The sequence below is a fragment of the Scophthalmus maximus genome, chromosome 9 (genome assembly GCF_022379125.1).
Source record: "Scophthalmus maximus strain ysfricsl-2021 chromosome 9, ASM2237912v1, whole genome shotgun sequence".
NCBI classification, from domain to species: Eukaryota; Metazoa; Chordata; class Actinopteri; order Pleuronectiformes; family Scophthalmidae; genus Scophthalmus; species Scophthalmus maximus.
The window spans coordinates 20042477-20113246 of NC_061523.1; the positions used below are offsets into that span (position 1 = coordinate 20042477).

At 43.7% G+C, this 70770-nt stretch overlaps 4 protein-coding genes and 1 long non-coding RNA gene across 8 annotated transcripts; 1 reads left to right on the forward strand and 4 right to left on the reverse strand.

The window, feature by feature from the left end:
* Positions 1–4731: 4731 nt before the first annotated feature.
* On the reverse strand, positions 4732–9698 carry eif4ea (eukaryotic translation initiation factor 4ea). The gene is made up of 7 exons (XM_035649581.2): positions 9550–9698; positions 8199–8302; positions 7735–7830; positions 7364–7427; positions 6876–6989; positions 6328–6467; positions 4732–6051 (listed from the first exon to the last, which is right to left on the reverse strand). The coding sequence occupies exons 1-7, from the start codon at positions 9565–9567 to the stop codon at positions 5937–5939; spliced, it is 651 nt and encodes a 216-aa protein (XP_035505474.1). The 5' UTR covers positions 9568–9698; the 3' UTR covers positions 4732–5936.
* A 1535-nt stretch (positions 9699–11233) lies between these two features.
* On the reverse strand, positions 11234–15708 carry LOC118319296 (alcohol dehydrogenase class-3). The gene is made up of 9 exons (XM_047334263.1): positions 15578–15708; positions 14929–15030; positions 14141–14282; positions 13929–14016; positions 13477–13696; positions 12549–12809; positions 12188–12323; positions 11545–11683; positions 11234–11449 (listed from the first exon to the last, which is right to left on the reverse strand). Exons 1-9 carry the CDS (start codon positions 15683–15685, stop codon positions 11425–11427), a joined length of 1221 nt encoding a protein of 406 aa, XP_047190219.1. The 5' UTR covers positions 15686–15708; the 3' UTR covers positions 11234–11424.
* A 677-nt stretch (positions 15709–16385) lies between these two features.
* Positions 16386–19245, reverse strand: gar1 (GAR1 homolog, ribonucleoprotein). Its single transcript, XM_035649580.2, has 7 exons — positions 19155–19245; positions 18674–18906; positions 17704–17858; positions 17528–17587; positions 17294–17420; positions 16977–17105; positions 16386–16882 (listed from the first exon to the last, which is right to left on the reverse strand). The coding sequence occupies exons 2-7, from the start codon at positions 18894–18896 to the stop codon at positions 16872–16874; spliced, it is 705 nt and encodes a 234-aa protein (XP_035505473.1). The 5' UTR covers positions 18897–18906; positions 19155–19245; the 3' UTR covers positions 16386–16871.
* A 23-nt stretch (positions 19246–19268) lies between these two features.
* Positions 19269–24034, forward strand: LOC118319297 (alcohol dehydrogenase class-3). Of its 3 annotated transcripts, none has more exons than XM_035649575.2 (10): positions 19269–19402; positions 19502–19554; positions 19729–19830; positions 20387–20537; positions 20623–20710; positions 20792–21011; positions 21892–22206; positions 22298–22430; positions 23094–23232; positions 23724–24034. In XM_035649575.2, the coding sequence occupies exons 2-10, from the start codon at positions 19537–19539 to the stop codon at positions 23746–23748; spliced, it is 1191 nt and encodes a 396-aa protein (XP_035505468.1). In that variant the 5' UTR covers positions 19269–19402; positions 19502–19536; the 3' UTR covers positions 23749–24034. The 3 variants fall into 3 exon arrangements, with proteins under 3 accessions (XP_035505468.1, XP_035505469.1, XP_035505470.1); XM_035649576.2 differs by having other exon boundaries at positions 21946–22206; XM_035649577.2 differs by lacking the exons at positions 19502–19554; positions 19729–19830 and having other exon boundaries at positions 19276–19402.
* A 23884-nt stretch (positions 24035–47918) lies between these two features.
* On the reverse strand, positions 47919–57063 carry LOC118319302. Of its 2 annotated transcripts, none has more exons than XR_004795943.2 (3): positions 56676–57063; positions 49593–49733; positions 47919–48345 (listed from the first exon to the last, which is right to left on the reverse strand). It is a non-coding gene; the product is annotated as an uncharacterized LOC118319302 (long non-coding RNA). The 2 variants fall into 2 exon arrangements; XR_004795942.2 differs by having other exon boundaries at positions 49593–49739.
* Between the last annotated feature and the right edge of the window lie 13707 nt (positions 57064–70770).

Here is a 70770-nt window from a genome sequence, read left to right on the forward strand (position 1 = left end):
GATGTTGCCTGACCAAAACATAGTGCAGAGGACTGCCAAGCAGCAGCCTTGTGAGTTTGAATAACCGTAAAATCATGATCAAATTATTTATTTAGGGATCATATCAATAAACCTCTGCTTGTTCCAGTAACTTGAAAGCCGAGTTTCACGCGGGGGGGGGGGGGGGGGGGACTACAGAGCTTGTGAATGTCGGTGTGTTTGAGTGATTCCAAGCCCCTTATACACTGCACTACCTGGCAAATGAGTGGATTTCTTTCCGCATGGTACAGACAGAGAGATGACAAGATTATTATTGACTCCGGGACACTGTCAGCGGTACCATGGATAATAACCTACCTACTGAGCCTATAGCTCAGAGTCCCGAGAGGCGGTGAGGTACTGAGGTGGACGAGAAATTCAGTTCACTGTCATGAAACACGGAGGGAATCGGCACCTCCTGCGGACGCAGGCAGCCATCTGCAACCTTTTTACCATATGCCGCAGCCTCGTGCGGCGTGGCGTCATGTCACCGGGTCTATAACTCCTGCACTTGTGCATAGGAGGTGGCACAAAAACATCAGTCAAGTGCAGCGTGCGCAGCTTGACTCCCCCTGTCCCCCTTTTGTGTGCCATACAGGGGCTGGTGAGCAGGAGGTTGACAGTTGCCTAAGGCGATGGGGGGGTTGTAATGTGGATTTTCTTTTTTTTTCCACACTTGTGGTAAAGGGGTTTATAAATAAAGAAAGACAACTGCTATTCACAGATATCTTCTTTCCCTAGTGTGTGCAACAGAGACACACAAAGTGGAATCCCAATTTTCCCACAACAAAATAGTTTGTGGAGGATTGAAAAGATTGGAGGACGTGAAGCCAGTGTGTAGTTAGACTGCCTCCTGGTGGACAGTTCGCGAAAAGAGAAGAGAAGTGACCATCACTCAAGAAAGTACAATCCTTCATTATCCAGAGCAACAAAGGTGAGGATGGATAGATAGATGGATGGATGGATGGATTGGTGGGTGGGTGGGTGGATGGATGGATGGATGGGTGGGTGGATGGATGGATGGATGGATGGATCTGTGGGTGGATGGATGGATGGATGGGTAGGTAGGTAGGTAGGTAGGTAGATTGATAGATAGATAGACAGACAGACAGACAGACAGACAGACAGACAGACAGGTAGGTAGATAGATAGATAGATAGATAGATAGATAGATAGATAGATAGATAGATAGATATAGGTAGGTAGATTATATTCCAAGAAGCGTATGCGCGTGGACATTGATATCTGCAATAGATATCAGACGTCTTACCAAAGTGTCCTTTGAATGAGCGTGAGCTGAAAACACAAGTGCAAACTTGTACTAATTAATTTACTCTGGACTGTGCTTGAGCCCCATTTTCAAGCAACTTGGGCCTGATTATTACAGCTCTGTGAGACTTTTCTACTTCTTATTCCCACCAGGACCGGCTGCAACATTAACAAGCTGCCTCACTCCTCAAGAGATTCACAATTTAACAATCTGAGTGGGAGTAAAAACATTTTTTTCATTCAAACATAATATAAAACTTTTAATTTAAAAGAATGTAAATACAACATTTTAGCTCCAGTGAAATGTTTCAACATTGTCATGCTCCTTCGTATCTGAATAACACCTGACGTGAGCTCCGGCGTGCACGAGCCTTAAAAACATCTACTGTACACACGTTGAGGACCTTGTGTTATCAGCCTTTCGCTCTGGCAACCGTAATAAAAATGGAGCACATTAATGTTGCCGCCGCAGTCAGTTACAGTTACTGGCGCAGATTAGCGCTCCCATCTGTCAAGATATCAGGGTTGTCAAATGCAGACACATCAGGTGTCAGCTGTTACTGCTAAAAGGTGCTAATCATTTCGAGGGGGCCTGGGACGGAGGGTTGATTTTTTTTTGCATAAATCTATACCGATTGTCGCTGCCAATAAGTGATCAGGGAGCAGGACTGAAAATGGCAGGCGGAGGACAAGAAAAACGGCAGACTTGAAGGAGCTGGTAACATAAGAGCTTTAATAAAGTGTCATGATTAGTCTTAATATGATAAAATGTCTCCTTGTTTCAATAGGTAAAATAAATGCTTGTATGTGCCACATGGTCATGAAGGGAAATTGTTTAATTATCTATCAGAAGATTAGGTCATCAGACAGTTAATTACATTAACATATTTTATCACATCTTATACTCATCCAGGGGGATATTTAAATCTGAAACGTAATTGCTTTACATAGCACACACACACACACACACACACACACACACACGGGCACAGGCACACATCCATACAATAAATGGGAAAATAATCTCACTGACCTGCACCGGGAGGACGTCCGACAACATCTGAGGCCTGGAGGATCGACCGCCCCTGCAGTGCAGTTTAATTTACTTGAACTTGTGCTGAAGCCGAACAGAGAGAGAGAAAAAAAAATACCAAATACAAATATAAAAAGCCATCGGACGAAGCTCAAACAAACGTGCGTTCAAGATCACACCTGGTCCTGGCTGAGTCGGCCAAACCAAGATCATTCATGAAGAGTGAGATATTACTGACTTTAAGAAAAGAAAAAAAAGGTGGCATTGTGTGGCCATAAAAAAAATGTTTTTATTACAGAAAATGTAAATTGAGAGAAATAAAAACTTTTTTTGGAGATAGAGCTTGTTGCTCTGACCAGGACGCCTCTTGGTGTCATCTCTTGTCTCAGACTGATGTAATCTAAATCATATATCAATATATAAATTGTATTATATGTACATTATATAATACACCTAGTGATAATCCAAAAAGGCCATTATGACGGGACACTAACAGAGCATATACCTGGAGGACACCTGGTTTAGGGTTAGGCGCGAAGAAATGAGCCCACACATCAGCCGTTTAGAGAATAACTAAAACGTCGGCATCTGGAATCTTGATTTCTTGATAGTGGTGAAACACCATCTGTGAGTTTATTTCCGTTATGTTTCCATCGAGGGGAAGATTATGTCTAAAGTCTGCTGCGAGTTGGACGGTAAACGTGTTTGACTGTTTTCAGCAGGTCTAACAGAGGCACGGAGCGATTTGAAGGTCCAACAGTGACGCAACACACACACAAAAAAAAAGGCTCCAATAAAATGAAAAGGGTTGCGTGTTGTATTTTGGACTGTAAGGACAATCTCGCGAGGCGTTCCCGCGGATCTCTCTGTTGCCCGCAGTGTCGAGGTGCGCCTTGATTGATCGAACCAATTACAGGGAAGCTTAAAGAGACAAGAGGGGCTTTGTTGCTCCCGCTGTTTAGTGTTCGTCAATACATGTGATAGATTACTTAGAGCCCCTTTTCAAGACCAACTGCAATTCGTGTCAAACAAAGGTGAAGACCAAAATTGTGGCTGCGGCTGTTACGGACATCTCTAAATCCACCTCGGCATGGTCGCAAAGGAAGATGACGCAGCCGCCGCATGAAAACATTGTGTGGTGCCAAACCGGCTTGCATAATCAAAATTTGGCAAACCCCACGCGGGGATGACAGGGAGATGGATGGCTCACTAATCCAAATAAATGGGGCTTTTATAAAACCGAATTCGCAGAGCACTCCATCAGGAGGAACACCGTACTGATACTGGGCAGCAGGGCCCTCCGTTGGTCTCAGAACTGAGGTTTCACGAGACGGTTGGAACCATTTCATTTCAGATTCTCTATGTTGACCCCGACAGCATCGCAGTGTTTCTGCAGATTTGTTGGACGCACACATGCAACAATTCTCAAATGGTCTGTGGCATTCAAAGCATGATAGATCGCTATTAAAGGACACGACGTTCCCATCACCATTGCAACACCAGCCGCCGGGCCGGGTCCACAGATTCATACAGTTGAAACCAAATTTCGAACAGCGGCGTCCGCAGCCTCAGCAGAAATCCAGATTCACCAGACCACAGTCTGTTATCTGTCTGGTTTTCGCTGAGCGTGCGTCTGCTGCCGCCCTCAGACTTCTTGTTCTCGGCTGACGGGACTTGACACCCGATGTCTTCTCCTGTTGTTAACTCAGTTCACCCCCAAGGTTATGAAATGCTCCCCTGCTCACCTCAGCCGTAGCGGGTCGGTATCCGAAGCTGCCGGCGTCTCTCTCTCTCTCTGTCCACTCCCGCCGGTCCGGCTGGCGTTCTCCTCTGACCTCTCCCATCAACCAGGTGTTTTTCCATCCACAGAGCTGCTGCTGTTCTTCACTCCGTCCTGGGAAGAAGAAAAAAATCTGCATAAATGCACAAGTATCCACAAAAGCCTGTCTCGCATCAACACTCCTGCCACTGTCAAAGTCACTGAGATTTTGTTTCCGTTCTTCCTATTCTGATGTCTGATGTGACCATTAACTGAAACTCCTCACCTGTATGTGCATGACTGCTGCTATGTGATTGAGTGCATCATCATTTTACTGCTATTCATGCAATTATCCGATCAGTCAAAGTAGCATTGTTGAACATAACTCATAAGCACTTAACATTGTAGCACTTGAAATGGCTTTTAAATGTTTGATCTGTTGGTATTTCAACTCCATGTATGCCAAATGTGTATTTGGAAGTAACAATAAATGGATTCTGAATAAGCAGGTGTATATGTGCTCTTTTGAATATATATATATATATATATATATTTCCTGTGTGAATGCGATGTCCCCTTCAGCCTCTTTTCATACATTGTGCAGTACAGTAACATTCAATATAATGAGTCCACTATGAATTATATCCGCTCATTTAGAAAGAACACAATCCACCGTACATGTTTATTTACATCACAGCCTTTGTACATTTAACTGCTCACAAATGCGGCAGGGTGTTGCATCCAAGGCACAGATCAATCCCTGCAATAAAGAAACTTTTCGCTTAGGTTACATAAAAAGACAAATCCGGGAATGGAAATAATTATACCATGTAAACTTTATCAAAGCAGTGGATCATGAATACTACCAAAACGAAACGAGTAAACGTAGGTCATGTGGCTTGTGTGCTTACAAACAAACAATATTTAAATATTAGGATTATCACAGACATACTGTTGTCATGTGATATGCCTCCAGTGCTCTGGAGCTTATAGTTCACGATATTTAACTGAGTGGCGTCAAAGTATGATAACAGCTCCAGGATCAACTAATGTTCCTGGTCAGTTTTAGTTTGAATTTTCTTATTTACTCAGGTTGCAAAGAACTCAAATTCAAAAGATGCTCATTATGAAGTTTCCAAATATATATTCCACTCTTCAAAACGTTGAACATCCTCAGTTTCAACAAGCTGCTTGACAAGAAACTAAAGAATTCAAACTCAGACCTCCTGTTTTCAATAAGTGATTTTTAAATGTCAAAGTGAAAACTGCTCTCAAGAGACAAAAATATTCAGACTCTTCTTTCTTTCCTATGAAAAATGGAAATTCAAAAATATGGTTTCCATATTTTTTTGTGGAATTCTGCTCACTTTCAGAGGGTGTGGGTTAAAACCCAATGCATGGTTAAAAATATACAATAAATCCATACATATACACTGTAAATCAACTGAGTTGTATGTACAGTACTAACAAAAATCTGCTATTTTATTTGACTTTGGCCTGTAGTGTAAACACAAATTATCTATATACATAAAGGATGAATCAAAAATATCACCAGAAATATGTAGTTCTTTTTCAAAATGAAAAACTGGGCATCAAAAAACAAAACCATCTTCCGCCCACCACCACAAAGATCAGAGTGCTCTCAAACTAAAGTGCTACATTTCACTTGACAAACTCGCACCATGAACAAAAGCTGTTTGGTAAAGTTTTCAAATGGACAAAGAAAGGAGATGCAGTCTCATCTCCATTTCAAATATTTGTTGGTGGATAAACTTGTCAGTAACATTCGTGGAAAAAAAAAAAAAAAGAAACAAAGGAAATCTTTGCCACCAAGAATTTGATTCTGGTTAACGGTCCTCAGGCGACGAACTTGTTCTTGGTTGTGGAGCCGCTCTTCGTGGCCGTGTCAGCGTGAGACTGGTAGCCAATGATCACTTTTGGTGGAACTCCTAATCTCTCTTTATATACACGCCTTCAAAAAAAAATAAAACAGAAGATGGATTATATGTATATAAGGAAAAATTCATTTAACATTACAGCTAATATCATGAACACTTTGAAGTTTTGACTGCATGTATTTACTGTGCGTATACATGGTTGTTCTGGAGATTATAAATGAAAAAAGTTTTTACGGACATTTTACAAATTGTCCCTCTACACTAACCTTAATATGAGCTTATATTTACCTTTGCTATGACTAAATTTTGTGTTTATTTCATGCTTGACACCTGCGGCCTGCTCTGCTCACCCTATGTGCGTAATGGCATCTTTGTTTTCGTAGTCTGTGGTCCATATTGCTATTTTATCTCCCTTGGCTCGGACGTTGATGACCGCCCCGCACACGTCGTCGCTGTGGTCGTCGAAAGCTTCGCCCACAAGACACAGGAGCTGCAGGAGAATAAAAAAGCAACAAAGACATCGTTTTCAAAATGTCTTCTTATTGTGGAGCGTTTTTTTTCACAAGCTGGTGGATGTTGTCCCTGCAGACGCTTTGACTTGGCACAGTAGGAAATGCACAGGTGGAACCAAGAACATTTAACAATGGCTCCATTCATTTCAAGTATTCCAGTAAGCCATCACAGTGTGACAGTGAGCCAAACATGCACAATACCAGGACCCTGAAAGCAAACAAATGGAATTCAGCCATGATTCATTTCATTTATTCATTTATTTATTTTTACACCCGAGCTTCACCTGTTGTGATGAGTCAAAATGTCTTTGGTGAAAAACGCAGACAGATAAATACAAATAACGGTCTAGTTAATGTCACCAAATAGTCAACAGGACTGAACGCACCGTCTCCAACCAGAACCGGTCCAGGTCCGCTCTGCGCTGCTGTTTGGACAGAGTGATCAGCCAGCGGCCGCCTCGTCGGTTCCGATCATCCTCCCACATGGGCTCGACTCCATCCTGTGCCCAAATAAATGTTAAAATTAACAAGACTAGACGTATCCCAGTATAAAAAAAGTAATGTACATTCATAAGTTTTAGACCAGGAAAGGAGCAACTAGTACATCACCACTAATCAGGTAGAAATTAAAGCAGTTGAATTCTAAAGTTTCACTGTTGTTACTCCGAAATAATTTACAGTTGCTGTCAGGTTTGGTCAAATTCTCAATTTTGAGGCAGTCAAGCATTTCTAGGGCTGTTAACCTAAGACATGAACTCTGGAAAATGTTGTCAAAATTGGGTCTGGACATTAGTACAGTAAATCTTGTACTCCCTAATATCTATATCTGCATCGGCCCACAAAAATCCAGATTGGGTCCGGCTCTACTTCTTACCTTAAACAGCGAGTAGTCACAGCCAGACATCAAGTTACTCGATAGCTGAATGTGATTGTATAATCTGTGAAGGAACAAAGTGATTTCATTTTCAACAAGACACAAAAAACAACCATCTTAGCCGCCTTGGAAAAATTGGAATATGAATTTGACCGAAGAACATAGAGAAATTGATCTTCAACTGGCACAGGTCTTACGAGGACGCAAAATAAAAATAAAAAATCTAGGATTGGTATTTACTTTCATTAAAATTAAATTTCCCTTTTTCCCTAATGTTGAACTCCACTACAACAAATCTGATCATTAATAGGCCGGGTGCAATTGTACAGCTCTACAAAGCAGAAATGTGTTTAGAGCAATAATATACTTACGCCCAGAAGTCTTCCACAGTGTCAAATTTAGCTATGAGGCGAAGGTTGGCTTGCCACGTTTTGCTTTTGTCGTTCTTGAAAAACCAAAGAGCCCACCTGCGAATCAAAGAGGAGTCGTCGTCTCAGAGTACAGCTTCAGGCCTGATGCTCATTAACAAAACTTGTTACACTGGAATCTTCACACACCACAAATCCTCAACACCTTTAAGTGCCTCAGCTGATTATAGCAATACCATGTGGCCAATACGCACAAACCAGAAGCATTGGGCTTCTTAGAGGAACACAAGGTTTGATGGAATCATATGAATCTGGTAAGAGTTTAATTTACGACCATCATCAATCGCCTTTGGTTGCTGATCTACTTGTTACGTTTTTCTGCGAATGATATTCTAATGTCTTGACTGTGTTGGGGGGAAAAAAAGAAAAAAAGAACAACAACAACAATAGACGAGAAATTAGCTCACCTGTTTTGTAGAGGATGCTTGATGTATGCTTCGGGATTCACAATCTTTTGAATTGTTGTTGCACATTTTTCCTTTTCAGGATTTGCAGGAACAGAAGATGAAACCTAGAGAACAACAAAAAAGCATGGAAAAATGTGTAAAAAAAAACAAAAACAAAATACAGATGTACCATCTCTGATTTTTAATGATCATAGCTATGATAATTTGTAATTTGCATGAGATGGATTGTAGACTGGAGGGGGATATGTTTTTTATATTGAGTGTACGAGGAGTTACAGAGAAGTTCACTGTCCCGTAAAGCAGCAGAAAAAAGTTTTCACTCAACTTAAAAGGGCTTTTACATTCACATTTCGCAGAACATTGTTTTATTTTTGAAGATCTGCGTAAAAAACATTTTCTTTCACAAAACATCTCAGTACGAACAGATTCTTTTACACAGTCACAAATGAGACTGTTACACAACACACACTTTAAAACTCCTGTAAAATGATGTATTCTGTGTCTTATTCTTCTAATACAATTCTATTTCGTTTTTATTAATTAACATTTTTGGGGGATTCTATTCTTAATAAAACCTGCACTAATTATGTCTTCTTAGGGTTTAAGTTAAGTTTCATCCACAATCTTTCATACAGGGATGAGGAGTAATGTGTATAAGGAAAGTGACCTGAAATGACTTCTGTTTGACATTATAAGTAAAATACAAAAAAAAATACAAAATAAAAATGTGACATTTCAGGGGGGGGGCGGGGGCTCCTGTTGAGGGGGGCGGGGCGCCCTCCCAATTCAATGCTAGGGGAAACACTGAATAACGTGAATCAACATGAACTTTAAAAAGCTTGGACGCTTTTATGAAAGTGGCATTAATCCCATTGTTCATCTTTATACTGCACAACGGTCGTCACCGTGATATGGTCCAACCACAACCTGACGTCAGTAAAATCAACGCTACCCGGAAATCATCACGCGGTTGATTGACGGGTCGTTACCGGCGCGCGCGTGACTCACTTTCATTCGTCCGAGCGCCGGACTTCATCTCCGGGTACCGACCCAGGTGTCCGCTCGGTTAACGACGACGCCCCCCCCGGTTAACGTGTTCTCCCCCGCGTTGACCACACTTTTATTTATTTTTTTTGAGTTCGGACAAGTTAGGGGATAAAACGCGAAAGTGCTAAATTGGTGATGTTTGGCTAGCGACTCCGCGTTTGCCTGTCGAGAGAGAGTTGACAGACACTCGTCTGGTTGACTCAGTCGAACCTGTCGGCAAACGTGTGTTTTATCGCCGGTTAAACGTGTAGTTTGGACGGGTGGAGGGTGTGTGTGTGTGTGTGTGTGTGTGGTGGGGACTCACCACCAGAGCGGTCGCCATCTTCGCGAAATCACCTTCTCATTTTTGGTCGAGTGTTAAAATAGCTGATTGGGCCATCTGGTACTCTGCACGGCGCATGCGCAGGAAGATGTGCGACGTTAGTGCTCCTTCAACTCGGTACAAGTATTAGATACAAATATACAAATAATAGTCCTGTATTCAAAGTCCTACTGACAACATTTCTCACACACACACACAGACTGCAAAATTAACTCGAAAAAGTACTTATTTTGCCAGATGCCCCATTTTCAGATTATACAAACTACTGGAATATTATGACTAACTCATTCACACACAAGCAGCATTTTTTAATATCGTGGGGCTAATTTGAATAACTTGACAAAATGTCAGGTGGTTACATCTTTAACTGCATATACTACCTTGACTTTTTGGATTTCCTGCTAGACAGTGGAACATCTAATTGACTGTTTTCTCTGTTATGTGTTTCTTTTTTATCATAACTTTGGTTATAATTGTTTTTATTCCTTCAATTTTGTATTTTTTTTCATATAAAAGGCCAATGAAAACATTTGAATATGTAACTGCATGTCTGATCCGTGTGTTCTACATGTGAAATCTCGATCTGAAAAGCAACCAAGTAAAAAAATGATACTAATATTTCCTTCTGAAATGTAAGATAGTAGTGTAAAGTACTACACATGTTAAGTACTGTCAAGTAAAGTACCTCCAAATCTTAAGTGTACTTGTACTGTACAGTTATGTTCCACCACTGATTGTTTATATAATATCCAGCATGGGCAGATTAATAAAAAAAAATATTCTAAATTTAGGTAGTAGTAATCCATTAGGCAATATGCTATATAAGTAAACCATATAGAATAAGACTTATGATCATGCCTGAACTCCCTGGTATTGTTCTCCAAGCTGCAGAAAAAATGCCAGAGAAGCTTTTTTTCCCAATCCAATTGTGTGTGATCACAGTCTTTTAGAAACATTGTTGAGGTTTTTATTTTCTCATCACCGTGTAAAAGTAAATGTCAGCGTGTTATTGCTTGACAGCCAGAGTGATACCTGCATGATGCCAGGTCGGAGGTTGATTTATATAATCCTAAAAATCCCAGCCAGAGATGCTTTTTAATAATAAGCCTAACAGGTACAAAATGAAGAGACCACCCCAACCTATAGTTTGGCCTTGTTTCCCTTCCTAAGAAGAGGTTTAGCAACTGCTATATGTCAGTAATTTTGCTTATCGCATTCTTTATTTAGCACATTCTGTATCTGTGATGAAGTTGCCTTGGGAAACTAAGCTTGATGTATTAATCATCTGATGGTACTGTTGCCTCATGCAGTTTCTGCAAAACGTTTTTCAATTGTACTCACTGAAACATAGTGTGTAGCCCTGTTTGGATGCTAAGAGAGCTCCTTTGCTTAAGTGGAGCTAGTTGAACAAGCCCTAAGATCTGAGCGCATAGAAGAGAGACAGGAGTTTTTTGATTGCTCACCCATACATAGTGCAGAATATTAAAATGTTTCCTCTTCGTTTTACGTGTTTTAAATGTATCTGAATCCTCAAACTTCCTGATTATCTCCAGGTTCCAGTTTCAGACTGTTGAAACTCCACTGAATATAAATGTAATATATTTTTCTTAAATGCGTTACATTAGTCTGTGAACGGGCAACAAAAAGGAAAAGCGCAGAATACATGCAATTTTCAAAAAATGTTTTAATAACACTGTTTTTTGGTTCAAACAGGTATTCTGCTGTTAATGAAAAGTAGGATCTAATACTTAACGTTACGTTCTTTCAAGCAAGTGCAGAGAAATACGTTAAGTGCTGCAAACGGGGGAGGAAACTGTTTAAAGGCCGGATGTGAAGGATGTCAATGCTGTTGGCCCTTCAGAAGGTCAGCACTGTGCGGATGCTGCAATGGAGGAAGAAAAGAAGATATGTTGGGCCGGTAAATAAAGAACAGTGATTCTAACATGTACTAACTGTGTAAAAAAAAATTTTTCTCACCTCTTCCCAGCGTGCATGAGGTCAAATCCCTCATTGATCTGCTCGAAGGGCAGCGTGTGGGTTACAAACTCATCCACCTTCAGCTTCTTATTCATGTAATCGTCAACCAGTTTGGGAACACTCTCCACACTCTTCCAGCCTGGGGGTAAATAAGAAAATCATTGATTTTTTTCTAAAAGGTATAAATTTCAATTAGCCAAAACTTAACAGTATGAATAATGGTATAATTTAACTATCAAAATGGCCTTGGGCAAGGCACTTACTCCCTAGGAAACTTTATAAATAGCAGGTCAAGCTTTACTTGGTAGAACCAGAAAAATAACCAGAAATAATATCAAACTACAATAACTCATTTGTACCATTTACATGCTGAACCTGAAGCTAAAGCCTTTCGTCTAAAAGCAATTTATTGTCTTTGTGTCAAATTATTAATAGAGAACTTCAAGCACCAGATTATACTCAGCCTAATTTAAGTGCAGGCTAAAAAAAAAAGTGCTCATTGATTTTACTTCAGTCTGGAACTGGCTGCTGTCTCACATTATACTATGCAAAAAAGGGGGTTTGAACTCGCCGACATTGGGAGATGCTGCCAGACCACGTTAAGCCCTTTACAACAAGAAATCCTCTAAACACGGTCACCCACCTCCGAAGGCTGTTCCCTTCCACACTCGGCCCGTCACCAACTGGAACGGTCTGGTCGAGATCTCCTGTCCAGCTCCGGCTACGCCGATGATGACACTTTCACCCCATCCTTTGTGGCAGGCCTCCAGAGCAGCTCTCTAAAAAATAATGGACTAGTGTCATTTACTGGTTTCTGTCCACTGCCAATTCTATGAATAGCGTTTTATATACTGCTCGTGCCACCTGTCATCTACACAGGCTCATAGTACACCTGAAAAGGTTTTTCTATAGACATATGATGATGCATGAACGCTATTGCTTGTATGTGATGTGCTGCATGTTTTGCATACTAAAATGGAATGCGAACACAAAATGAGTCTCACCATGATTTGCACATTGCCAATGCACTCAAAGGAGTAGTCCACGCCCCCGTCGGTCATCTCCACCAGCACCTCCTGGACGGGCTTGCTGTGGTCCTTGGGGTTCACGAACTCTGTGGCTCCGAATTCCTTTGCTTTCTCGAACTTCGCGGGGTTGATGTCCACGCCAATGATCCTGGTCGCCCCGGCAACCTTGCAGCCCATAATAACAGCCAAGCCAACGGCTCCGAGGCCAAATACAGCGCACGTGGAACCAGGCTCAACCTGAGTGTGCACAAAGAGGAGAATACCAATGTGAGAGTTCAAATATATATATAATATATACCCATGGTATTAAATGCATCTTTAATTTTTTTATTTCATTCATCACTTTCAATATGTCTGTGCAATCTCAATATCTTTCCATGTGCAAGCCAATTTAAATTGTATTTATCATAGCTATTTTAAATTTCCTTATGTGTATATTGCTCTTTTTTATATTTCCATAAATCCATACTGTACGTTTACTTGTTTCTTATTTTTTTCAAACTGATGCTCGCAAATTTCCCCGCTGTGGGACTAATAATGGAATAATCTTATCTTAAATGCTACTAAATTTGTTAATGCATCATTGTCTGTTTCAGACTTCGAAACTGAGCCTCTCTGGCAATAATTTCATATTCACATCAAATCTGCATGATTAATATGGGTGACCCATTTCAGAGTGAAACATGGCGAACAGTGACAACTTTTGAGTCTCTTCTCATCGATCCCTCGAGGATACGTTTTTGCGACTCACGCGTTTTGCATAAAGACCTCTAAACAATAAAATGTGTCAAAACTTCCCAGCGGTGGTGTATCTCCATTTTGGGATACAAGAATCATCCACCGACTGTTTGTAACATGGTTAGGAGGCGGTCTTGTGGTGTGATCAACAGCCTGCGACACGCACCTTAGCGGTGTTGAGAGCAGCACCGTAACCCGTCGAAATGCCGCATCCGAGGAGGCACACTTTATCCAGGGGAGCGTCCTCGTTCACCTTGGCCAGGGAGATGTCGGCCACCACGGTGTACTCGGAGAAGGTGCTGGTACCCATGAAGTGAAACACTTGCTTCCCCTTGCAAGTGAAGCGCGAGGTCTTGTCGGGGAGCAAGCCCTGGCCCTGGGTTACTCTGCAAAGGTGGAAGCCCCCGGGGGAAAAATGATGGGGTTTTTATTTTTGATTATGATGAAACACAATTGCTGTGAAGGACAGGCCATTATTGATTGCCCTGGAGTGAGGAGCCTGAGGCTGTGAGATCAAGTAGTGAAGTTCTGCCACGGAGAAATACATTTATTAAATTTCAATCTTATCACAGACCAACACACAAGGTTACATAAATTGAAAACTAAAAAAAACATTACCTAATTTTCTGGCAAAGGTTCGTCTTGGGGTTTTTGCAGAATTTGCATTCACCGCACTGTGGCACGTACAACGGGATGACGGTATCGCCTTTGTCAAACAGAATTGTCAATTATAAGAAATCGTACAAGGAGTGCTTATTAGTGACGCTGCACAAAACGATGGATAAGTCTCTGTATTTTTTTAATTTTTTTTTTTATAGGTGGCTCCATACCTGGCTTGAATTTGTTGACGCCCTCACCGACACTCTCAACTGTCCCGGCGCCCTCATGGCCCAAGATGACAGGGAAAAGACCCTCGGGGTCACTGCCACTCAGGGTGTAGGCATCGGTGTGACACACCCCCGTGGCAAAGAGCTGTGTGAGCAAATGTGTTATTTAAAAAGTTTGTCCGTTACAAATCTGTTTGATGTGAGAATACTAGAGCCCGACAGATACGGATTTTTGGGGGCCGATGCCGATATTTGGGAGAAGAAGGTTTCCGACACAGACACATTGTCCGATATATATATATATATATATATATATACATATATATATATATATATACTTTTTAATCTGTCAATGATTCCTAAGATGTTGATATTAAAACATTTATGACAAAGACATGTAATTGAGGCTTGATATTTTAGGTTAACCATAAGCTTTATCATAAATAACTAAACATTGAGAATACAAATACAGAACTTATAACAAACATTAATTTTACATAAAATGTAAACATAAATGCACATGTGAAGGCTCAAATCAGTCGGCAAATAATATCGGCCGATACAGATATGTCTGTGAAAGGCTAATATCGGCCGATGTTATCAGGTATATATATATATATATCTATATATATAGATATATATATATACCCGCCGGGCTCTATAGAATACCATAAAAAAACTATGCATGATCTTCACAGTAATATCTAATCATGTCTGCTTGCACAGCGTAAAACACACACTGTGTGTGATTCTTTCTGTGGGAGGCTGCAGTGGAGAACTTTTGTTTTTACCTTGATGCGAACTTCATGGGCCTTGGGTGGTGCCACCTCCACCTCTTCGATGGACAGAGGCTTGCCAGGTTCCCAGGCAACAGCTGCCTTGCACTTGATCACCTAGAGGGAAATATATAGCAGCAGGTCTTTTTTTGGTGGGGGGGGGGCATTTCTTTCACAGAATGCTGCTTCAGTTAAATGAGTAACAGCAGGGGCCTGTAACAGCTCAGGCTGCGCAAAGTAGTTGACCTCGTTTGAACTGTATCCAGATTAATGCACGAGCTGCAGTATTTCACTGCTCGACCGTTACAGTTAAATGCCGAATGTTTCTGCGAGACCCGGCTGCGATTTCTTTCATGCACTGAACATAGTTCTATGTGCATAAATCACTTGATCAACTTCAAAGTTGATAGAGTGCAACAGCAACTTGCACACACACACAACACCGGATGCGACCGGCTGAACCCTGTTCCTTGTTGGGTGATTGACCACTGACTCGTTGTTGTACTTAATTTAACCACACGCGAATTGTGACAAGTTACTCAGAAGCACTATGGTTATTCTTTACACTACGGGTGCACCTGAAGCCTCTTTATCGATATGCGCGTGAATAAAGAATACATGGAGAGTATTAGCATGTTGTACATTATGGAAGGAACGCACTCACTTTCCCAGCTGTCTCCATGTTCCTTTCCTTCAGCGCGAGGGAGGGGCGGAGCGAGGCCGTAAAGGACTCGACGTCCGGACCAATCAGAGACCACGCGAGGGGAATCATGACGCAGCCACGGCGGAAACCGGAAGTATTTCATTCAGACCATCGCTCCATCTCGTCTATCTTGGATTCATAACTCTGGATTTTTTTTTAGATTGGCTTGATTATCGATGTTGTGCTCGTCAAATAATATCAAGAAACAGAATCTTAGTTGTGACGGTAAAAAATAAACAATGTGTGAACATACAAGCTGTTATGAAGCTATACAAAATATTTGTAATTTTTTTTTAAATTAAAATTTCATATGGCGTGTGATAGAACACACAAGATGTCAATTAGGTGAATACTTGTTTGTTGAATTTTTTTTTTTTTTTTTAAATTGGATCCTGTGAAGACCCTGAGGGAGCAACAGTTTTACAAAAATATCTTAAATATTGCTCATGATGGTAGAAGTACTCCCAATCTGGCTGTTATACGTATTTTACCAAAAATGTCCATTACCTTCCTAGATTTGAATGAAATACATTTCTTCTCCCTTATTGAATTGTCCAGACTTTATATATATGAATATGCAAATTATTTCCATATCAAATGATTAACTGCTGCACACAAGGCATCTTGTGTTCATCAGTGTGTGCACTGAAGGTTTCAAACTTCCATGTTACATCTTCCCATGGACTAGGACTGGCTTGCAAATATTGCCGTACATACAGATGCTTCTGACGCTTCATCACGTCAAAGATTAATTTAAGACCAGAGGATATGAAATAGACACAGTAACCAAAGCACCTTTTAATCAAGGCCTTTAACAAAAATGTGACATTTGGTTTAAGATTTTTTTTACAAATTATAGGTATTAAAATGTTTTCAACCAGTAGTCAATAGTCTACAAACTCCTACACAAATTCCCTCAGACAAAAATAAAAGAATGTGTCTCCTGAATCATGGCCAAACATTTTAACACAATCAGCAGAGGATGATGATGTGCCTGTTCGCAAAGGGAGCCTGTAACCCTTCATAACAGGCTGAAAAAGTCCACGCTATGTTACACCTTTGAAATAATCATGATGATTCATCACACCTTCAAACCAGATACAAAAAATAACAAAATGAGAAGATCCATTCAAGTTCTACAAATAGAGGCAATGTCCATAATCTGCGTCCAACAGGCCAGGCACTGGATGGAAACGCAGCCTTTTTTGCTGGAGTAGGTGTAGACAGGGATGAAAAGATCCACCAGACAGTCACATCATCTCCCACCTGAAAGGTAACGAAAATAAACATTTTCACATGATATGACAACACAGGAAATGCAACAACAAAAACATTATGGAGAATGGAAAAAGAGGCCAACCTCTGAATCCACGTCCTCCGCCACCTCCTCGTCCTCTGAAGCCGCCGCCTCCGCCACGTCCACCACCTCCAAATCCTCCGCCACGACCACCACCTCCAAATCCTCCGCCCCTGCCACCTCGAAATCCACCTGAAAGAAGAAAAAAAAAAAAAAAAGAAACGCAGAGAGTTATTGTAATTATTTTTTTTCAAAATAAGTTTTCATTTTCTCTAAAAATTCAAAGGCTAACCTTTAGGCTACCTCTGACGAAATGTTCAACACATCCATCAACAAGGAGGAGATGAGATTCATTAAAATGAGACATTAAGTTTGAATACCTCCACGAGCACCACCTCTTCCTCCACCTCTACCGCCACCCCGGCCTCCTCTTGGCGGCCCCTTCTCTCCTGGCGGCCTGGGGAGGAATCTCTGCAGTGGGAGGAGCTTCATTGGATCTATATAAAACTGAAAGAGAATAATGCAAATTACATATGGTCTATGACACAGAGCCACGGTAATGCAAATGTGGGTATGCTCATGAAATACATTGAAATGTTTGAAAAGTGTTTTACCTTCTGCAGTTTCTTAAATGAAGACGCCTTCATATTATCTGACAGTTTGACTGAAAAATACTGCAGGGTTAGGTTAAGGAATGAACAGGGAGTATGATATTAAATCCACCAAAGTTCACCTTTACTTTTTCCCCCCAGAGATCCAAAGAAACATTAACAAGTGACAGAAAGGATACAAAGTCCCGGAGCTGGCCGAAAATCTCATCCACCTTCCCAATCTGCTCCTTGTTTTCCAAGTACACCGGGGCATTGAAGTAGGGAACTTTGTTTTCCTCTGTTGTACACCGGCACACAATGTCATCTTCACACGGATGCATGAACTCTCCCACGCCTGCAGAGCGGAAAAACAAAGAAAAACATTTAGTTGTTTGAAATGTGGGGCAGCCATTTTTGCCTAGGGCCAATTTTCAACTACTGTCCTTGTCTACTGGATGAACTGAGAGGTGGTTCAGAGCCTTGTCATGCACTTTTTGTAGGTCTGCAACTCTGCATTTAGCTCAGAGAGGACAACACCACATGATGTTATTTGAGCACTCAAAGGATGGAAGAAGTCGTCGAAAAAGAAATGAAGACAGAAAAAAAACAGGCTTTAAACCCTCAAAGTGTAAACACACATAACTAACAAGGACCATGTCTACTGGCTTTGCTTTTGATGGTGTGATGTCGACTCAAATGTCCAATTTCTCACTTAATGATAGTGAACATTAGAAAAGTACATTCAATACACAAGCCCTCAATTACCACGGAGAACACACTTTGCTCTAACTTCCATATTATGACACCCAGTGTCTGATATGTCAGGTGTTTCCTGTTATAATTACAGTTAATGTGTGAATGATATTTAAAGTTGGGACATGGTAACGGCCCCATGACATGAGCTGGTGGTCACACTCATCATTCAGGTGTTGTCATGTGGAGTCAGTGATGGTTCAGGCAGTGTTTATATGCAAACTGTTTGGTTTTTTTGGACATTTTCAAGCTGCCACTTTCCCCGAACTGATAGCATTAATTGTGCCCCATCAAACAATGCAACTTTATTCATTTTTTATTACATACTTTAGATGAATCGATCAAGCCTCAGACACATTCAGCAACTTCGAATAGCTCCCTGGCCACGATGTGCACCATGTGATTCGATGATCTTACCGACGACATACTCCGGGGGGCCGTAGTCCTGCTGTCTGTTGAAGCCCCCTCGGCCGCCGCCGCGTCCGAACCCTCCTCCGCCTCTGCCGCCGCCGAACCCTCCTCCGCCTCTGCCGCCGCCGTACCCTCCTCTGCCGCCGCCGTACCCTTCTCCTCCGCCTCTGCCTCCTCGGTTAAAGCCTCCGCCTCTGCCGCCTCGTCCTCCACCTCCACGGAAAGACATGTCCTCGTGTCTGAGGCAGAACGAAGCGGGGAGCACAAAAAAACAAAACAACACGTGGATTTAGTGGCTGGTTGAAGCGGCTACACGAGTAGCTGCTAGCATGCTAGCTCCACCTAAAAGTCGTCCAAAGTAAAAGCTCAACCCGCATTTTGTCACACAAACCAACGCGACATGTATTCGCTTATGAATATAAAAGGTTAAAGATTTATTTGTACAGTTTACGAAACAAAACGAATGAGAAAAGACACAGAAACTCACAACTTTGCTCGACGAGCTGTGGCTATTTCCTCCGGGGGACGTCCACGCGATGACAACACGTGTGATCCAAGCCTGCCGTACAGAGGATCGCCAGTGTCGGAAAGTGTCGTAAAATAATCACAACCCTTATCGCGGCCTCGTCCTATTTAAAGGAACAGGCAGTCAATGTGTTTTTGTTTTCGTTCTCAGTTTAAAAAAAAACAACGAGCTGCCTGGAACTTGTACTCAGCACAGAGACCACAGACCCGGTCAGTGTTACTTTGCACATTCAAGTGTCGATGTAGTTTGACGCAAAGTTATTTAGATGTAAATACTCCAGCATGATAAAGTATTTTGTTGAAACGCAGGAAACTACTGCTACTACTTAAAAAAATACTGGACAATGTCCACAACAGGCCAGGTAAGAATATTATTCTACACAAAGCACATCTACACAATATTCATGGTTTGACTTATTATGTAATTTTTTTATGTTCAATTCTGTGTTTTCCTTCCTGAGTATGGCGTCCATTTCAACACTGGAAAACTGAGCAACGAACACAAAGTATTTATTATTTTTTTTGTTTGATTTCAGGTGATCAAGTGCAGGGCAGCCGTTGCTTGGGAACATGGCCAGCCTCTGGTCATTGAGGATGTGGAGGTGGCCCCACCTAAGGCCCATGAAGTCCGCATTAGGGTCAGCTGCCTGCAACACAAGGAACCATGAGCATAATGAATTTGTTATCTGGAGCTTAGCTTATAAATGGTTTAGTTATTAATGATTGCGCAAATATTAATGTTGACAGCTGCTGAATTGTCAGTGCTTATTATTTGGAATTGTGATGACAATGTTAAGGATGAATTGCATTGTTCAAGTGGGTTATCACCTCATATTTTCACCTTACTCTGTATATAAAAATGTATTACATTGAATGACCAGCAGAGGGCGACTCTACTGGCTGCAAAAAGAGGTCAAAAGAAGTTCTGCTAGAATAACCCATTTCATTTTGGTGGAGATGCAAAAATATTTCATTTTTTTCACTTTCTTTACTATGTTTTATTTAATCTAAGTAAGTTGAAGTAATGTATAGGACTGTTATTATACAGGCAGTACAATTTTGAGAGAAAATGCTTTTAAGGTTTTTTTTCCCGCTGTTGAAATGCATATTTTACACCAACTACTGCATCCACTTCATAAAACTGTATGATGAACAACATGAACGCAGCATCCTCCCTTACCTGCCTTTCTGCAGAATGTTGCCACAGGCGTGTGCCACACAGACTGGGAGTACATGTATGGGACTGGGGAAGGGATGAAGCCGAGACCGTTCCCGTTGGTTCTCGGCCACGAAGCAGCCGGAGTAGTGGAGAGCGTTGGTCCGGGAGTCACCATATTCTCCCCGGGTATATATTTGCACAGCTCACAATGGACAAGCAGACATTTGGTTGGATTCTGAAGTAGTTTTCTTTTTTTTCTTTTTTTTTTCAGGGGATCAAGTTATTCCTCTTTTTCTGCCTCAGTGTGGGGAATGTGAACGGTGTCTGAGCCCAAAAACAAATCAATGCAGGAAAAACTGGTAATTTCTTTACACACAGACACAGTTGCATTAATTGTTTGGTTTTTTTACTACGCATTTTTCCCTTTTTGTGGATTTCAGGGCAAACACACAAATGGGCGTTTTGGCTGATGGCACAAGCAGGATATCTTGCAGGGGACAGCAGGTGTACCAGTTCCTCGGTGTCAGCTCTTTCTCCCAGTACACCGTGGTTCCCGACACCTCGCTTGCAAAGATAAGAAGCGATGCACCGCTGGACAAAGTTTGTTTGCTTGGTTGTGGGGTTTCCACGGGTTACGGTGCGGCTCTGAAAACAGGCAAGGTGAGGGGCTACGCATCTGGTCTACACTTACATTCTAATCATAACTTAAATACATTCTGTTTCTGAAAACAAGAGTCATGCAGATGCAAGATATTGACAAAAATTACAATTTATAGACAGTTGATATATAATAATATAATAGTAACAATAATAACAAATGGATTTACTGTCAGAAGGAAAACACCTTAGTTGACATTTTCCAAACACAACAGTTTTTTTTTACTGGATTTTCCTATATTTCAGTAACATTAACCCCATATAAGTGTAGTTAATGGGTTAAAAGGACTTAAAGGTTCCATATAGCACACCTGCTTTTTTCCTAATTTTTTGGGGATATTAAAAAAGGCTGAAAGCCAAATTAAATGCAGGACGTGTTTGTGGAGGTCTGCAGAGCAGATACAGAGGTGTGGAAGGTCACCCTTAAACAAATTATAGAGAATGATCAAACATGTTTTGAATATTGAACAACCTTTGGCCCGCTCAGTGGCGATGTGAGAACAAACACTGAGCTGAGAATAAAGTGGTTCGGTGAATAGAACCAAAGCAATGACGGAGCATTTTTGTGTCTGATCATTTTTTTTTCTTTCCAAAATATTCCAGCTAATGGAGAATTTAAGTGCGGTGAGTGTAAAGTGAAGTCCAATTTGTATTTTGGATATTTGATAAAAGTATGTTTCACTGAAATGGTAATTGCAAAATGCAGATTCCTTTGACAAACAATGAACACAAACCAACCAGGCTGAAAACCCTGGTTGATTAAGGGCAATTTTAGATTAAAAAAAAAAATAAAAATTGCTCAACACAAGTCAAAAGGCAAACAATGAAAGTAAAGTCACGATGTAGTATACACACCGATCAGCAACAACACTGAAACTGGTAGCGGGTTCACAGATGTGGCTTTCACAGCTGTGACTCCCACACTGTGCGACTTCAGGTGGAAAAAGATGCCTCGTGCGCCGTGTTTGGGCTCGGATGTGTTGGGCTGGCCGCCGTCATGGGATGCCGGGCTGCCGGGGCGAGAAGGATCATCGGGGTCGACGTCAACCCCGACAAGTTTGCGAAAGCCGCGGCGCTCGGAGCCACTGAATGTGTCAACCCCGCGGATCACGGCAAGCCCATCCAGGAGGTTTTGGCGGAGATGACAGACGGAGGGGTGGACTACGCTCTGGAGTGTGTCGGGAGTCCAGCTGTCATGGTGGGTGTGGGACAGTTACGCACATTACATTGCACACACCAGAGTCTGTGAGTATGTCAATCTATTTTAACGGCAGTATTAATGGTCCTAGAGTGCCGCGCTCGAGTCCACGGTCGACGCCTGGGGCACCTGTGTGATCGCTGGGTGGACAGAGAGAGAAGCAATGAAAGTCAAGGTGGAACAGATCCTGTTGGGACGCACCTTGAAGGGGACTTATTTCGGAGGTGAATATAAAACGAGTTACCAGGCCTGACAACTTATGGAAATTAGCGTGATGGGAGAAATTAAACCCCTCTGGAATCTGAAGCCTTGTCAGACACTTCTGAGGTGGTTGGACATGTCTTGACATTTTTATATACCAGCATTAGGAATCGCATCATTAATTTGAGTTCAGTATGTCATTGTTTGATAAAGACCACTTTGAAAACATTATTATTTTTTAACTTTGCAGATTTTGATGTTAGACTTTGAGAAAATGTTAACTAAGACATTAGTTTTTTTGATTAGGGCTTCAACTAATTATTTGTGTTAATTATTGAGTACAATATTGATTATTAGAGTGCCTATCATACACACATTTTCAAAGCCTAGAGTAAAGTCTTCAACATTGATCAGCAGTCCCAAATGAAAAAGTAACCAGTTGACAATTTTATAAACCAGAGAAAAGCAGGAACCAGTGAATGTTTAACAGGTTGATTAGGCACTCGAACATTTAAATGATTATCGAGACTGTTGTTGATCCATCAGTCAGTTTATGGTTTTAGGTGTTTTGATGAGAGTTCCCCACTGTCAAAAAAAAAACCCCTGACAAGGCAGGTAGCTAACACAATGCAGCCACACAACGGTGCATTTTCAGTAAAGAAAGTTATCGTCCTTCTAAACTAAAGGTTGGAAGAGCGTGCAGGACGTGCCTCGACTGGTGGACGACTACATGAACCACAAGCTGAAGCTGGACGAGTTTATCACCCACAACCTCCCTCTGGATCAAATCAATGTGGCCTTTGACCTTTTGAACAGTGGGAAAAGGTAGGATGTGAGTTATTTGTGGTCGTGGAGTGAGTCATCTTGTATTACTGTGAAACTGAGCCACAGTTAATATTTTGGGACCATTGCTGCTTTCATCTTGTAACTGTATTCCCACACATCGTGGAGCATTTAAGGACAATTATTTTTACATGGATGGATGAACGTATGTATTGTTTCTGTCTATTAGGATTGCAACTATTATTTGCATAATTGATTAATCTGCACATTAATTCATTGCTGATTTATTGCTCGTCTGAAGAGAAAAATATATATACATATATATATATATATATGTATATATATATGGGGAAAAACAAAACTTACTTAAAACTAGGAATCAATCATCAAATTAGTTTATGATTAGTTTTCTGTCTCAATTGATTATTTGTCCAATCTGTCAAAGTCTATATAATACACAGCATATTGGGCCTGGTGGGAAATATATGACTCATCAGTTATTCCAATAATTTTCTTCTTTTTTCTCTCCGTAGCATTCGCACTGTGATCACTCTATGAGACTCTCGACAGGAGGCAAAACCTATCGACAAGGAGGAGGGTTGACATTCACTCCCGTTGCTATGGTAACTATTGTGATTTTTTCAAACACAATTCTGCCGTGAATTTGCGAAGATTATTATTAGGCATTTCTTGAAATATATCAATGATTCATATTTTTCAGTGCTTGACTTTGTGGCAAGTGAGCATGTTAGCCACTAGATGGCAGTCTTGTGTCATGTAAAAGCCTCTGTCTGTGTCCAGAGATACATCCAACTTTTATAAATGGAATTCTACCTGCAACGAATTCTCTTTTCTTATTTATCATAAACATGATGAGCACAGTATCACCATGGAACATATAGTACAAGAAACATCTTTAAACTTTAGAAACATCATACAGAATTCATATATATATATATAAATATATATATAGAGAAAAGTATATATATATGACAATGATAATATGTATAGTATATAGTAGTAGTGTGTGTAAATATGCAGTAACATTGAGACAAATCTCTACATCTGTCACACGTGAAGCGATAGTTGGAATTAAATACCCTTGTATAGAATGTAGGGCGAGAGACAAAGGAACCAAATGGCGGAATCTGTCATCGGCCGCAGTGAAGTATCTGCCTCATGTGGTCGGCCGTACCAGATTTCGGCCTTGGTAATGTTATATATTGATTTAATAGGGAGTCAGTGGAGAAGGGCTAAAATAACAGTCGCGGGCTGTCAGGACACAAGACAAAAGGTTGCTTCGCGAAAGGTTGTTTTCAGTTCCTCTCGGAGAAGACCTGAAATAGCTGCCAAAGGAATTTGTTTTATTGAAGCTCCATTCAAATGCCCTTGGCAGGTCCCCCTGCGTTTCCATCTTTATTTAAAATGGAAAATAAATTGGTGCTCTCTTCCTCTTATGTCGGTCTCCTCTGCCTGTGTGCTATCAATCACAGATTATGCACCCCCCCCCCCCCCCCCCCCCCCACACACACACACACACACACCTCCCCCTTTCTCTTATGTCTCCCAAAGAATGTAAAAAGTAAAGAAAGTCTTCGAGAAACAAAAAGCAGAAGGATGCAGAGAACGACGCCGTTAGAGGGAGATAACCGAGGGAAGATCAAAAGACAAAGGGACAGACGAGTCTCGACAGGTGGTTGTGTGACTGGCCACCGCATGTATAAGAGTTGGACATGCTCACAGATTTATAAGGCTTTTCTTGGGGACATGTGTTTGAATGTCTGCCTCATCTGTCGGAGAACTATCCAAAGTGACGACCATAAGTCTCCCACCCGTTTTTTTTTGTTTTTTTTCCCTTCCTCTCTGCGGTTGAACTCTGCAACCCCGGGAATTGTCACAGCATTGTGCAACTGATACAGGGAGGACATGCTATATGAATTACAACCACGCCATCGCGCGCCGTTCTGAAACTGTCCGTCTTGTCATGTTTGACAGTCGTCCGAGCAGCTCTTCCTCAAGATATCCTCCTGGACGGGAAGACAGGGATGGAGACAAAACCCATATTTACAGTTCTGTTCTTTTTAATATCTATCGCTGTCATGGCTTGCACCGCGACAACTCTTTCCCACACACGAGGCTTCATGAAGATAATTGACAAACAACAGAAATGCCAGATGAAGCAAATGCCATCACAAAAAAATAAAAAAAAATAAGGGCATGTCTGGAAAAAAAGAAAAATGTCAAAAACTGCCGCCATGCCTTTCACAATATTTAAATTGGGATCAAGAGATTTCCCCCTTATTTATTAAGCTATATTCCCGTGTGACAGACAGATGACGGCATGCTGAAGAACAAAGTGGTGGGTGGGAAACACCCTGTTCTAACAAAGGCTGTTTTTTATAAAAGATATAACACGTCAGTTTTCATCACATTATAAATGGGAATCGGTGCATATGTTATGTATCCACTAGAAACTACAAATCACAATATTAACTGTATTTGTATATTAGTTATTTGAATACATATAAAACAGAGTTACCTCTGCACAACAAATAATCAGTCAATCATTTTCTCCAATGCCAGATGTCCATTTATAAATATATATTTTGTTTGTTTGTGATACGGTGATTCAAGAAAGCATCAAGAGATCATTCACTGAAGTTTACTCTGTACACTTGATTTCTTATCCTTCGCCAAGACCACAGTGTTAATGCCAACTAGGGCTGCAATCCATTAATCTGTCGATTATTTTCCCGATGAATCGATTAGTTGTTTGGTCCATACAATGTCATAACATTTTGAAAAATGTCAATCTTGTTTCCCAAAACTCAAAGATGATGCATAGTTATGTCCACGCACCAGAGATATTTAGTTCACTGTCACAGAGGAGCAAAGAAACCAGAACATTTAAGAAGCTGAAATCAGAGATGTAAGACTTTATTTAAAAAAAACTACTTGAACCGATCAATCGATTATCAAAATAGTTGGCGATTAATTTAGTAATCGATTCATCAATTACATGTTGCAGCACCAAGCGCATGTTTAATGTTAAAAGTTCTTTCTGCAAGCTACTTCTGTGGTGGAATTAATCTGGCTGCTTCTGTTTCAGGCTACGAATATTTGTGCATGTGGGCTCACAGGGGCACTTGAACGTGAATGGGGAAGAAAAAAAAAAGTTCCGTCACATAACTAGAGGCCTGTGGCTCCTTCTTTTTTTTTCTAACCTTGAGGCCATTTGCAGGGCTTTTATTGTGTTTATGTGCAAGATGACAATACTGTGCTGTGGCATAAACTGTTTGTATGGCGGTCGGGGGGAACATCATAAACATAAAACACGAGATCAACAGTCAAAGGAAACTACTGGGGAATGAACGGGGGGGGGGGGGGGGGGGGGGGGGGGGGGGGGGGGGGGGGGGGGGGGAATCACATCTGATAGAGACGTCGTCAGTTAGGCACAGAGAGAGATGGAGAGAGATGGAGCGATGGATATACTGTACAGCCCCCGATGGCTATGGAAGAATGGGCCACTTAAGTCGCTGCAGACTGTCAATGTGAGGCCCCTGTTTTATCCGCAAATCCCGGCCATTATACGGCTAATGTCAGGCAATGCCTGTGACATCCCTGGTCTTTCTTTGACACGGTTCGCTTTGGCTTCTGTGTCGCTGGAATACACTCGGCTTCAGTGGAGGACAAGCGCGGGCGCTCGGCGCTCGGTGTCTTGTTGGAGGGGCATCTGGCTTTTCCGCTGCATTAGTGCGCTGTGCAGTGATAAATGTGACTCAGTCGTGTGTTGTTATCAACTCAAACCCTTTACCATTTTTGCAAATGGCTTGTTCTTGGCTAGATCAGAGTGCATTTTGCATTATAAGTGGCCTACAAATGACTTGGTGGCTGTAAAATTGAACGTCACAATTGCGAGAACTGACATTTTTCAGGCGTTACAGTCGGGCTGGGGCGATATGGCCTATAAATAATATCACAATATATTTTTGTTATATCGCGATACACAATATTTTTTTTTAAATCCCCTCTCAAGCACATCATAAAGGCACAATTTAACCCTTTGATGCAGACAATCACACCAGCATGATGATGCCAGTAGTCCCTGCAACCTATGTTTGTATTAAAACCCTCTTTAATCTTCTAGTCTTGTAGTAGAATGTAGCCGATGTAGATTTTTATCGATATGGCAAGAGGCGCTTTTGAAAATAAAGCCCAAATATTGCCTGACATTGATGCATCATACAAATAAAATTGCTTACCAATATGACATGGCTTACTGCATGTAAAAATAAGATATTTTGGATTGCCAATGTAAAAGTTGGCTATAAAAGTCCATGGTCCGATGACGTTATCATGCATCTCTCACTGACCATACATGCATTCTGCATTTTGCAATCCGCCCGTCACATTGTGTCAGTGTTTTATTGTCAAGTCGCGACAGAAATAGACAACAGAGAGCGGGGATTAGCGGCGACCATACGTGGCCATTACCGAAGAGACGCGCAAGCACACACACGAAGAGCCGCATGCGTGACAGCTCTAAGCTTTTGTTGTGTTTTGTCTGACAGCGGCGGTAAGGTAGCAATTGAGAGATTAGCTCCAAGGTGCTATCATGGCACTCCTTTGTTTGGCCTCTCCCTCATTGGTCACACGGATCTGCCACTAGAATGTGTGGGAAGGAGTTTTTGTTGCGTCGGTTCATTGGAATTGGTCCCCCCCCCAAAAAAACCAACGACCCCGGTCCGAACGTGGCATCCACGGCGAAGACGACGCACAATATGATCGTTTCATCACAGACGAGTATCGTGCCTGTGATTTTTCAAACAACAGCATCGTAGAGTCGGACAGCAACCGTATCTCGCGTCATTCGGGTTGGACAGGACTCGCGCAACGCAGACGTGGACCTGGCCCTTTTTATCCCCGTCGTGCCGACACCGAGTCAACAGAATCACTTCTTATGTGGTTATGGGCTGGAGACAGGGGGAGATATTTCTCTCAGACCCTGTGTGTTTGCCCCTTAATCCCCGAGAAGAAGTTCACAAGCACGGGGAAAGCACCGGAAGATTTGACTATGCCTCCCAAACCTTGCTCACTCTGCATCTCCCCTGTGTTCACGCAGTCACACGGTGCTGGGGTCGTTCCTGGGAATGTTTATGACGGGGGTTTGTGTGTGTGTGTGTGTGTGTGTGTGTGTGTGTGTGTGTGTGTGTGTGCGTGCACATTCGTGTGTGAGAATATGTTTGGCATGAAATTGCCGGTTGTCTTCCTTTGTGGATCCATCTACAATAGTCTGTACACAAAACAATAGGAATGTAATAAAATAGTATGTAATAATAAAATGTCATCAATTCCATGGAGTATAACATACGTCGGGTCTTTAGCTGATGTATATAACATTATGGCGATGCGAATTTGGAACGGTCATCACACAGTTTCTGTGCTGTAAAAAGAAACCTGGTAGGTCAGGAATATGAATACATTGAAACTCTGTCCTGCATTATAAGTAATAAATTGACTTTTTTGAATTGTGTATTTGAAACATACTAAAATCGGAGTAACGTCGCCTCATGCAAATCATTGCAGCTGCACTTTGGACCAATCGCAGACATTTTTGTACTGTTGGATTGAATGAAGACACAAATGTCTTTCTCTAAATCAGCGGCCGACAGAAATGGTATTAATACTACTACTTCTACTACTATTACTGCTACCCTAATTATAATAACAATCTTAGCATCAACAACAGCAACAACCATTATAATATCAAACAGTACAAACAGGATTGATAGTTGTAGTGTTACCATGTAGTCTATGGTACAGTTTGTGATGCCATAAGAACCAACAGGCCAAAAGCGTATTTGCCTGAATGCAGCTGTATAATATTCTTCAGTTACATGTTCATGTGTCTGGTCAATTATTTTGCTCTTCTCATTTTCAGTTGGTTTGGATGAAGTGACACCGAAGTGTCTCGGATAACAATAATTAATAGTGAACTTCTTTCTAAAAATGTTTTCACACTTGTGTGTGGCCCTGATTAAAATTCCGTCTCTGATGACTGTTATTAGAATATATCTCTACAATATTTCCATACATTTCTGTCATGCTTGATGTTCAGCAATCTTCCACTGTTGCTTCAAATGAGTTCCCGAAGGTTGTGGTGCAGGTCGAGGACAACCTAAATGAGTGTGCGTCGTTGAGCCTTGTTAAACTGCCACGGTAAAGTACAGCATTCTGTTTTTCTCCTCCTTCCTCCCGAACAACTCACCGTTGTCCAAAGATGAGACTCCTAAATCACGGTTCCCTGGCCGGCTGCCAGGCCACAAAAGGATCGGGCCCGATCCCAAAAAAAGGCACACTTATAAAGTTGAAACACTTTTCTTTGGCTGGTAATTGTGGTGAAAATAAAAAATAGAAGACCTGAAATGATCCATTATAGTTGCCTGGGCCCATTACTCATCCGCAAGCATCCCACAGATTTCAATTATACATTGGCAGGCGGGATAACGTGAGCAACGGTGAATCTACATCTAAGTATATTTTTAAGTATACAGCTGGCTCTATGGTGAAATATACGGAATGATAAAGAGTGATTCAATTATTTCACAGTCATTTGAACTGCCTTTAAAAGGGGGTTTGCATAAATAGCAAAAAGGCACTAAACACCAGGAAATTAATAATCTATACGTAAGAGATGAAACGTTATTGGTCCCTAGGGGATATTCATGTTACATGAAATGTTTATGAAATACATAGCAGTGTAAAATATGTGCAATACAATATAATATTTATCTGTGTGCGTGAAAGTAAATGTAAAAGGAAACTATACACTATACACATACAATATGAAATGATATGTTTTTTTCAAAAATAATGTTGTGTAATTCAGTACAAGTGGTATACGTCTATAAACATTAGGAATTTTTTCCAGTTTCAAGGAAACTATAAAGAACTTGTAGGATGTTTTTCTGCACAAATAATGGCCTCCATGCTCCGTTAAAGCCATTTGATTCACGCTACTTTTAAACAAAACAATGGAAGTCATCGCGGTGATTTTTCTCGACTTTCATTAGTTAAAATCCTGAATGCCTTTGGGAAGCAAGTTTTCAAGAAGGTTCACATTGTAAGGTCAACTCTGCTGCAAGGAAAACACACACACACACACACACACACACACACACACACACACACAGATTGAACTCCTGCATTGGATTTAACATCAAATATGTAATCCTAACACGGAGGTTTGGACACGGACAATATTCTCACAACCTCACACTGAGAGAGCCAACAGTTTCGCCGCCGCCGCTTCGCCGCAAAGTCTCGGCGTGGCCCCTCGTCCTCGCTGGAGTCGCTGCGTGCGTCGTGTTTGCCTATACTTCCCAAATCCCTCAGCGCAAACAGGAGCATGGCGCAGATTAGCTCAATATCATCCTTGGCACTAAATACACAAAAAGTTAAATGTCATCCTCGTCCCAGGGTATAGTCAAAATAAGAAAGTCAAGCTAGGGGCTACCGCGTTAGATTTAGATTTCATTTCAATAATGATCTGTCTTTCTATCGGTCTACACACACACACACACACACACACACACATATATATATATATATATATATATATATATATATATTTTCTTATTTATTATAACTGGGTGCATTCACTTTGGAAGAAGATTAAAACTAAAAGCCAAAAAAATAAAAAGGAAAAGTCAAAACGGATTCAAATCAATAATCTGGTGACTTCTTTGTGGATGGCATGGGAGTCTTGGAGAATAGGCAAATGACTGGGAATGTGAGCTAAAGCTAATAAGCAGGCCATCGCTAATCTCTTAGACAAACCCACTCTCTCCCTATGTGGCCTTCTTTCTTGCATTATGAATAATGTATATTTTGCCAGCACGCACACACTCGCACGCACACACACACACACACACACACACGCACGCACACACCCCAGTGTCTCTTTCGACTTGTGAGTTGCCGGTAGAGTTCAATCTGGTCTTCAAACACTTCTTATTTTTTCCGCCCCCTCCCCCCAACCTTATTGGTTTACTTTAATTAGTGCTATTGAAGACAGGGGGCAAATGAGGAGGGGTGATGGCGGCGGCGGCGGCGGTGGTGGTGGTGATGAGTATGTGGAGGAGGAGGAGGAGGGGGTGGGGTGGGTGGGGGGGGGGGGGGGGGGTGCTGGTGTAAATACTGAAAACAAACAAGAGAGCTGAATGGGAGGATGGTGGCGGGTGCAGTCCCGATGCCCCTGCGCAGACGGAAGGGGACACATGGTGTAAGCAAACACTCATAATTGCATTAGATTCCCCTGGCACATGGGTAATCTAGCCCCCCCGTCCCCCGTCCCAGAGCACAACGGGACACATCTTCTGCTCCTCTCACACTCTTTGTTGCTCTCTCTCTCTCCTTTTGACAAATTATTAATGTAAAACCCACAAAACGCCGCCGTTGATCATTCGGCAGACATGACAGAGCTCTAATTACCATTTAGAAAACGGAGATATGTAGTGTGCCAGTGAAGCGTGCGTGCTCGCAGAGTCACGCGTGTGTATTCGACTGCATGCTTCATTCTGTGTGTGTGTGTGTGTGTGTGTGTGTGTGTGCACATGTGCCCGGGTGGGCGTGCGTGCATCCCATTAAACAGTTGTCCTGTTTGATATTTCATTCCTCAGCCCACATGTCTTGAGAGTATGAGCAAACACATTTGCCTGAACGGGATGTTCCCTGAGCAAACGTGGGGGGAAATCTGGCCTTGATATGAATATCTGTGACAGGCAACGATAATTGGGACGGGACGTTTTCTTGCTCCTTATTGAGACGTCCAAGCATCCAGAAAAAAACGTATAAAGTGACATATGTGGCCGGATACATCCATCCCATCCGTCGTGGGGGGATGGAGCCAATCCCAGCTGACATTGGGCGAGGGGCGGGGTTCACCCTGGACAGGTCGCCAGCCTATCGCAGGGCCACAGAGACGGACAACCACTCACTCTCACATTCACACCTACGGTCAATTTAGAGTCTCCGATGAACCTGACCCCATCCCGCATGTCTCTGGACTGTGGGAGGAAGCCGGAGAACCCGGAGAGAACCCACGCATGCACGTGGGAGAACATGCAAACTCCACACAGAAAGGCCCTGGTTGGTTTGAACCGGGACTCGAACCCAGAACCGTCTTGCTGTGAGGCGAAGGCGCCAACCACGACACCAGCGTGCAGCCCCTGTGTGGCCGGCTGCTTTTTAATGCTTTTTTGTTGACTTCTTTCAGTCGCCCTGTTCACTTCAGAGAAGCGTCTGCTGGAGCTGTAAAAGCAGCAGAACTCCACTAGGTGGCGGTGTGATATCCACAATAACCAAGAGCCACACAACTCCAAGCTAATACTGTCAAATCTTTTTTAAAACATTGGTTTGCTTCTGCAAATAGGCAGAACTTTTTTCCCCTTTTTCCTTTTAAAGAGTCAGCGCGACGAAAAAGGGACCAGATTGCCGCGTTTGCCCGCGTGCGGCGTGCTAATCAAAACTGTGCTCGGTCTTTTATTCGAGCGCTTATGTCCCCTACTTTTTTTGACAGAGCTCCGGCTTTGCGGCGACAGCTTCGGGAGTGCTCGTCCTGCAGTTTCCGGCGCCGCTCTCGATCAGACGAGTGGAGGTAACGACAGAACCCCGCACAAGTGTTCAGCTGCAAATCCGAAATGACAAACATTACACACGAGGCAAAACGACGAACGACGACGACAAAAAAAAAAAAAAAAAGGGAAAAGGGGGGAAGGATTCGAACTGTCAGAGCCGCGCAGCGCCGCGACAATCGGGAAATAACTCGCGTCCCTGCGCAATGAACCCCCCCTTCGGTGTGATGGAGAACGCTCAGAGGATTCAGCATGCGTGAGTGGAACTGCTGCCAGGGAGGCCGCGTCGGGCCGCCATAAAAGAAAAAGGGGCAATCGGGGGAAAAAAGTCTCAGGCCTCCGGTGGTATTCGGCGGATATATGAGGGCTTTGAGGGGAAAGCCACGGTGCCAGAGGGTTTAAAATTTGTGTGGCCCCGGGGCCCCGTTGTAACAGAAAATAAACAATGCTTGCCAGTGATTAGGACTTTATTAAGGCACACTAAGACGCCCCCGACCAAGATCGGGTTCTCTGTTTGACAAGTGGGCGCAGCAGCAGGGCCGGCTGAGGCCTTTGATCACCGGTCGACGGCGAACGCACTCGTCCCCAATAGCGGTCTCCACGAGGAGGATGGTTTCAACCTCGTGCCGCGTATTCCTTTTTTTTTTTCCTCTTCCTTTCACTCGTGACAAACGACGCGACGTTGAGGACGAGACGACTCCATCAGCGCCGCCTGCGCTGTCGAGCGCCGCGGTGCACACAATTAGCTGCCGTTGACCGCTCCCCCCCCCCCCCCCGTCCAATCGCCGCCACTCGGATTAAGAGCCACTACCGGGTCAACAAAAAATAAATAAATAAATAAAAAAAAATGCCCCGGCCTCTAATGACTGACAAACAAACAAGCCCGAGGGAGAAGACAGGGGGAGAGGGCAGCGGGAACACCCACCGAGTTGCTTTCAAAGCAATATCCTCTAAGCCCCGGACACCCCGACGGAGTCTGTCATGTCTAACCTGGCTCCTCACCTGTTTGGAAGCAGCCAAACAGCCCGGGGTAATCCCTCGTCCCTGGGGCACGGGAGGCAGATTTACCCGCCCCGGAGCTCTGTCCTGCCCCGACAAGTCAGTGTACTGCAGGGGGGAGTTGGAACACCCACAGCCAAAGCTCAGCTACAGATGTTGAAGAAAAAAAAAAAAAAGCACATTGCAGGCAGCAAACAGCAAAGTGCTGCAAGGTGGAAGGGATGTAGAACTTTGCAAACTCAGATTGGTGACTAGAGAAAGGCTGTTTTTTACGTGCAAAGCGAACGGTATCAAGAGTAGAAATCGTGGATCTCTGCATGCAACCACTACTTTTCCCGCGCAACACGCGTAGTTATTGGCCAAATGCAGCATGAGTTCGAGGGTGGCGCGGTCGGTGTGAGAGGGAAATATGGCTGCGAGGAGAAGTCGATAGATTTCATCTGCCTGTGCGTGTTCACGTCAAAGCGCAGCGGCAGAGGGATCAGCACTCCGAGCACTAATTGGGCCTTTTTTTCTTTTCAAGGAGAGACTGAACTGTGTTGCGTAATGATCGGCTGCGGTTGTTTCGCTCCCCGAGACGCGTGAAATATCGGGAGGACGCATAGACGGAGACGTTCTTTTGTCCCGATCTGGTTTCTGAGCTGAAATCTGCAGTTCTGCAGACATGGTGTTCTACAAATCCGACGACAGGAATGCGGAGAAACACCTTGTTAGTTCTAATTCACTCTGTGATGATGAGTTGCGTTTGTCTCGCAGTGGGGTCGTATCTCCACTTGGGGGCGCAATGTTTCCCCGAATCGCTTGGCACAGCCCGAGTTTGAGAGACAAAACTGAGGCAGAGCTGAAAAGTCCCAGCCGACTGGGGCAGATCACACGATGAGGCTTTTTTTCATTTTCAAGTGTCAAACTGATGTCCAGGGTATTAAACTGCATCTTGTAATTTCATTATACATTATACATTTCTTATACAATTTTACTGACAATTATGTGAGCATGTGCAGTATATCAGACTGTTTTATTTCGCTTCGATGATGGATAAATAGCATTTTCACAGATCAGATCAAATGAAGAAATAGCATGTATTGCTGATTTTTTGTATATTTTCAAAATTAGATTTTACACAGTTTTACGCGTAGGGTAGCTGAGTTGAAAAAAATTGCTATGCTATGTGTCTAACCACTTCCATTGTTTTTGCATTTCAGTGGATGATAAGAATTATGGATATACGGTTATAGACGTGTGTGGAATAAAGCCTTAATGTAAATCCCCGCCTCGGAATTGCGGCGCTGCTCATCATCAGTTTGTTGTTGTGTGGATAATTAAAGTTTATCTTATGCTGCACAAACATCATTTATTTTACATATTCGGCTCGATGTGTTTCTATACCACATTACGCAGATCATACAATTTACAATATATACTTTGCAAAATAAAATAAAAGATCAAAATAAGTTAGATAGCAGAGCTTTAAACAGTTGTTTGGTTGTTGTTGTTTTTTTTTTTTTACAATTGTACCACAATTATTGCTTTAACATCAGCAGCCATTTTTTTTGCACCAACCAAAATGCTCATATGTTAAAAAAGAAATCTGAATTGATCTGGTTGTCGGTAAATTTGGATTGTTGTTGGGTTTTTTTGCAAAAGTGTAACATGTTTTTTGTCTCCACACTGTGTGTTATTATCGGCTCCAAATTAAATATTTTAGTTTTATATTTAAAGTTACTGTTAGTTTTGAAAATCAGATTTGCAAAAAAATGTTTCATTCCATGTTTATACTTCTTTTAGATTCAGTTACTATTTTCTAAATATGTTATCTCCGGTCATTTTTAATGTCAATGATTTCTGTCATATGTCATGCTTTTGAAAGAAATTGAAAATGGAAATCATTTCAGAAATGAAACGTGCAGGTCAGGAAATCGCTGGGTGAACACCAACTGTCAGGGCGCGATGGAATTGGCAGCCTCTCGGAGCCATTAGTCCTCCTCTTATCTGCCAACTGTAACCACATTAATCATGTGGCTGCTTCCAGCTTTTAAATATTATCCAAACCTCCATGTTCACAATTTGTGTTAATAGCGGGCCTGTGCTCAGATAAGACGAAAAAATTGAAACCGCATTAAATGGGCCCTGTTCAATTTGATACAGTAGAAGCTCTTCATCTTGATCAGCATGAAGAGATTGTGGGCTCCTCCACAATGTTTCATCTTTGACAAGCCTTTCTTGCGACCGCGTGTGTTTATTTGAGTCGCCGCGTGTGCATAAACACCGCCGGAGCATCATTTTAGCCGACGACAACTTTGGTTTGTTCTTATGCGTGATGTTTATTTCCTTTCCGAAAGACCCTGTCCTTGCTCCTCGGTTCATTTGGACATTTGGTTTGTTTTGATTCGAATCCCTAAAAATCCCCCTTTCATTCTGCTAGGAGTAAAACAACTTATTAACTTAAAAACAATAATTTCCCATGAGCATCCCCCTCGATGTCTTTTGCCAAGATATTTTCTCTCATCCACAATATTCCTCTTAATTAACAGAACAAAGATTCTGTGTCCTCCAAGCGCTCGGAGGACAAGTTTGAAGCCTCACATTCCTCCAAATGAAAAGGAGGAGTTTAAACTGGGATCGAAAACATATAAGTTTAATTAAAACACATTCACTTGCCAGCGATCTTCGATGGTGTAATATTTTGTGTGTATCTGCATCGGAGTGTTTGTTCTTTGTTTTGACCAATATGAGTGTACTGCATTATGTTCATGTGATAGGGATTGATCAATAAGACTAAGATTATTTTATACGCTCTTTGGCTATATTGAATATTTTCAAATTTCCTTTAGAAAGTGATTTTTGACAAATACCACTGAAGCAGAATTTAAGAAATCTCCATGAAAGCCACATAAATGAATTGTCTTGAAGGAAATGTGTTCCTGTGAATGTGATGAGATAACCTCACCTGTTTAATGGAATGAGAAAATAACAGATTCTTAATTCTAGTAAAGGAATTAATTTACACTGCCGTTTTACTATACTTTTACACTTTTTCAAACCTCCATATGAATAAAACTGTATTTAATTTTTTAAATTTTGGCCGCTATTCTAGTTTTTATTCTTCAGCTCACAGGTTAAGAACTCTGCACTATAATGTACATTTGAATACTTCACTCCATTGTAATTCTGCGTGTGCACGCAGTTCCAGTGAAAAGTATAAAGTTAAAGAAACCAGAGTGTAGTTTTCTGCAAAAATCTAATGGCTGCATGAAAAGGGAAAACGCTTTTGAAATTAATATTTCATGTTTTTAAATTGCAACAGAGGCAACATGTTTTTTTTAACCTGTACTAAAACTGAATTTTCCCTTATATTTAGAAAGAAAAATTAAGATATATTGGAAAATGTAACCGTCAAAGAACCTTCATCACATTGGTAGCGGACAACACAGTGAGCAATATCTGATATTCATCAATGAACGACCAGTAAGAGGATGGAATGTCACTTTAACCTCAGTTTACAGGCATATATCTCACCAACATAAATATTGAATCTAACTGTAACTAAAAACACTTTAAAACAAAGTAGACCAGCACTCGTGCTTTAGTTCCAACTCGAAGCAGGTTCGTGTCAGTCTCACAAAAGCTGTCTTGCCTAAGTTATGGACACAAGTGATTAATGTCTCTGCTGTCTGGTAAGGATGTGCGTAAAACATACTCAGCGGAAAACACGCCGTAAACTTTTAGAACATCAAGGTAAAGGTGCGAGGGGGAGCGCAGGGACATTTTCGATCTGCTTCACGGGATCCAGTTGCCCGCCGGACGAGTCCCCTGTCAAGTGGACGAGGTCTCAATGAAGTCCTACGACCTCGCAGCAGGTGTGTGGACACGCTTCTAAGAACGTGAGTTCATCTGCGGCAAGTTAAATGGAAATAATGGCATAATGTAGGCGTCGCCAACTGATAAGAGTAGATGCGAGAAGTACCGTGTGTTTGGGAAAATATGTCCTTGAGGAAATTTAATTCAGGAAAAAAAGAGGGAAGGGATTTTGCGCAGCAGATGGTTTTAAGAAAGTGTGTGTCAACTTTATTTGAGTTAAACCCCCCTTACTTACATGACTGGCCCGACAAAATTGCAGTCAAAATCACATAAGCACAGAGCTGAAAGTTGCTGGGTAACAACGACAATAAGCCGACAGTTGACAAACCTGAGCACATCTTTAAACACAATCGTCACAACTCTTTATTTAGTTTGCTTAGATAAAAAAAAAATATGTATATCAAGAAAACGGAACCATCCTTAAAGTGAGCTTCTGCACAAATTCAGGTGTCAATGGGCCTGCAGGGGACCTGGTTGATAACGGGGACGATTCACATGAAGTCGGTCTATTGCATGGAAAGTACTGCACTCCGTATGCTGCTTTGTGCGTATGTGTACATGCACACAGTGTTTGTACAAACAGAAGATTTGGTGCATGTTCATACAACACCAGCGGGGGTTTCCAATGATCTTTAACTGGTGCATGTGGTTACACGGAGAGGCAAGAGAGGATTAACTTTCAAAGGACGAAGTCGGAGTATTGTGTATAATTAGGATAATCTGACGGGGGGTTACAGTTGAAAATGAGTCTCTTCATTGTTCTTGTCGTCATGTGGAGGCGGCGTCTGAGTCAACAGACAACAACCCGATCAATTAAAATTCAAGTCAATCTTAAGCTGCAGTCATGAAACAGAGCAATCTAAAGATCTTTTAGATTTAAACACAGGCTCGCAGTCAGTACGTTTCAGGTAATTGATTGGATGACGGTGTGAATCAGAGTAAAGCATTCTACCTCTTTTAATTGCACTAAGAGATGGATAACAACTGACAGAAATATTTCAACATTTTATCATATGATGAGGTGTGTGCCCTTCACAAAGACACCTATTATGTTTCGGTCTGTCAGCCATTTTCTTTTAGGGTCTAAAACTGTGAACAGTATATCATATTACTATAGTGTTCAGGGACTGTAGCCTTCACTACACACGACATTCTTCTGCTTCCGACCACTAGCTGAACTGAAGTACAACATAAGATTTCAGTTTTTCCCGAACATATGCTACCATTGTTTTTCCATACGCAGGCTTATGTAGGGTATGTAGCGAAAGCAACGCTTCTTAGCGGTAGCTGCATGACAAAAGCAGGCTTGTAAGTTAGCCATTAGCTAACAAAGCCCAGACGCATTTGTTTTTTAAATCTACCAAATCATTGAATACTTTAGGCTACTCAATAGCTGTGTCCTGATTCAGGGGCCACCTCCTTCAGAGACTACATTTGAAGGCCGGTTGTGTCACAGTGGCGCGACTCGGCCGTCCCATTCCGAAGGGCTCCTTCAAACGTGCCGACGAGTGCTTCGTTCCATTCCCGAGCAATTAAGGATCCAACCCGTGGATCCTTCACAGCACCGACCTATCCCAGGATTCCTTGCTCGCCGGCGACACACTTTCGAACCGCGGCCAATTGTCACGCCGGAACACGCTGGTCACGTGACGGTCCGGCCGTAGACCAGACCGTCTCATTCCGGGTTCGCCCGCGTCAACCATGCGGTACGTCCTCCGAGGGAGGTGGCCCCCGAACGGAGACAGGGCTAATCTGCCGACACATACTCCACTGCCCCGTGATAAGAGTCATGGCTGTTTGGTGATTTGTGATATTTGTGATAATACACTCCTGCTGGCCATTTGCATCCCCGAGGGGCCTCGCCGCTGACGAAACATGGCGGTACACTGACAAATTCAACACTCGCTCACCTACTCACTCACTCGCTGCTATTTCAGCGTGTAAGAATATACAACTGTCACAGCGACACAGCCAGATAGCCCGGCGACTCAGCTGTTGATGGAGGGATCCCCGGGGCGGAAAGAAAAAATTGGGGCCGCCCGCCAACTCCAAAAAGGTGCGGAGACGGAGAGAAATAGCTGCGGCGCTCGTCCCGCATTACAGAGGCGTGTCAGCCGGCCGGGAGTGAGTGGGCGAAGGAGAGGCCTGCTCCCGGAGAGGGGACGAAGGAGAGCAGCCGCTGCTCGACGACAGGTAGAAGACACAGCTGACACAAACTGTCACCCGGCTCCCGGCGGGCCAAAGGATTTGCAGTCTGCCGTTTTGGCACAAGGCCGTGAGCTTGAATGGCAGAAGGAGGGCACCCGAGGAAAAAAAAAAACCCTGCAATGCTGAGAAGGGAAATAATATATGACTATGATTAAGTCAACTCAGGAGAATGTTAATGGCTATCGACATGTTCTTCACACTGTAAGCGATACAAATCCATACGCTCGTGGGGTTTTTCTTCCGTCAGCCGAAGCTATGCCAAAAAGAGGCCTAACTGCTCTGGACATGTGCCAAGTGTCATTTTCTTTTTTTCACGATACTATTTGTTCTTCTGGAGGAAAAGAAATATGTTGAAAAATATTTTGATGAATGAACAAGAAGGAACTTTTACCAAGAATTCATTTGAGCCATCGCCTGTACCACAATGCGCCGAACCGCGGCCTCGTCGGCAATTCTAGCGCACGCTCAAATAACACATACCGTTCCTTTTAAGATAAGACAAGATAAGATAGGATATACCTGTATTCGTCCCACAATGGGGAAATGTGGGTATTACAGCAGCAAAGTGGACAGAAGAGTATATAAAGAAATTTACAAAAAAGGGTTAGTATGTACAAAATGTAACAATAAAATAACATTAAATGAATAAAAAAAAGTATATAAATACTATATACAGAGCAGTAGCAATAGTGGCACATGGACACTAAATATAAATATTGCCCAGTTAGTTATTGCACTTTTCAAATTGCCATTGTAATGCTCTGCTGCACGGTGGATAATGAGCTGTGGGCTCAAGACCAAACCATTGTTGCTCTGCACATTTCAGTGTTTGTTTGGCAGCAGCTCGCCACTCTATCAGCGGGGGCACTTGATCAACTGTAGATCCCTCGGAGGAACAATAGCGTTGTTGAGCTAGCTCTCTTCTAGCCCCCCGGGGACCAGACACGACATTTTGCTCTCGGACCGACGTGACCCCTCCATGCCACTGACAAGAGATTCAATGACATGAGGGAGTCCGTGCAGGTATTGCAGACTTTTAAGGGATTTACATATTTTTTTCTCTCGCAAAATTGGATCATGTTGGATAACACTGTCCATCTATAGCCCTCTCAAAAATGTATGCATTACAAGATTATTCCTCAAATACTTTTTGTGTGTGTTCACATACTATATATACAGCATACTATCCATATTTAAATAGTCGTACGCCTTTGGCACATATTGCTGGAAAACGTCCACACTTTCACAGAGAGTTCAGAGGTCAGAGGTCAGCTACACAGCAGTCCCTTTTGGACTTTGACAGGATTCAAGAGTTCAACACTGGGGGAATTTCGGTCTGTTCGAACTTTGGAGCCCCCCCCCCCCCCCCCCCCCGGGTCGGAGATGGGGTCAAAATGAGCCTCTACAATTAAGTCCTACAAAATACGATTTACCCTAAAATCCATCTGTGGTCGGTCTGTCAGATGATTACATGGTTTCCCTGGATCCATAACTTTATCTTGATCATGTTACAGAGAGATGTGCTTGGTACACCATCATCACAGTGAAGTGCAGACATGAGGTGTTTTCTCGTGCGGCTGGATGAATTTGCAGAGGGATTCCATTAGGGTCTGTGGTCTGCAAAGTCAAAGAATGAAGAATAGACATCCCACCTGTGTGTGTGTGTGTGTGTGTGTTGACATGGACACATTTGCAGGCCTACATATCATTCTGTGCAAAGGCACGCACACGTGTCCACACAGGTGCACTTTAAATAACTTGGCCTGTCCTGAAGAAGTTACGCTAATTTATATTCCTGGTGCACTTTGGTTTACAATGTTTCAAATATATATATATTCTGGCACTGATAATGATTTGTATTCTTTATTACCTAGGGGCAAATAATCATTCAGATTGTCTTCGGCTCAGATGCGAACAGGTTGTTAAGATAGAGGAATGTGAACCAGACGTGAGTCTCCGTCTATAACTTTGTTCCAAAGCAGCCCAGGCGTCAACCCAGTGTAAATATGTTGGGTAGGTGTACAGGCAGCCAAAAATCCTTATAGCTCAGTGTCTATATAGGATGTGTGACTGCTGCTGCTGCGATAGTGTGAAGGAGAGAAGGGAGTGGAATCGTTCTAATCACCAAGTGCAATAAAAGTCAAGCAAAGACAAATCCAAGAAAAAGTTATGGCCACGCTGCTACAGAGTCTAAACAACAAATGTATTTCTGATCATTCAAAAAAGAAATATGTATTCGATGTGGTTTTTTTTTCTTTTCTTGGACATTCATTCCTCATACACTCTCAAAAATAACACCAGAGATTTGTTTTTTTTTCATTACGGGAAAAATTGTGGGCGGAAGAGTAGCAACAAGCGAAGTTTGTGTTCGTGGCGAAGTGTGTCGACGAAAAACGGGGAAATCCCGTCGGCCGGTGCCAGACGCACTACTAAGGAAATATTTGGCTCCTGCTGTGTGAAACAAAATGGCCTCCCCTTCTCCCCGCAGTAAATACAGAAAAGAAACCTCAAAACAAAACAGTCGAGAGGATAACCATTGATCCCCATCTAAGCCACGCTCAATCACACTTAAACGGGGCAGCTCTTCCTACCAGAGGAACCAGCGCAAACCTTTAAGTCGACGGCTAATGCCCGGTTTAGTCCTCTCTCTCTCTCTCTCTCTCTCTCTCTCGCTTTCTTTCCCTACTCAAAACTGCCTTGCTACAACTTAATACCAGACGAGCTCACGCTGGTTCGGCGGGGAGGTGCATACCGAGGCCCGGCTCCGCACACTCGGCCGTCGCCTCCAGCTTTTCCATTTTGTTGTCGCCATTCTTTGTCTCACCCCCTCCAATTTCTCTTTTGCGGGTCAGCGAACCCCGGGACAAAGTGTGTCTGCCCCACCTCCCGGTCCTCGGTTGCCAACGCCGAGACCACCACACAACACACAAAGTTGGAAGATGACATTTCCTCACCCTCGAGTACCCCCCCCCCCCCCAAGCACCCCCCCCTTACCCACCCTTTCGTCTCTCCCCTAATCCAATCAGCAAGGCCTGAGTTTTTCTAATATACTGGTGGTCTCATACTCTGACTTTATCCCTGCAGCTGTGCCGGACCGCTCATTGGCAAGATTAGGGCCTCTGCAGCTCCTCTGATCATGTATTTCAATATGAATGGGACCAATAAGGGGGTGGATTATGGCTTAGTTACTTTGGAAATCCAAGGCCCCCCTTTGATGCCCCCGGGTTTGAACGGCAATGGCAGAACTCCGCCTGGTCGGCATGGCGTGGCGGCGACGCCACCTGGCAGTCAAATGTTTGCTCATATGCGCTCATTAAACAACACCACACTGGCACTGTGGGTACTGACTGCAGGCCCGATGGCGAGCCGCGGCCGCGACCAGATGGCGCCGGCGCCAGTTTGCCAGGTGGGGTTCGTCTTGTGCGACGGCTCATGGACGGAGGATCGGGGGGGGGGGGGGGGGAGGTGCGGGGGGAAGAGGAGTGTGGACAGAGCATGTTGCCAACTAGGAAGAAGAGCAAATAATCACATTTCAAGTTACCTCCGCTGTCGCACGCGCAGACGCTTTTCTTTCTCCGTCTCGATCACTCTGTTCTCCTCTCCGTTGGGGCGACCAACGTGTAAGCGAGTCATGAACGGAAACACGCACTTAATGTAGAATAGCCAACAGGACATTGAAGGGAGGAACCACTTTATGCCCCCGCAGCATCACCTGCATGCGTAAGTGCAACTGCATTTGCCCCAGAAAACACTGGAAACACACTCTCACACACCGAGGCGTCCCGAGAGCGTCGGTCCCGCCATCGGGCCCTTGTGGGAGCTTTTTCATTAGTTACTGGGGGCCTGCGCCGTCTTCTCCGCCGGGCCCTCCTGCCCTCGCGTCTCGGGGCCCTTTGTGTGTGAAGTACCAGAGGTGATTAATATTTGTTTTCCCTCCTCTGTGGGAGAGGAAGATCCAGCTGATCCACCGTGACCCCTCCTTAATCCCAAGCGCGTCGACCCAGTCTCTATACTTCCTTTCCCTCTTCTGGGGGATTTTTTTTTGGTCGTTTTTTGTTTTCCCTCGGAGGGTGCACACTGCGTACTCTGACGTTTGTGTCGATCTCAAAGTTTAGATCTCAGAGCTGAGCCACGATGGCAAGTTTCTTGTTTCTACGAGGGGCAGTGAAATTTTATTACTTTCCCATCCCCTGTCCTGTGAAATCACACGTGTAAATATTGTTGTCAAGACAGGCGATGTTGAGTTTGACATTTGCATTTCAAAAGCTGCGAACACACCGGCCGGATGAGCGGATATCGCATCAAACTGCACATTTCTCTCACTGTCGGGTTCAAAATCAGACTTTTAAAAAAGTTTTTCGGGGGAAAAAAGGCCGCATTGGCCTCCGCATCGGTAACACGCTGCTTCCCAGGTAGTTTGCGCAGCTTCGACAGGTGAAGGAAGCATCCTACCTGGAGAAAAACCGGTAGGATATCCTGAATGAACTGGGCTGCGATGGCCCAGGTTGAGGAGTTTTGAGGCTTTGTCGAGGCCAGGGAGGGGGGTCTTGGAGGATTGAGTGGCTTGCGGGGTCTATTGAGGACTTGATCCTGTTGACAGATATACAGCTCCCTTTGTGACCACATGGCTGTGATGGAAATGGCAGGTGCAGTATGGGTAGCCGATGGAAGAAAAAAAAAAAATCCTTTCTAGCGTTGTGTTTCAGCGGTTGTAAAAACACAGCTGTTTTCGGCTTTCTGAAGCGGCTGTGAGCTCGGTTTCCAATTCTCTCTAGCTCCTTGTTGCCTTGTTGGCGTGGCCGCTAAACTCGCAAACACAGTCTTATGGTCTTATCTCTTTATAAGAGCTCCGGTTGGTAAAAATGTAAAGATCAGCATTAACGATCAACACCGTTGGATGAAAGCTCTTAGCAACTGGCTCAAAACTGGCGTCAGGGTAATTGATAGCAATGGGAAACTGCTTGTCTATTTAACACACATACACATTAACTCAAGATGACACAGTTCGAAGAGATCGGGCATTTCATGAAGATATACAAGTTATAGTTTTGACACAAATGGCTAAATAACTTATAGTATCTGTTTGACAAACGATATGATTATTTTATTTTTCAATAATGTAATCATATAAATCTAGGAATTCTAATTATTATACTTTATAAACTAATAATCCTATTTGTATATAATCAACAATAAACTATTCTATTCTTATACTTATTATTCATTTATAATTCTATTAGTAGAATTGATGTGTCTGAGGACTGAAAAACAAAAATGCTAGTTTTTAAAAATGTAATTTTATTTCATTCCTATTATCTGATATTATTTAATTAGACATTAAAGAGTTAAATTATGAATTAATAACTGGATAACTAGCAGGTTTATGCATGCAACAAACATAAAGTTCTGTTATGTTTTTATTTCCTTGACAATTTTGCTTTGTAATATATTACATTTTCCTCTGCTATTATTATTCTTGTTGATATTATTATTATACGATAATAGTTAATTAGTAGTAGTAGTAGTAGTACTATAGGTGGTCATTGAAATAGTTTCATTCAGACTATTATATTTCATTATATATCATTTAAAAAATAGTTCAAAAATGTTTTGTAAAATAAAAATGTGTCTAATGAGACAATATTGACATTTCAAACTGCTGTTATAATTGTAAGAGAAAAAAATAAAGGAACTGTAATTTGTAAGACTGAAGAATGACAAAAACGTTTTGTGTGTGTGTGTGTGTGGCATTGAGCTGTAATGTGTTAACTGTTTCCTGTTCCCGTCCCAGTAAAAATCTATAACAAATGTTTGGGAAAAAAAACCCCGTCGCTGCACGTGTGCACATTATAAACATTTGTTTAAAACCTTCTGACAAACTTTTTGCAAGTTTCCAGGTTTGGGGTCGACAGCACTGCTGCGCCTGACATGGTCCAGCCAGCTCTGTGTGGGAGTGTGTTCAGCGGGACCAGCAAAGCTTTTAGCTCTCTATGAAGTTGTCTAATGGGTGGCGCCAAGTGTCACAACTCCTCCACAAATTACTTTTCTCTGCTGCCAGTCTTTCACCCTCCCATTCTTTTTTTGCCCCGTTTCCTTCGTGTCAACACCCTCAGGCATTACCATCGCTGTGGACAAGCTATCAAACAGCTCAGTGCATTTCTATCAGATGCCGTACGTTTCATATTTCCTGAACTGTCAGGACTAATTGTTGGATACATTTGACAGTGGGGGGAACATGGGGCAATTTGTCAGACACACACAACACAACGTTATTCTGAGTTGTAGTTGGTCAGTTGCACTTGTTACGTTCCCTGCATTGTTTCTGCCGCCTGACAAAGATAAAGTCAAAATATACAGTAAAGAAAACCCAATAAAATGTGGGCAAAGAGCTAGAAAAACTGGTCAGAAAGAAATTACATGTTCAAAAACAAAGGTTAATAGAAATTATGTGCTTTTTACTTCTTTAATTAAGTAAAAATGGAAACCAGTTTTTGGCCAAAACGAATAAATCTTTAAAAAAAAGCTTAAACATGAGGGGAAAAACATTAATTTGAGGCAGAGTTGAAAATGTACAAGTATCTGATGTGATATTGGTGACATAGGATACAGTATATAAACTCCTATTGAGTGTCAGAGAAAAAAAAATGCTTCAAAATATCTCAGTTGTATTGAACAGGCCCTCGCCCTTGAAGATTTATGGCAAATGCCGCAGTAGAATAAGCCTAAAATCCTCATCGACCAACGTGACGGCATCACGGCGGCCGACGGGACCCGGAGGTATCGATATCTGCCGGTTGTGGATTCAGCATTGTGACACACACTTTGACGTCTGACAGACGCAACTGACTCCAGAGCCCTGATCCACGCCGCCGCCACCACGGTGTGTGTGTGTGTGTGTGTGTGTGTGTGTGTGTGTGTGTGTGCCGACACTTCTCACTCTCTGAACGTGAGGCCAATCGTACCTGCTCATCGCTGCAAAGGGGTTTAACTGATGAATGACACTGGTGGTGTGCTGCGCCTCACCGCGGGGCCATTTGTGGGGAGATAAGAGAGACTTCCTGGATTAGGGAGGTAGCTGAGGTACATCTCCAGAGAGCCTGTTTGTTTGGGTAAGACATCTCCTTCATTAGGGCAGAACTGTGGGAGGCTGGGAAGCCCAACCTGTCTCCAAGATAGCGCGGGACCGCTGCCAAAATGTACTTAACCAGGCTGAAAATGCAACCCACTTACCCTCGATGCCTCCAATATATTATCATATACCGTGCATCAGACACAATGCGCAGTTTGAGATATGACTATTGAGCAGACGCACAACTGAGTTCATAATATATCACATACCGCATTTCGCACAGTGTCAAACTACAACGTCTTGATGTTCTGATTTTTCTGGTATAGTTTGGTTTTGTGGGTGGCCCAGCGCGACATGGCCAGTGATGGAGCGTCAGCATGAACATGAAGAAGTTCCTGGTGCCAGAGTCACTTTGAAAAGAAGCTGACCAATCGTGTTCCCATACCCAAGCCTACAGGATTACCCTCGGGCATGGTCTTCACTAGTTGTTCCAAGGACGAGGCTCAAATCTAAAGGTTGACCGACCTTTCTCCATCAGGGCCCCTCGACTTTGGAACAGCCTGCCTGAGGAGATGAGGCTGGCAGAGTCTGTGCCTTCTTTTAAGTCACTTTTAAAACCCATTTCTACAGACTTGCTTTCATGTGATGTCGTCTTTTTTGATATCGACTTTTTATATTGACTTTTCATACAGATATGTGACCTGAAAACCGTGTTATTGTTGGAATGCTGATTTAAATTGTTTGTGATTTTTTTATGTTCTTGTGAACGCACTTCGTGAAGCTACTTCTGTAAGGTGCTATATGAATAAAATTATTATTATATATTATTGAACAGGATCACACTCGGAGCAGTCGTGTGGGCCGCCCCGCTCGTCTCAGGCAAAGAAATAAATAAACATGCACAACAACACAGACGTCATTTGTTCAGTCACTTTTTTTCTAACTTTTTATTTGTCAAATACTTTTTTTAAAGATTGTTTGCTCTTTGTACGAAAAAAAAAAGAGCTGCATTTCGTCCCTTTGACAAAACTTCGCAACCGAGCACAATCGAGGCAAAATAATTTGTAAAAATATTACATACATTGCATCTATTTTCTATGCAGGGTTATCTACAGCACTGGGAGCAATTTTTCTGATAACATATATTGATCGGTTATGTCCAATTCAACAAGTGAATATCAATTTACAGATCTGAGCCCAACAGGAATAGAGACATATACGAATACACCATGCGTGATCTGGTTCAGTGTCGGTGAGCTGCAGTGCTGCGTTGGGGGGCCTATTGTTGCCCTAGTGGCGGTGAAGGGGGAATTAGATGTAGTGTTGTCTGAGTCCCTGCTAATCCTCAGATGATTAGTGGAATTCTCATCAGGGCTTCTTGAGAGCCTGCGAGAGAGAAAGTGTGTGGAAGAGAGAGAGAGAGAGAGAAAAAAAAAAGAGAGAATGGGAAGAAAGCAAAACTGGAGAGGAGACCCCCCCCCCCCCCCCCCCCCCCCCCCCCCCCCCCCCCCCGCCGCCCTCCTACTTTCCTCTCTAGTTTGTCAGCCCCCCCGCCGCCCCTGCCGTGGACCAGAGGCCCGCGTCTCCTCTGGCCAATAAGATCTCAGGCCCTCGGGTCACCTGGCTCACCAGACTAATCCTAAATCTGCCTTGTAGATTAGCACTTTCCCACTCACAGCCACTGTGGCCCAAGCCCCGGCAAATCCGGAGGTAAATGCCGAAGCTTCCGGCAAGTGGGTGAGCGCGGCGTTGTGCAGTGGATTAAGGAGAACAGGATAATATTTACAAGCCCATCGCCAGTAGTGATAAGGCTCAGGATAAACAGTAATGGTTCGTCTTTAGCCTTTTTTTTTTCTTCCTCCCTCATCAAGGCAAGTGGTTAAATCACTGAATCCCCGCGTATAGTCTCTGACATTGACGTGCTCAATGAGTCCGCTGTGAATTAGCTCATGTCACTCACCTAGCCTTATTCCCGCTTAAACGATTAAAATGGTAAACAAGCACTTAAGAATATTCTAACAAAGTAGGTGATGAAATTAAAGGGGCAGAGACTGGATTCCTTTGTCAATCATGAATTCTTGGGGTACACCTTGTAATATTAATATAATATTTTCTAACATATCATGGGATAACTGCAGATAGAAGTACCAGCTATATCGATTGAAATATTTAACAGTAAATAAATTCAAAGAGAGAAAGTTTCCATGGAAAGTGGACAGGCAAGAAAACTGCACTGTAAAAACTTAAAGGCTTTGAGTAAATAAGCTTCAAATTTACGAGGGACCATGTCTCACAATAAAAATTATAGTTCAGTTTAAACTTTGAAAAAATTTACTCTTACCACATCATTTTTTTCTTTGAATTACATTTAAAACATTTCCTACGTGTATTGATTGAACACAACTGCATGTCGAGCTGTACCACTCAGCCATAAATCATGGGGAGAAAAAGGGGGACCTTCAAAACTTCACATGCATTTGTTAAGTCGGTTTGTACCATTTTACAAAAAGACATGATTAGTGCGAGAGAATATTTTTGTGGCAGAGGGACAGTTTTTCGGAATCCTCTCAAAATAACAACCGGTAAAAACTCACCAGTACAAGATGGCTGATACGTAAGGTATGACAACGTACCTCTCACATCATCAAGGCACATGATGGACGTGTTTCCTCTCTACTGTAGATGGCACTGTTAACTTGCACTTGGTCGGGATATCAGCGTTGAGAAAGTGGAGCGGGGCAAGAAACAGGCGGCGCCTGCTCCTCATTACTGCCCTGAGCCTCGGGGAGAAATTAATTAAAGTGGAGAATGATAATAATGATAATCATAACAAAGATTATCTTTGTCATCACAGTTATGCCAGCAACAGAAATGGGGTTTTCGAGGGGGCAGCCGGTGGCCGAAAAATAACTACCCTCCAGCTTTCATCTTACAGAAAACTATACGTCCAGGGGCTGTTTCTTTTTTCCTTCTTCTTCCCCTCCTGTGTTTTTCAGAGAAGTGGAGTATTAGTGGTGGTGGTGGGTGGAGAGAGGTTGGGACGGGGGAGGTTTCGGGGGTTAGGGCCAGAGTGAAAGGCAAGTGTGTTATTGTAACAGAGCTTATGAGGGAGTCAAGAGGAGGGCAGTGTGCCGATCGCACGCTAGGCTGCATGATTCACAGAAGGGGCCTGAACACGAACGCCGTGGACCCCCCACTTCACCTCCGCTGCTTCTGAAATCCCCACTGTCAGCTCGCATTATTGGGACTAATACCGAAGCGATGGCGAATCACCTCGCGTCACCTCCCGCGCGGGCGATTTCCGACCCATCTGGGGTTACTCGGGACCCCGACCCGGGGACGACATCAAAAACAGACACGAAAATGATCCCAGTTTTTACCACTTGGCACGCGAGGCCGGACGAAAACATTGCTGCTCTTCACGTGTGAAAGAAACAAGTACTTTCTCACACTGTAGTGGCCCCCTCTACTCAAGCAAGCTTGAAAGTTGATTGAACTTATAACCCCATGAAACCCTTTCGCGACCCCCCATTGACAATTTCAGATGTTCCATTTCAAATCAGGGTCGGAATTCCTGAAACGCCGACTTCACGGAAAAGTGCGATTTCGCATTGGAAGCGCTGATGAATCTCTCGTCGTGAATGCATGCAATATTACCTAATTACATCACATGTCATATTAGCAGTGTCCCACGGCAGCCGCCTCACCCTGTTACATCATCCGAACTGAGGGACCTTTAATTGAGACAAAGGGGCCCCCGGCACCGTCTCGTGACCGGCCCTCGAACCTCTTTTCATGTTGCCTGTAGGAAAAGGCGCAGGCTGACCTCATTCCTAGCTGGGATATTACTTTACGTCTTCATCACACCGCACCCTCGGCGTCGGGGGCTCGCGAGTGATTCGAGACTGTTGCGCGTGTCACTGCAGCGCTTCCTGTGCACTCTGAGTCAACGGCTGGTCACCAGACCCTAATGGAAGATAGGCGTCGGGAGGGAAGAAAAGAGAGAGACGGAGTCGGGAGCATACAAGACGAGGCTGGAAAAAGATGTTTAAAAAAATCACAAAAGATTTTTTTTTTAATATCTAAGATCAGAATAATCGAGTGGCCGTCGCGAGGCGGTGGACTGAAATCATATTGGTTTCTGCCGCTCATCAATAGTTAATTCAACCCGGTGGTAATGTAAGACGGCAAATTTACCCAAGACGGGAATTTCTGTATAATTGTGAAAGATAAATGTTCCCTGTCCTCTTCACTTCTCCACCATCCAATTAGGATCCGGTGTCCAGAAAAATCTGATGGCTGTGTGCTCTGGAGCGGGAGAGAAGTTAGCTTAGCTGCTCATTAGCTATTTCCTTGAGCCCTCTCGTAATATTGTCTCACCAAAGTGAGCCTCGGTCTGAATCACTAATCAGGTGCACACATCCGGTGTTTGATGACATCTCTTTTTTCACCTATTCCCAAAGCATTTCCTTTCCCCGCCAAAAAAAAATGCATTAGTTTCAGCACGAAAGGGAAAAATGGGCGAGAGGGAGATGTGCACATATTGAGTTGAGTTATTTTTTTTCTCATCTGCTCACTCCTTCAATCTGATAACATCCTCTGTTCTTGTACCCCCGTCCCCCCCCTTTACATTTCCTTGTCCTCTCTTTGTAGTCGTGTCAGTGCAGCCTCTTCCCAGGGAAACACAAAAATCTGAACGTGGGTGTTTCTGGTAAAACAAATCTGTGATGTGTGGACACCCTCTCCGTTTGGAAACAGATCCCCATGTGGGAATAAGGTCGGAGGAACATTGTGGGCGGACAACCTCCACTGCAAAAAAATATCCACCGTAACGAGTGGTGTACCCTTCAATTCGAGTCAACAATCTGTTGTGTTGGGAAATAGTTGGAACTACAACTGTCACGTGGCATATAGTGTGCATATTTTGTCTTGTGAGCGAAACCATTTTGGACACAAAATGCCAGTCTGTGTTTAGTACCGTGCGTCGACTGGCTCTTGAGGACTGGTGTTACGCGACACGTTGTCAGCTTTGGTGCCCACGGACACTGTACTCCGTAGCATACGGATGCTTTTTTTTTTCTCCGTTGTCGCGGCCAAGAGCGTTGTTTTCGGTGATTTGAAATATTGGTCCCTCGATAAACTGTCCACATTGGAGGTGGAACCATCCTACTGCTAAGTCTGTAGTCCACTCAGACATTGTCCAACCCCCGTGTTGCTAATGATGCTGAGACCGTTAGCAGTCTCTCTCATGGGTCCAGCTCTGTTGACGGTCAACAGCCAAAGTGTTCACTGCCCATACATTACTGATGAACCGTGTCTCCTTCAAATTATGTTATTATTATTATCAGTATTAGTTTTTTTTATCAAATGAAATTTTGCAGTACAATGTCCACGTGTAGTGACAACAGCATTGTTACTCTTTCTTTCAATACGCTGAGACTCACAACACATAATTATAGTCAGGGAAAGATCAGCTTGTTCTTGTTTAATACAGAAAAAGTTTGCAATGACTTGTCAAAAATAACAACCCAATCTTTTCCGAACCATAATAGATTGAACTGCCGGATGCAAACTATTTTCTTTGGTGTGCGCTTGTTATGCACTATTAATGCCCACTAGCAATTATGTTGCCACCACAACATCACTGGGAAATCAGTCCAGTTGCATGCGGATAGATTTGGTTGGACAAAGAATAACTTATGTGCGGAGTGATTAAGTAACATCGGGTGACCCCACGCACTAATGGGATTATGAGACAATGGCTAACAATGACCCCCATTGATATTTCAGGTGCTAAAATCAATGACATTGGTCACGTAACGCAAAACAAATCCTTGAAATTCTCTGGACAGTACGATGACGTCCATTTTTTTGCAGTGTAGAAACCAGAGAATACCCTGGTATGTACATAGCAATTACATCCCGGTGCCCCGTGCGGAGTACATAGCTGAAACACACTCAGACGGGTCACTGCCCAGGGGATCGAGGTTTGCCCATTAAAACATCATCAGACAATGCAGTTTATTTAAAGAGACATACGACTCGCCGCCGCTACTGTTTACCCTCCCGCCGCTGGAGTGCAAAGATAATACTGTTTGGGAATCAAAGGGAAAATGGAAACTGTAATTTCCAGCCAGCGAAGTTACCACAGGTCAAGAGTTGCGTGCAGGGACGGAGCTGATTTATTTATCTGCGGAGGGGATTGGGGGAGGATCAGCTGGGAATACATTCAACTTGCTCTCGGGGTTTCAGTCTCCTTTCAAAGTGCTTCATGTCTTGGCTGGAAACTATTCTGGGGTTTTTTGAAGCTTATCTTTCCAGATTTTGAAAACAAGGACGGATTGTTTCTATTTTTTGAGCAAACACTTGCAGATTGCATAGTCGGTCATCCCTTTCCATCTTCTACAGTCGAGGATTCCTTTGAATGGAAACTAGTTACTAGCGGCTCCTTCATGTATTGTCATTTCTTACTGGCTGGATCACGATGAGCAGCAAGAGCTCCGTAGAGAACGGAGTAAAAAGTAAGAAGGCGTACCCATCTTTGTTTCACACCTCCACCCAGATAAATCAGTCAACACGAACACACCCATGGCATGCCCACCCTATCTGGAATATGTAGCCCAGATAGCAGATTTGCTCCTTCTAATTGTTCTGTCAGTATATCAGTAGCCTCGGTCCCCCCCCCCTCGCCGTTCTGCATCGCCCGTTCTTAGAACACGCCGCCTGATGTGAGCAGACAGGGTCTTTGTTCTCCAGGGGCGCCGGCTGTTTTTTTGTGGCTGACCCGTGTGTGGCGAATGAAAAGCAGCTCCTCCGCAGGCCGAAGTCGGAGCGGAACGGGAGACAACACACGTCGGTCACGATTCCTCCTTCACATATGAGAGATCATTGGGTACATAAGAATGTTGAATGGAACATCACGGAGTCCTGGTGTTGGAGAGTTTAAAAATAGTTTTCATTCACTGACATAGAGAAGAAGGCTACAATGCACACACAGTAATTGACTTTTAATTATTTAAATAAGAATTATTTTTCGGCTGCAAAATGTCATTTCACTGGCCAATTAAAGACACAACTACACAAACAGACAAACATTAGAAAGACTTGCTTTGTATCTCTGTCCCCCATTTTCTTTTTGTCTCTTGCATGCCGTGAAGCACATTTTTATAGAAGAAGCCCTATCAGTATGCTTACCTTATCTTGACACAACCCCTATACACATTCCCGCCCCCCGCCCCCCCCTTGCCACATCAATCAGTCGTGTGAGACGCACTGTGGTAATTTGTTAACCTTTATCCAGTGACCTCTGCTGACCTCAGGATCACCCTCAGTCTGACAGTGTGACGGGGGAACACTGGACTGGATTTGTTCAGGGAAAGAGACCAAAAAAACCCCAAAAACGAAAACACGTCTCACTCGGTTGTATTTGCTCAACAACATGCTACATTTTCAATTGACAGTTGAAACAGCATAGCCTGTGTATTTATCTGATAATGCATTTCCAGGAACTAAACTGTCACCGCAAAAATATCGGCGAAGCTTAATCGACATGCAACAGTTAAATAGCTTTTAATCTCAGTGGCACATATCACATTAGATCATTCCCACCACCGGAGCATGATTTCACATTCAGAATCAGTTCCGTGACGAAATCCAAAATAAAATGTACTCTCGTTACCTTTTTTTTTTCTTTTTTTAATTACAAAGCAAAAGAAAGAGAAGAAAATGCGGTCCGTTTCTTTTCCTGGATCATTATTATTATTCAAGGCACAACGCCGGCTCACTGCAACTAACTCTGAGAGCAAATGCTCTATGCCGATGCATATTCATATGTTTAACATACAGACATGCATTCCTAATGATGCGGGAGAGGTTAGAATGCAATAAAGCTCATTAATACATTTTACCATGCCAGTCAGTCCTCGGCACAAGAAAAGCTGCTGCACGGCATCCAATCAAGCTAATTCATTTAGCCAATAATGAAAACGGAGAGACGAAATGTAGCTGTTGTAGTGTGTTTACTCTGTCAGTGGGAAATTTGTAGATTTTTTTTCTTCCTATTGATAAAGGGCTGGTTTCTGGTTTAAAATAAACCTTTTATATCCTTAACTTTTTTCCTTTTGTAAATTGCTGCTGTTTCACCCAATATTTTCTGTCGGTTCCTTAAATTCCCGCAATTATTCCAACTTCTGTCATGGAAAGGCAACTTTCGAAGCGCGAGAATTACGTTTTTATGTTGGCATACGCAGTGACGGCTGGGAAATAAGTGATACAACTGTGAAAATGGCATTGCTATTCGGTAACATGGTTCAACTCACCTGTGGTGAAACTACAGTACATACTGTATGTATGTACACTATAGAAAAAATACACATCAGTGTAACATGAAATTGCACTTCATGTAACAAACCAACATTTGGCCTTTGATCGTGTCTGAGCACATGTTAAATGCACTCGACTGTAATATAAGTCCAAATATTGAAGAAGAGGACACAAACCAGTCCTGCACAGGAGCTATGAGCTGTCCACAAACTCAGAGATTTACATTTTCCCAAAACACAGTAACGTGCTCTTTGCAATTAAGGGACCGCAAGCATTGGGCTTGGTGTAGACCCCCAATAGAGGTCAAGCTCTGGACCTTTCAGGCTGCTCCCCTCACTACCTGATCAGAAATAGGATGATTCACGGGAGCAGCCCGGAACATTTTACAAACCCCACCGTCTCTAATCTCCATACATGCCCTGTCACTTTTAGTTTTAAGATGTAACATGAACCAGCCCCCGACGTTCAGGGGTGAGGCGACCAGACGTCTCGTCCGGCCACAGTGGGCCGACGTCGGTAATGGCCGAGGACTTTGTTTATAAATTATTAATGATTTTCTCCCCCCCCCCCGCCCTCCCGCTGTCATTTTGGACAGGCTGTGAGACGGGCCGATGGCTCTCCTGTTTGCGTGGCAGCGTGCTCCTCAAACAGATTGCAATTTATTCCTCTGCAGTTTGTCCGTCAAGGCTAACTCTGACAACATAATCCCGAGCTAATCCGCCGTGTTCAGTTTTTCGTGTTGGCTCTCATGCAAAGTGCTCTGCCAAATCCCGCTACCTGTCAGCCTGGCCTTGCGATGGGGAGCCCAGACGAGCTGCCAGCCCCGCTGCAGTGGCTCCCGTGGGTGGGGGGGGGGGGGGGAGAGAGACAGCGGGAGGTGGGGGAGGCATGGTGCCTGGGTAGACTTAACCCCTGCCTCCCTCCCTGTAATCCACTGTAAACAGCCAGAGCCTTAGAAGGGCTAACTGCACTAATCAAGCCCCAAGCTCGCCCAGTCACTATCATACACAGTACCCTAAGAACTACAGATTTGAGCAGCTACTGCGGTGAGTGTGCAGGGTATCAGTGTGTCGGTGTGTGTGTGTGTGTGGCAGAGGGGCCCATTGACTGGTCCCAATCTCCAAGCAGGGAAAAGGGTGCCAACATGAAGCAGAGATAGGTGTCGCTGCAATGCCCAAGTGGAGACACCGGAGGAGTTCCAGGACTTTTGATATTCGAAATTGGGGGAGAAAACACCACCGGACCACATATCCATATTTTTAAAGTTTGCATATCTCATCGGACCAATGAAACATACTTCTAATCCCAGGATGCCAATTTATAATTTAACAATTTCAGGGAAAAACAAACCAGCTTTGGAATAAATGTGCATAGGAAAAAAAATTGATACTCACATGTTTTCCAGAAGTTGGGTTGAACTCCAATAAATAAGGATTTACAAATTCTGTAAGCCAGCCACTCAATATTCCCTCTTAGCCTTTGGAGAAGCACATTTACATTTCCCTCACACCATCGTCCAGCCTCACTGACAGTGACCCACAAAGGACGAACATAAAAGGCCCGACAGTGGTTAAAGGCGAAGGGAGGAAAACTGTAAGCCAACTCCCCATCCCATCAAAATCAAAAGATTCAGGTACTTCTAAGTGGACATGACAAAACACAGGCAGCAAAACTTTCCCCACTTGGGAGTGAGTGTGTGTGTGTGTGTGTGTGTTTTTCTTCCTTTCCCAGCTTCTCTTTTATTGTTCCCAGCAGAGAGCAGATTCTGTGGGGTGTCTTCGGTGGGTGGGGGCCTCGGGCTGTAGCTGTCAGCAGAGGGGAAAGAGCCTGAAGCCCACTTTGTCATTGTCCGTCAAGACTTATCATCAGTTTTCTGGATGATGCAAACAAGTGAAATCATCGTTTTTTGTGTCTTGTGTTCAACTAATAACAAACATGTTCTTCTGTAAAAGAAAAAAAAAAACACGCAAGACACTGATAAATGTTCAATGTGATGGATTAACGGAAATGGAAATCACTGCAAGTGGATTTTCTAAAATGAACGGACAGCAGTGCGGGTGGTAGCATCCAGATCTAACTAGATAAATGCATGTCGTGGAGAATAAAACAGAAACACTTCAAACCCGGGGCGGGGCGGGGGGGGGGCTCTCGTTCCGATCTGCAGTGCTGTCGCTTCATCCACTTTCCGAACCCCGGTGGGAAAAGCTCTGGACAAATATGTTTGCCACCTTTGCGCTCCTGATAAAAGTGGCCTTTGAGGGTGGAGCTGCGATGACGCTGAGAGCGTTGGCAGAACGGCGGCGGGGGGGGGGGGGGGGGGGGGGGGGGGGGGGGGGGGGGGGGGGGGGGGGGGGGGGGCGAACATGACATGTAGCTGATAAGAGTCCTCCAGCGGGTTAACACCAGAGCTTGTAACTGGGGTTGCCCCCGGGAAGCTCTCTTATAGGAAGGCCTGGCATCTGCATGATAGCGAAAGCCCGGGCGCTCACACAGCGGCGGCACACGGCAGGTCTGGAGGTGTGGCTTGGACCAGAGCTTACAGAACACCTCTGAAGACGATCTTAAGTAGAGTACCAGATATGGAGCTGGCATCGGGATGAGCTTCGATTCAGAATGCAATGAGGCTGCACTACTTAAAAACATCTGGCTGTTTTCATTATGTTGGATTCTGATATAATCAGGATTTCACTGAAAGTTATTTGAATCAAAACTAAGTGAACCACATGATCCTTGAGATCTTTTTAGGCTCAAGTTAACAAAACTCTACTGGAACGATACTACTTAGCATTTCAGATGCCCGATGCTCTATGTGAGCGCGAGGAATAGAGGTGGCCTTAAAAAGAAGATTTGCTTGATCTATATGAAAAACCCCAACACTTGTTCGGGAATATGGAGTGAAAGTCACACCTGCTCTTAGTAAAGTGATGCAGACATTTTTTCCAGTTACAGTATTACGTCTTTATTCATGACATTTGGTGGACTAGTGCAGTGCCCGTTCAAAATGTTCCTGTTGGTAGGGTAGTGTCAGCACGCAGAACTGCCAGTTACAGAAACACACAGAGGTACGGAGGCTCCGGAAGATCCATGTGTAAATGTTTATAGGTTTATGAATGTGTGGGCACAGATCCATGTGCTCAATCGACTTACTTTGCAAGCGACAATCGCATGTTACACAATGAAAGGGGGAGAAACGTCCAGTGCACAACATGATATTGTGCACAGTTGAGTTCTGCGTTACTTGAAATTGTGTCGTTTCACCTTTGTCTTCGCAGTCAAGTAACACAAAAGTGATGTTTGGTGCTTTTCTCGAGAACCGCCCATTCAAAAAGGAAGATCGAAAGACAGCCAAACTGAAATTCCTCCATTTATAGGTAAATATGCAAGCGCATTTACCTCAGCGGTGTTGGTCCATATCCTATATTATATCATGTCCCCAATACACCCCACAGAACAAATGCCACGAGACCAAAAAGGACCGGAAGAAAGCAATAAAAAGTGAGTGATGGCCATCGATATTTCAGGCTGAAGAGATCCTGCATCAGGAGACTTTGCTTGGCTTTACATAAACAGGGTAATAAATAGATCGATCACACATGGCAAGGGAGATTCGTGTCACATTAAGTGATGGGACGTTGAACATAGGGCCGGTTATGTCTCATTACTCAGGAGACGCGTCCCTTGGGGGAGTGTGTGTGTGTGTGTGTGTGTTTGTGTATGTGTGTGTGTGTGTGTATGTGTGTGATGTTGAGAAGAACAGTTTGCATGTGGCACATTGCAGAGGCCAGTTGCTGCAGACCTCACTGCCACATCGATCATTCAGGAATATAGATGAAGAACAGCAGCACTGACAGTTCAGAATGGTCATTACAAATAATAAATGTGACAAATCTGAACGATAATTAGCAGATGAACAGCAGAAAATTGAAAGTGATTAGGTAATTACGTTAGCTCGTTGCTTAGGCCTTGCGAGTTAAATTGCTGGATCAGATTGGATTTTTTAAAAAGCAAATTCAAAGGCTTGAGGGTCCAAAGCTAAGGCCTCGCTGTATATGAACTGCGCTCCCAATAGCCTTTGAATCAAGTGAAAAACAGGAACTCAAAAGTTACGCCTTTGCCATTATTCTGTAACGATGGTGACAGATTATTTGAAAGGTCCAGTATTCTGGAGAGAGGTTAGCATTAGGTGAGCACAAAGCAGAGAACAGAGCCGGCAGCTCGAGACATAAAAATGCCTCAAAGTCAGTTAGAGACAGTGGCATCCATCGGCGTAAACTCCACCTCACCAAAACCCAAGGACACTTGGTGTCCCATTCTTTGAGAAGTTTTCTTTCCTTTTGAGAAAGCACTTTGAGTATGTCCACATTTGACTGATATACTTTACAATGTGATTCTGTGAATATAATGTGTACATGCTTGAATCTCTGTATAATACATAACTAATACCAATGAGCCAATGAGCTTTTATTTCCTTGAAGAATGGGCCAGTTACCATTTGGATTCATCTTGCATTGGATTAAGAGCGTTAAACACACTTCATTCACAGGCCAGGCAATTTCAGAGGCATGATCAGAATCAGAATCTCTGATATAATTGGGTTTATTCTGTGATAAACCCCAATTTTCATCTACGAAGCCGATGGACTTTCAATTATTTAAACTGTCAACAAGACTTTCTCGCTGAAGAGGACCTGGCACCCTGCTACTTCTTCGCTCGCAGACCATGTAACAAAAATCCAAGCGCAGTTTGCCAAGTGTCCCTTGTAACCTTTTTGGTCTTGTTGGACCTCCAGCGGTATATTGCAGCGCTGGGGATTTCCCAGATGTCACTTTTCCAGAGCTGAAAGGCTGAGTCCTGCTGCTTTAGATAGCGGTTTGATTTACAGCCAAGTGGGAAATGGCTGGTGTCGCTGGTGGGATTCTGCCATAAGCCATCAATGGAAGTGGTCAGGGGCGTGTAAGATAGAGTTTACCTTTCCGAGAAAGGCTCTGGGGTGTAAAAGGTTGTGCACGCAGGTGACATTTTCAGCCCAGTCTCATTTAGTCCTGGTCTGCTGGCCTCTTGTGAATGGTGACAGCAATCCAAGGGTCCAAATGGGCATTAGCAGGTCATCAATCGTGGCCCCTCCTGCTGCATAAATCAAAACTCCAATGACCTATGAGGTGCCGCATAGTTGTATTGCAGGAGATCCTTATCGATGTAGACATGCAAAACATTAACTTGATGTTCTCGGAGACGGGGTTAAGGACGTTTAATTGTGGGTGTAGTTTGATACGACCCCCGTCACACGGCACTGTGCTGGTGCCATGTGTTTTTCCTTCCATTCCATCTCAGTCAAACCTTCAACACCTCTGACTGGCCGCACCAAGTAGGAGAGGCAAAGATTAAAGGCAAACGGGGTAAGAGCAAGTTTTCCTACGAGCAAAAAAGTGAAAGTGACCATAGGGCACAATTGGGTGGAGCGCTCTCCCGTCCATTTTTAGACCCCTGGTGACTCACTAGCAGCTGCTGTAAAACACAAATTCATCAGATAAGCCCTTCAAAGCCCAGTGGTCAAGCCAAGGCATTCTGGGTCTCGAGCGCTCGCATAAATGAAATACCACCTGCACCAGTCATTTCAAACCTGCAATGGAGTAAAGTTATATTTAGGTAAGAACATGAAGGACCTTGATCCCTTAACAAAATAAAAGCTTGACAGCTAATCTCCTCAACAGCAGTCAATATTGTTGAAGTCTGGTGATGTACAATGGCGGGTGGGGCGGCGGGGGCGTGAGGACTACGGCTAAGACAAGCAACAATCAGTTGTATTTTTTTTTCAAAGACCAGACAGTGGGCAATTTCAGAAGGATCAGTCCATCTCCCTGCTGTGGTGTGACTTTGACAGAGTGCCAATAGTCCCGCCATACCACTTGTCTGTTTGGTATGATGGAAATGACATTATTTGGCTATTTTAGAAACCCCCTTAAATCCACATTCAGGTTACAGTGCTTACAATATGTGCCGTTATTTTAGTCCGCGAGATTCATGTGTGAATTATGGCACAGGAATACAACCTTTTATTGACTGAGTGCTGTATCAATTCTTCAAGTGCGGCGTTCCGGTGCTCGTGTGCTCATTTAACACCGCCGTGGCCTTGAGAACAAACCAATTGACTCGAGTGAGATGTCCCTCTCTGGAATATTGTAATGCGCGAGTATTACCAGAGGCTCTACCGACACGTTACAAGTGAGCCTCCGGGACACACACTGCATCTTCTCAATCCTCATCCAGAGATTACGGTCAAGTACAGTCGACCCCGCTCGGCACTTCATCTTCCCCTCGCCCATGCACGGCGCTCTGCTTCCACGCTGGATGCATGCATGTGTTGAATGCGTGAGTATGATTGTTGTCTGTGAGATTCACATTGAACCACCTCCTCCTTCTCATCGGTGAAAAGGAGCAGAGAGGAGGAGAGCTGCTAGCACTCCCTCCCCACGTCTCTGCGTTTCCTCAACAAGTGACCTCCGCCAGACTTTGACCAGATTCCTCTGTACTTTAAACAAGACTCCCATTACAGTTCTTGCGAGTACAGTAACAGGTTTCCACAGTTTTGGCCGGGGCAGTTGCGTGGCAGATGTGTGTTGGAACATGCCTCTATGTATATGTCTGTCGAAGAGTGAGTGTATGTCCATCCGTGCCCCTGTGTATAAATCACTTGACCTAGACTTACTGTTGACCATGGATTTATGCCAGCATGAGAGGCTCCTGATGACAATGTATCTGCCTTGGCCATAATGGATGGTACACAGAGCTCGCTGTCATCTGGCAAATATGCTCTCTGAATGGATCTCAAGTGGGGCGGCGCTCGGCAGAGGGGCGGCGGGCGACTGGGAAGGGGGGAGAGATGGATGGTGTTCAGCCCAGGGTGGAGCCATCAGCCACAGGCTTCCCCCCCCCCCCCCCCAACAGCTCTTTTGGAAACTCAAAAATATTGCTTGAACTCATCAGCCATCAGCACCGCAGTTGACTAGATGTATGGGCAGGCCAATGCCTACTGTGCACTAAGCTCAGGGGTAGAATTGTAAAAATAAGAAGGGGAAATTCAATGCTCCATGTTATTATCTGTGAAAATGATGAATGTCCTCACCACATGTGAGGACAAAAATAACCAGCCAGGGAGCCAGAACGGGCTGCAGCATTAAACATGCACATTCGACCCGCAGCCAGGCAACTTGGTGGGAAGTCGACTGCTCATATCATCTGTTGTTACTTTGATAATGCACAAAATAATAGCATTTGCACTGTTTGACGTTGATCAGGAGAAATGAAAGCAGTTCTGTGAGAGATCAAATTGAAACCACATGCTGCGAGAACCCGATACACTGTACGGGTCTCCAACTGGTCCACGGACACGAATCCACGATTCTGCCCCGACTATCACAGAGCATAGCCTATTCCAGACAAGCCGGAGCTATCAGTGGCAGCGAGAGCTGAGAACCTTCCACAAACCACCGTGATGAAGTGTCCTATCGCTAGGTTGTCTCCCAAAATCTAGGGCTCCTACTCCACTTACAGGCAGCGGCGAAACAGGGACGAGGCATCTTATCTGTACAGTGTGAGTGGCTGTGTGTGTTGGTGATGTGTGGAAGTGTTTCTCACATTACTGCATGTCAGTATTTTTCCAATTTAGATTTTGTGTTTCTAGCTGAATAATGACAATATGGAAGGGTGTGATATGAACTGATGCATCAAGTGCAATTTATATGTGAGAAAGGTTTAATGGAACAGTTTTGTTGATTTGGAGTAAGGCAAAAAGGCTTATGTGGTTATCTGCAGATAGGGAAACATTCAAAACCCCAAATGATTCCGAAGGGGCTGCATGTGAGAAGGCGAATGTCAGCAGATGTTGCTCCAGATTTTTTCTGGAACTGCCAACCCCTAAAGTCCACGGAAGATTTCAAGTGAGCAAGTGGGCGTTCCACCCAGTTGCCAGCCCCTCGTCTGAATGTTCCGGCCTTTATAATGTGCATGTCTCAGCTGCTTCCAGTCCGTTTACAGAGTGTGTGTGTGTGTGTGTGTGTGTGTGAAGTGAACACACACTCGCGGTAAAGGACCCTCGTCATTCTGTCACAATGTATTGCTTGCAAAGTAGGTGAAGATCCCACTACCAAACGCATACAGACACACACACACACACACACATGCTCCCACACACTCTATAATCCTCTCCTCCACCCTTGTCTTTTACACCCCCCCCCCCGCTGCTGGCGACATCGCTTGTGAAGCACGGACCGCTCGTAAATTCCCTGCCTTGATTTTGTTAACCTTTACCGTGACCCGGCACTTCTCTGCTTGGCGTTCTCGCACCCACTCAGTCACACGAGGCCCTTCGCTCGCCTCTGCGGAGACGAGCGCTGGCGCTTCTGCGGCTCATTGCTCAGACTCCTGGCTCAGCAGGACGGCGCGGCCCCACACTGCCGAAAGCACCCCGGAACTATGGGCGCCACGGTTGGACTAAATGACAGACGTATCTGATCAGTCGCCCGCGTCTGTAACTATTGCCCCGCACCACACTTTCATTGGGACCTTGTGAGGAGTTCAGACGGAAACAGCAGCTCTTTGGAAAACCAGCAGTTTAGGATTCAGGCTTTAGCAGAAGAAGATCCAGTCAGTTGAACCGTCAGCCAAGCTCTTCGACTTCTGCGCTCGTAGTCATTTCCAAACAGCTTGTAGTTATTACACTCTTCTGAATATGCAATAATTTTTAAGTAACCAGTGGGCTGCTCTCCAAGACTTTTTTTTTTTTTTTTTTTACAACATCTGTATCCAACAAAGGAACGTATGGAAACACTTACCGCGCTGACCACCGATATATATATACGCATTACGATGTGTTATGATGGCAGTGTCACATTACAAGCTGACGATTATCACACAAGAGAAGAGGCAGTTGCGAGAATTCACAATTCATTCGTAAAAAATCCCCAAGAAATCTCGAAAAAAAATTGTTGCACGTTGCCACTTTCAAACCGTCTGTACGCGTAAAACTTCATAAGCATTCTTCACTCTTAATTTATCTCAGTAATGGTCATTAGACTGAAGGAGAATGTGTGTGTGTGTGTGTGTGTGTGTGTAATATACACATCTCTCTGCCTGTTTAGATGTTCTGTCTCTTGAGGTCAGCAAGGTGGCAATTTGTTTAAAGTGATGCTGATAGGTACGTTATGGTGTAATTTGTTGTCTGTGAGTTGAAAAACGACATAGCATGTAATGTGCAGTGTGTACACAGTGCAGTGCAGTCACATAGAAATGCCGGGTATGTATTTATATAATATATATGTAGTATATCATTTGACCCTTATTATTATGATTTACTATCTGTTGTAGTAGTTTGAAGTGAAGTGGAAAGAAGTCCGGCGGGTCAGACAACTCACACATAACACTTAAACAAGCAAGTGAAATTTGAATTCAAGAGACACTTAAACTGCTCAAGTGAGAGAAAATTGAGAGAAAGCGTGTGTGTGTGTGTGTGTCTTTATTACCCACTGACAGCGGCATGAATGTCACTGGTGCCATCGTTTCATGGCAAAAAGACGCTGCACCCCCAATAAAACAAAAATTATTTTTAGTGGATATACTTAATGTAACTCAATAATGTTGTGTTTAATGGTGAAGAGAAAGCAAAGCTTCAGGTCTGGCTCTTGGTGGTATTTGTTGATATATTTCATAGAGTTTTGGTGGTGTTTTTTTTTATAGTACAGATTTTCATCTTACATTTGCATTTTTCTGGTGAATTACCGGATAATTTATCTTTTCAGGACTCTGCTATACAAATGAAATGAGCAAATTCTTACTCACAAACACAAGTTGACGGGTATATGTTTTTAGATATCATTAGTCTAGCTCAAAGGAATCATGGGTTCTGCTATAATATGATAATGCCGCTGCCACTTACGTGAGTTAATCCCGATTTTGAGTTTAATTTTGAGTCCTGATCGAACACCGATTGGACACGATACATAAAAGTGGTCGTGTGATACTGAGACCCACTTTGTGTGGATGGGGAGAAAAAACACCATTAATACTGTTTCCGCTCCGGCAAAGTAAGACTTATCTCTCAGCGGTACTTTCTGTTCAGCTCAGCGGGAGAGCTATTTGAACACGTTGAGTAGACATCCGGAAGGCGTGACCTCTTTTTGTTGCCACGCAGCCAAAGCCACTGTGCTCTTTTTCCCATTGCACACCAGTCCGGTCCGGTGGACGTGGGGTTCAGCGGGTACTGGTGCCGTGAGCACAAAACACACAAAAAAACTATTTTTCTTCTGCATACAATCACACATGCCCCCACTCTATTCCACTCATGCCTTTAAATAAGGGACCAGATTGAGTCTATATATAAGTCGTCTCTCCGTGAGCTGACGGATTTACTCTTGGTTTGTCACCCCGGCCAGCGCCATGGCGACGGGGTCACGACCACCCAGCGGCGTCACCGCGGCAGCCCCTTAAACAATGCAAATCTTGCCGGTCAGCGCCGTATGAGGGGGCTCCCTCGACCTCCCGACGGCATTGGTTCTTTTATGAGGTTCACATGGAGGTGTTGCTCCCCGATCTGGAGGGGTCGCAGCCCCCAGCCGCGTTGGCCCTTGTGCCTGTTTGCCGCCGCGCTAATCCACCAGCGCTCGCTTCCAACTGGGCAACAAGTCCGCGACTTAGTGACTTGTCTGTTTGTAGGGGAGGGTTTCAGTCGTCGCCGCGGTAATTGGTTCATCCCACCCCCTATCACTCACCCCTTTAAGGTCTTTGATTGGCCCGGCTTGCCAAGCAGGAGAAGAGGAGACAGAGCAAGGGATTACGGGGATGAGGAGGGGCCCAGGAGAGAAAGGCAAGAGTTCTGCAACTTCACAGCTGAGAGAAAATCCTGCTGAATGTTTCATGAAGAAAAAAGAAAGAAAACTTTTCTTCTTCTTCTTCTTCTTTCGCGGCCCCCGAGCTCACTGTCAACTGTGGCAGCTTTTCTTTCCAAGTTGTGCCTCGTCGTCTGTGGACGTCTCACTGTTCCGCCCGTCTCTGTTGTCTGCGCTGCGTTACATAATCATGCAAGAGGCTGAGATTGACACAAGATATTTCGGACACAACCGATTCCTCGAGTAGTCGTTGCAGCTTCTCACATCAGCCGTTCACATCCCAGAGGGAGCTGGGATTGGCTCCAAAAAAAACATTTGATGTTGCAAAAGGTGAATTTGTAGCTCTTTTTTTTTTTTTCCTGTTCCAGCGGCTACTGCCTTGGTAGATGAACAATCGACCTTATCAGCATGTGATATCATTCTATGAAAAAAATATTAGCAGAGAGGGAGGTGAGGGGATGAAAAGAAGGGGGGAAACGTGTCTTAAATCACAGCGTCCGTGACGGACGGGAGACACTGGGTATCTGCACCAGAGCTTTAAATCTGCCAAGAAGAGCAGAGCGGGGCAAGAAAAATGTCCTCTAGGACCCCCGTGCGTGTGTGTGTGTGTGTGTGTGTGTGTGTGTTTTGCTTCGCTTTTCTATCCCCAGAGGGCCTCGAGCTCCCTCGCAACTGATAAGCTGTGGCTGCATTCCTGGCCGGCCTCGCGGCTGACCCCACCTGACGATGTCCAGTCACGAGAGGCTCCGGGGGCCCGCGCACAACACGACGCAGGGCCCCCACTGTGCGTCTTCCACTCGTCTCTCTCCCGCCAGACACACTCACCCGCACTGGAGAGTGCGGCGATAAGGAGCGGGAGGCCGAGTGTTTCTTTGACTGTACTCCGGCGCGGGGCCACGCTGATAACTGCTATTTTTTTTGGGGGGGGGGCTACCCTTTGAGTAATGTCCGACACTTTGTGTGGATTAGTTTTCGTGTGAATATGTGAAGAGCTGTGGAAAAATGACATCTGAAATGATTAGCTGTGTTTTGTCTGGGAACTTTGATAAGAGAGCAGAAGTGGGGGGTGGGGTGGGCTGGGGGGTTGTTGTGGATTGGAAATGTGGACAGATCGTGTGTACGAAGTGGACTCAGACGGAGCAAACGTTGCATTGTTTGAAGTCTTAAATCCAGCTTTTTTTTTTTTACTAATTACGTTAGTAATTTCTGCAGATCGGCTTTTGAAAGTTGTTCAAAACAGACTGACAAACGAGCGCTCATCTCTTATTGCTACGCCTCGGAGATCGCTTACAGCTTGCCCAGTAAAGTGACTTTAAGTTTTTCTGCAGGCACTTTCCACTTCAATTTCTGGTTAAAACGCCCGTAAGGAACCACCGCTTGTCTTGGACTCATTGGAACAAAACACTTCCATGCTTCTCCGTCTTGCGAGGCGACTCCCTCCGTGTACATCGGCCCGTGCAGACAGCTGCTGATAGGGCCAATCTCCCACGGCAACGGACCCCACGGGGCCCGAATCGGAGGGTTCCTGGTGACAGGCTTTCATCGACCTCAGACCTCCTTGAGTGTAACACACACCAGGTTTGTTTGCCAAAAAACAAGAAGATCCCAAAACTCATATTACAGCCAAAACGGTAGCGTAAAACCAGATTTAAAGAAAAAAATAATAATCTAGTTTGCGTTTCTTGCGGAGCGAATCACTGGTTTTTAATCCTCCGTGGTTGGGAAAGCTTGAGAGACTTTGACTATTTCTGCACATTCATGTCAGATGTTGACGATATTGCAGTCGAGCTCCTTAAACTCTGGATCAAACAGGAAGACGAGAAGAATGTTTATCTCTGACGCAGTTTATCTCCGGCGAAGAGCCGTTGACTTTTACGGATGTGTCTGCAGCCCTGTGTGGTCTCAAACTACATAACTTGGGCCTTTTTTAATGTCCTGCTGAACGAATTTCTCATTTCTGATCTCAGAACCGCGTTTTCCATCAAAATATCGGCGATTAAAGTGTGTTGTCTCTGGTTTTCACGCAGGTTCTACATTAAGCATGCCCGCTGCGCTCATTGGAAGTGAACATAGTTTCGTCTCAGTCGGTGCCCCGGGACATCCAAGTAGCGGAAGCACCGGTCTGAATTCGTCCACTTACAGGAATAAAATCGAATAGTGAAACCCTGATCTCTTTCCGGCTGCAGCGTGCACACTTGCCGCGAGCCTCGTCTTCCCGTTGCCAAGCAGCACAAGGCGACGGGAGAGGCCGAGAGGAAAAAACACCAACACATTGTCTCGGGGAACAGTAGCAAGGAAAAACCCAGCAGCCGCGGGTCCAGTTGGCCATCGCATGCGACTTCAGGTTAACAGAGGAGAGAATCAAGTGACTTAGTCGCATCGTAAACCCCAGATTAACGTGATCTTATTCAGCATGAATTGGCTCACACGAGCTGAGGCGGCGGAGCTAACAGTGACTTAGGGGGGCTTACACTAGCTCGTTCAGTGTCTGGGATGGGGATGCAAAGTCTCCGGTGGGAAGCGGGGGAACAGCAGAACAATGTTTAAGCCGGCCATTTCAGGAAGCCATGGGATCAGAGACATTAAGAGTCTCGATACAATCTCGCGGAAGAATTTATACCTCGGCCCCGCGTTGGTGTCGACATCGAGCGTGAAAACCAACAGAGGGTCCTGTTTTATAGGACGGTCAGTCCGGGACAGATTAAACGTGTTCTTGCTCATAGCAAATGCAAACAAATAGCAGAAATGACAATCAGCAAGTACTTGGAAATGTGTCGAACGTGGTGCAGCATGAGCGTGGCCGGCCTCTCCGTGACCCCCGGGGAATTGCCCTTTGACCCCGGAAATTTTTACTGCCAATATGTCCTCAGATGTCACCTTGGCAAAATAGTGGAGCTGCACAGAAAGAAAAAAAACTTCACTGAAATGAACCTTTGTTTCAGTCAATTTCAGAGGATGAGGAAAAAACAACTACTGGAGCCTTGCAGGGTTTTAAAAGAGAGTCTTGGAATAGTCATGGATTTAAAAAAGCATCAACCTGGAAACGACACGCCCGTCAACCAGCGCTGATGATCAAAATGCGAGAACCCACAAATTAATAATGCTGGGAAGCCTTTGGGTGTACTCTCAGTCTTCTTAACAACAGCGCGGATGGGCCTTAAACAACCGAGAGCGCTGTAAATCTCTGTCAGCTCTGTTTCAGGACGCATGGTGTCTCTCTGTGGTTTCTCTGAGGGCATCACTGTGCTATATGCTGGGAATGTTTTTTTTGGTTTTGTTATTTGCTGTACAATGACGGGTAGATGAGATGCAGAGCGGCCAGCTCTGAAGTACAACACTACAGGGGGAAAATAAATATTATTAGAACAATGGAGGGAATCCACGGGAAATGTAATGTGTTCTTAAAGTGTACAGGACCTTTTTTTTTTCTTACATCTTAACAGGAGAATTATTATTTGACCAATGATAACCAGCGTTTTATGATGATACAGGTCATTTCTACTGACTCAGGTTCTTTCCAGTTTGCTGTAAATTCAATTAAAAATCTAATTTTTCAAATTTTATCTCTATCTAGTTTTTTTTCTCTTGAAAAGAAGTTTTCAAATTTAAATTTTAAAGAACATAGAAAGTAAGGATATTATAAATTGCACAAAATAGTATATAAGTATATATAGTATAAAAGTATATATATATATAATCTGAATGTAACAGTTGACCCCTGGAGTGGACCTCACTTTTTTCCCTCAGCTACAAACAGCTGATTGAAATGACACACAGGCAAAAGAGCAAAATTATGTGTTTAAGAAATTACTCTAGGTCCATATTGTCCTATTTGTTCGGCCATTGTACACAACACCCCCCCCCCCCCAATAAAAGTAATGTATAGATATTCTGTCACATACTGTAATCAAGTTACTTTGCAAAGAGTTGCCAAACTCCTGTCAGACATTAAGAAGTTCCGTGTAGTGATACATTTACCATGTTATATCAAATGCAATATTTTCTCATCAGAAACCTGGCATTAGGTTTCAGCTCTTTCTTTTGGCTGGAAAGAAAAGGTCTTTTGTGGATGCAGTTCAGTCTCTAGTGGTCCACCAGACTCATCGCAGCTGACTGCGGTTTTTTAACCAGTCACCATTGTTTTTTTTTCAATCTTTCGTGTCTGATACATGATTCTGAACATATACATATAATCAATCGTAATTCCCTCCTCCCTATCAATACAACTCAGTCTAACAAGGTAAATATGTTTTGCCTCGGAATCGTATATTAATACAGAAAATCCGCGGGAAGAGGCAGTAAATGATCATTTGCCCGTTGTTTTGTTTGTTTCCAGGCTTATACCTGCTTTAGGAAGAATTAGGCAACACAGCAGTGTTTCACAATCAAGTGTGTGCGTCTCGTGGAGCAGGGAACAACCCGTCTCAAGCAAATTAAATACTTGCACTGCTAAGTAGTTGCACAGAAAATGATGATTTCCCTGCAAGCGCTTGTTGACATTTTAAAACCACTGACTGCTGATCTGTGGAGGGTTTTCTTTGTGCCATGGCCGCCCTCTGTTGGTCGCACGCGGGAACTGCGCGAGCACGAGGAACACTGGCTCTACTGT

What these genes read in the sequence shown, in the direction of transcription:
- eif4ea (XM_035649581.2), bottom strand. An exon ending in ACTGTGGAAGACTTCTGGGC is followed by an intron (nt 7,428 to 7,734) that starts GTAAGTATATTA and finishes GTTCCTTCACAG; the next exon opens with ATTATACAATCACATTCAGC. An exon ending in GTGACTACTCGCTGTTTAAG is followed by an intron (nt 6,990 to 7,363) that starts GTAAGAAGTAGA and finishes ATTTGGGCACAG; the next exon opens with GATGGAGTCGAGCCCATGTG.
- LOC118319296 (XM_047334263.1), bottom strand. Translation starts at nt 15,685, where the DNA reads ATGATTCCCCTCGCGTGGTCTCTGATTGGTCCGGACGTCGAGTCCTTT. An exon ending in CCCATGAAGTTCGCATCAAG is followed by an intron (nt 14,283 to 14,928) that starts GTAAAAACAAAA and finishes TTGCTCACACAG; the next exon opens with CTCTTTGCCACGGGGGTGTG. An exon ending in GAAGGGAACAGCCTTCGGAG is followed by an intron (nt 11,684 to 12,187) that starts GTGGGTGACCGT and finishes ATTTACCCCCAG; the next exon opens with GCTGGAAGAGTGTGGAGAGT.
- gar1 (XM_035649580.2), bottom strand. Translation starts at nt 18,896, where the DNA reads ATGTCTTTCCGTGGAGGTGGAGGACGAGGCGGCAGAGGCGGAGGCTTT. An exon ending in CCCCCCGGAGTATGTCGTCG is followed by an intron (nt 17,859 to 18,673) that starts GTAAGATCATCG and finishes TCCGCTCTGCAG; the next exon opens with GCGTGGGAGAGTTCATGCAT. An exon ending in TCGGCCAGCTCCGGGACTTT is followed by an intron (nt 17,588 to 17,703) that starts GTATCCTTTCTG and finishes CTAACCCTGCAG; the next exon opens with TATTTTTCAGTCAAACTGTC.
- LOC118319297 (XM_035649575.2), top strand. An exon ending in AGTCACCATATTCTCCCCGG is followed by an intron (nt 20,538 to 20,622) that starts GTATATATTTGC and finishes TTTTTTTTTCAG; the next exon opens with GGGATCAAGTTATTCCTCTT. An exon ending in TCGGGAGTCCAGCTGTCATG is followed by an intron (nt 22,207 to 22,297) that starts GTGGGTGTGGGA and finishes TAATGGTCCTAG; the next exon opens with AGTGCCGCGCTCGAGTCCAC.